The following is a 62,854-nucleotide window of genomic DNA, read 5'->3' as shown; positions in this document are numbered from 1 at the left end:
CAATTTTTAACATTTAATTTCTTCATTAATTTTTAACATAGTAAAAATCACACATATTATCTAAACAACACCTAAATCTCTCATTCAAGCCTTTACACGAACATGTTAAGGGTATTCTTGATTGGCTAAATCACAAATCACACCCACATCAAACATCTTCCTCCCAAAACCTAACAGTACCACAAGCAAGACAGAAGACAGAAATATCGGCCAACCAAAGAAAATAAACCATACACACTCATCCACCACCACCACGGTTGAAGAGGAAGAGAATTTACATGTTGAACATAAGCACTCTCATGGCTATCAACCTAAAATAGAGCAGTAGCAAGAAATAACAAGCCAAGGAATTTCTAGCAACTCCACACTCTCACAGTCGTAAGAAACGCTCAATAACAACTGATCACACATACCTCATGGACTGCACAAAGAAAAGGAAAAGAGTTTCAACCCAACACCAACAGCCTCGTGACAAAAAGACCTACAGAAATACCAACTTCCTTCCTCCTCAATGGCAGACGAATGAGGATTGAAAAGAAGAAGTTGAGAGGAGAACATCAAACCGATGGCAAGAATACAATAAAGTGTTGCTCACCTCTTGTTGATGCAGATAAGCATGATGGGAGGGAAAGAAAAATCAGCAACCCAACTTTAACGTGGTTGGCAATGTGAACGAGAAGGATTAATTAGGGAAGCAATAGCAGCGAAACGATATTCAGTTCAGCACAGCTATAAAAAATGATAAGAATCAAGGAAAATGAACCGACTAGGAGGGTCTAGAGAGATGCATAATGGCAATGAAGAACAAAAAAGAGATTGCTATATTTTTTCATCTCGCACGAAGATAAGAAATGATCACAAGAAGTTTTGAAAAAATGCGAGAGCACAAGAAATTCACCAAAAAAGGCCCAATAAAATTACAAGAAAGGAAACTATATTTTCTTATAATTTTAAAACTAGCCTTTCTCTCAGAAAATTTAGACCCTGAATCCTTGAAAAAATTTCTAACATAAATTCCTATAATTGCTATTAAACTTGTTTAAATAAAATATATATTGTGAGAAAATTTTGTAAATTTTAAAATTTAGGGTCATTATATAGAGATATAAATAAAGACATATGAGAGAAAAAGTCATAAAAATTAGAGGTTGAACATGCACTTCAATAGCCTTTAGAGGAGGCCAAGTAGGAAAATTTATGTTGTCTTGCAGCTTTAAGGTTCTCTATTTCATTGTTGCTTGATCTTCTTCTGGCTATATATGTCACTGTTTTGGTAAATTTTGCATACAATTATTTTCACATATTTTTCATCTTTTTAAGAGGGCAACCAAAAATTCTAAGAGCCTTGTTTTTTTCATAGTAATGTTTTTTTCCCCTTATGATAATATTTAGACTTTTGTGGGTAGCTTGAGGGGTTTTTTCTAGGATAATTTTCAGCATGACCAATCCGTTAATGAATATGGATCTGATACCAAATGATATAGAAGGAAGGATGGAGAAATGAAAAGATAAAGATGAATGTAAAGGTGCAATAGATTGAAGGATATAACTTGTTAGAAGAAAACCTGGTTTTAATACCAAATGATATAGAAATATACATAATAATCGAAAATCTTAGATGTGTTATCTTACGAAAAATACACCAATTGAAATATCCACACGAAAAATTAGAATCATGCTTAGATCTCTTAAACAAGGAACTCTCAATGCCATGATTTTCTAAAAAAAGTCATATGGTATTCAACCCTAAACATTGGTAAACAAAAAAAACCTTGTTAAAAAAAAATAACTTCTTTATTTCATTTGTTCTCTCCTCTCTTTGACATGTAATATTTAAAAAAAATAAAAAACTTCTAACTCAACTAGGACTCTCTAAAATCTTGATGGATAAGCCCAAAAGCCAATAATAAGCTATTAAAGTAGTATATGAGAAATTAATTATGTAGTCCCTCCAATTTTGATTTGATTGTAATCTAATTATTAACTTTAACGTATTATAACTCGCTCCTTATAGTTATGACTCTGTTATAACAAATTATTATATTTTCATATTATTAAATTTATTTTGATTTATTAACAAAATATAATAGTAATATATTTAATATTTATTAAATTATTTAACATTTGCATATAATAAATGGTGCGAAACTTGAACAAAATGATTCATAGGGTAATTTTTTTTTTTGTACTAGATTGCCCGATATCCTATGGTATCATAGGTTCATTGCTTGCTTCAGACTAAATCTGGAGCCCCATGTTGGAGATCTTACAGTGGTTATGGGTACTGATGAAATGATCTCTTTAAGGTCGCTTCAATATCGCACCTATCACTCTTCAAGTTTGAACCTTTTCCCTAAAAATGTTAGTAGTAGCCCTTGCCAATTCTACCAAGCACCCATTGATTGCATAGGGTATATTGGAATGCCAAGAAGACATCCCAAGCCATGCAATTTCATAAATTATGTTATTATAATTTTAGTCTTAGGATAGTTTATTATTTTTAAAACAAATTAATTTTTTATTAATTATTATGCACCCTCTGACTTAGAATCTTGACTCGCCACTGCAAATACCTATGTTACATGTTGAAATTGAGTATGAATACAAAATCATATTTTTTTAAAAATATCCAAACACTCATTATGCATGTTAAAATTAATTATGAATTCAAAATCATAGTTTTCTTAAAAATATCCAAACATCGCTTAGTATGTCAAAATTAATTATGAACCAACAAATATGATTTGTAAAAATAATATATATAATTTTTGGATAAAATTGATAAACGTATAATTGAAAAAATGAATTGAAAATTAAGTAGAAATAGCTTATGAGATAACTATGGTTTTGGGGTTCATAATTGATCTTGAAATATAAAGGAAATGTTTGGATATTTTAGAGAAAATATAGTTTTGCATTCATATTGATTTTGACATATATAATAGTGTTTGGATATTTTTTTAAAAATGAGATTTCAGATTCATAATTGATTTTAACATGAACTGAGTGTTTAAATATATTTTTACAAAATTATGATTTTACCCTTATTTTTAAATTCCACTTTTCAATTTTTGCTTTTCAATTTTGATCAACATCAATCTAATTAATTAATTTTATGAATCAATTATATACCACATAGCATAATCAATTTCCACATAGCATAATCAATTATATTCCAATCAATCATATATTAAATTTTTCATAATTAATTCTACGCAACTAAGATCCAAACACACCCTTAGACATTAGATATATAGATCAAACTTATTCAAATGAACCCAACCATTTGGACAATACTAGATTGCAGCTTCCTTACTTAGCAAGAGAAAATACTCTCCCTTCTCTCTAGAGAAGAGACCAATTCCTGATCAACATCATCATTTGAATGTTATTCCTTACTACAACAGTCTACTATCAAATCTCTTTTTGTGTTTGATGTTTAACATATCTGGTTTTTGATCTTATCTTTCTCTTTCAATTCATTATATTTTGTTTATATATTTTTAAAAAAATAATATGAGTTAGACAACAATCCTAACACATCAGGATTACATTGTGATTCACAAGTTATATAATTCAGGTCAAGAAAAATTAGTGTTTATTTGTGTTACTTTTTTTTCCAACCAAAGTCAACCCATATGACTGATAATTCGAGCCAATCCATATGATTCGATTCACATTTCTAACTTCAGCTTTGATCATCAAAACTAGTGGCTAATCAACTAAAAGTCAAGGCTTCGATTCTTTATTCGTAATACAAACCATTTTTTTTTATATTCCGGCCCAACTAAACTAACTAAGATGTGATTAAAATGGGAGAAACACAACATGCAAATATTAGAAAAATTATCCTAGAATGCTCCGTAAACAAATATCAGTAAACATTGAAATGTCCCATCTCTCTAATTTTCTTTATAATTTTTCAAATTTTTAAATTTTTATTACTCATAAATATTCTATTAGAGATTCAAGATATGATCAAGTATTAAATTGTGAGTATCTTTCTTAATAGAAATTTGAACCTTGATTTGTTGTTATGCAAGACTAATCATTTTTATTAGATTCAACCCCATTAATTCTCATAAACCTTTTTACATAAAATGAGAGACATCTCAATACAAAACAATTTTTTATTTGTTGATAATTTTTAAGAAAAAATATATCAAAACCACACAATTTATGGATTTTTTATTTAAAAATTGTAAAAATACAAACTTGCACCATGTCGCTATCATAAAACATAAGAATTTTTCTTATATAAGTAAAATATAATAATAAAAAATAATAATAAAATTAGAAAGTATTTTTTTATAAGAAAATCAATGAAAAAGTTGAAATATTATCAAGTAGGATATTAGAGGTCAATTACCTTATGCATCAAAAACTGGAATCAGAATATATATATATATATATATATATTTTACTTCACATTTGATACAAACCAAACGGTCACTTACAAAAGCTCTGTTTTCGATTTATTGATGAAATTAAATAAATATCCTTGCCGGACTGAAGAACGGGTTCGATTTCCATATGTTGAACACGTGGCAATGATTCTTTATGGGTGTCTTGATCATCTTGAAGACTTGGCTCTTCATCATTTGCGTTTTACTAATGATCGCCCTCGGATACTAGAACTCAATCGAAGGCTTGAGCATTTAGTGAAGGCAAGCGTTCCATGTGATCTCATTTCATTGAAAGCTTTTTCTAATGTTACATGTCTCAGCTTAAGTGGGTATGTATGCTATATGAATTATGTATATTTAAGTAATTTAATTCACTTACCATTTTTTATATCATGTTTTGGTCTTCCTTGTGCATGCAGGACCACTCTGGATATGATGTCCCAACATTCTCCAATGCAACCTATTTAGAAATTTCGACGAGTCAGCCCTTGAAAATTATACTAATTTGCACCAGAAATTGTCCCAAGCTTGAAATTCTTGTGGCTGATAGAGTTATGGGTCAATGGTTCGCGGAACCAGAACTTGATGATTCCCAACGTGATTTTGTCGCAACCGAAGAAAGTTTGTTTTCACAAATTCAATTGCAGTGCAATTGAGTTTCAATTTGTTAGACTTATTTTGAAGAATGCAAGATGCTTGAGGAGCTTTTCCATTATTCGAGTTGTTTATCAAGATATGTCAAAATATTTCAACAGAACCTAGGGCTTATATATACTATTGGAAGAATGAAAGCCCACTAGTTTAAGATTATAATTTTATTTTTGATATTTTATTATTTTTTTAGAAGAAAAATTAATTAAAAAATGACTTACTATTTTAAAAATAAAATAATTTTATGAAATTCAGATATGTATGTTTTAAATTGCAAAAAAAATAATTTAATTTTAATTATTCTTAATTTTGAATTTATGAAATAAGGAAAGAGTTTAAAATTTTTTTGCCTAATTTTTTTCAACATGTTTTGAAAATTTAACCATTACACCAGAGAAGTCTTATTGACTCACACAGTAATATAATTATTTTAAATATTTGCAAAGATTCTAAAACCTCACACAATAAAAGAATCAAATAGCTTAATTTGTTTACTTTATTAATTCTCTAATTGTATATGTTTATATTTATTTCAATTTTTTTAAGCATGTACTGTATAAAATCCTAATCATTATACCTGTAGAATCTTATTGACTCACATATATTAAATATCTGTAAAGATTCAAAATCTCACACGAGAGGATTGAATGATATTTATTTAAATATATATTTAATTTAATTGATTTATTATGCAAGTGTGGGTGTGCATAATTTATATTTTTATAAAACAAATCTTAATCGTTATACCTGTAACGCAACATCTTATAGGTTTATGAAGATTCAAAAATCTCACATGATCAAAATATTTAATTGTGCAAACATGGTTATAATTTAAATACATTAATTTAATTAATTAGTTTTTTAAAATGTTGATTATGTTATTATTTACAAAGTCATTTATTTATTTACTATATAAATTAATAATCACAATATCTACAGGCCTTATTATTTCACACGATGAGGCTATTAATTTGTTCATATGTGAAGATTCTCCAAATCTCATACAATATTGGTAGACATTTTATTGATTTCAATTATAAAAGAATTGCTTTGAATGTTGAGCTATTGAAACCCATATTAATATATATAAGTTTGATCATCATACCTACAAAATTTTATTAATTTACATAGTATGAGATCATTCTAAATGTTTATGAAGATTTTTAAAATCTATAAATCAACAATAAGGTTTAAAACATGCAAAAGGAAAATGAGAATCAAACAATGTTCCTTCTTTGGTTTGTCATGATTTTCATTCTCTCTAAATTAGGCTTAGTGCTTGCCATAGCAAGGCAATCCCACAACGCAACCACATATTTGATTAGCTTAGATTGGAGAATTTCAAAACACATCACTTGATTCCATGCCACAAAATAATGCACATAATCTATACAAATATCAAAATTTCCCTTATTGCTGCATTAATCCCATAAAAGGTGTGGTGACAAGTGAAAAGAACCCACTGACTAGTAGGCTAATAGCCATCCAAATCTGAAATTTTAGCAAACAAAATGAAGAGAATTTCAAGTGATTGTTTTTTAATTGCAGCATTTTCATTTTGGAGTCTTAATTGATGAACCCCTTTTGACAAAACCAAGAGAATAATTAACTACTAGAGCAACATCACCTAGAAGAACTTAAACAAAAGCAATTGAGAATAACATAGAACTAACAAACCAAAGTCCTTTTCTTTCAAACCAATACCCTTTTCTCATATATTTGATCAAACGCCTAATAAGTATGTTCAGAATAAAGAGCAAGTATGGTGCCTTATATTATCTAGTTTCAATATTGCCCAATAGATATCAAATTTTGAAATCACCCAAGACGAAAGAGAAATAGTTTACAAAATTCAAGCGATCGTCAAATATAAATTTATTTCAAAAATTTTTGAGATTAAAATTATATTAAGCCTTGAAGAATGAAAATGTAAAATTGTAACCCATTTGAAACTAGGCCCTTCCTCTCATTCATCAACTTCCTACCTTACTTTTTGTTTTATGCATAGTCATGCTTCTTCAAGTGCTCAATCGCTCACTGCTTCCCTCTAAGTGCTCAACGCGACGACTCTTCTCTGACTCTTAGTTGTTCTCCATTGCTCTATGTGCTTCAAACTCGAATCCCTCTCAATTTGTTTCTCTCTCCAGTTTTCATGCCTCTAGACTCAGACCTCACTTCCAACTTGCGTCGCTCAAACATGAACTTTCCTCCTCTCTAAATCGCTTCATCACTCATGTATAGAGTGCAAAGTGGGTGGATTTTTTTAAAAGCATGATTACTCACTGCCATTTGCTTCTCTAATCCATACACCTCTATCTCTCACTTTTTCTTTTCTTTGCCTTTCTTTGTGCATCACTGATTTCATGCTACTTCTTGCTTTGTACCATCTAGATCAATTTCCTCACAGATTTTCATTTGGTATTACATTGTTTGCTCATCAGGGCTAGGATTACTATTCATTAATCTCTGTTTCAGTCCAAATTAATCTCTACTATTCATTCAAATTAATTTTTAAATACTTTTTAATACTATATTTATTAATATAAAAAATTTCAAAATTTTAATAAATTTATTCATTATCAATGTGGCTAATACAGATTTAATCTAACTGTCTAATTTAATATTAAAAATTTTATAATTTAACTATCCAAATAGACCCTGGATAATTTAGATATAATCTCAATGACCTAATTTAATATTAAAAATTTATAAATTTTTATAAATTAACCATTTAAATGTATCCTAAATAGTTTAGATTTAACATTAAATTTTTTATATATTCTATTTTAATAAATATAATATCAAAATATTTAAAAATTAATTTAAAAGAATGACAAAGATCATTTTAGGTTGAAAAAGAGGGCTAGCAAATCTTGGCCCTAATGAGAACTCAGTGTTCGCCATAATGATGAGCATCGAATGCGGACGCCTTGCTCACTCATGTCTGGCCACTTCTCACTTAACTCCTTCATACAAGAAAAAGGATGTTAGGGCTGAGATCTAAAATTGATTTTGAAGACATATTATATTTATTCTCCTCTTTATTTTATTTTTTTATAAAAAATAATCCTTAAAAGGATTAAATTTCATTTTTTTATATTTATCATGCATACATATACATATACATATACAAATATATATATATATATATTTAAAATATAATTCTTAAAAAAAGGATTAATATTTTATTTTTTATATATTTCTTCTTTTTGAAAATTAACTCTTAATAGGAGAATTAAATTAAATTTTTTATTTTTAAATTTTTTGGTTTTTATTAAAGAGATGGAAACAAAATATTTAAAAATAAAGGCTATTAAAAGACCAAAGAAATATTTTTTTTATTTTTTGTTTATTTTTGTTAAATGTGCAAATAAAATATAATATTTATAATGATATTTAAAAAAAAGTAACTCATACATCCTCCAATCCTTATTATAGAATGCTTTTCAGAAGAATTTGTTGATCCTAAATATAAAACATTTGGTGGGTATTTATTGTGTTTTTCCAATATTTTCTCTATTTAAACTTATTAATTATGAATGAGAATATAATGCAAATTTAAAAATTTTTCATTTAAATATGGATAAAATTAAACATTTATTTTTTAAATAAAATTAATAACTTGATCACTTTTTATTTTAATAAATAATTATGGATGTTTTATAATAAGAATAGGAGGAGGAAGTGTGATAATACTAGACGTAGGTAGTAATTTCCATGGCAAAAGATTTTTTTGACATGCAACCACTAATTTCCTTTTTGCATCAACCTTCAATAATCAATAGCTCGTTTCAATTACTAATCTCGAATTCCTTGATGCTAATAAATCAATATTCTAATCAATTGTAATTAAAAATAAATAAATATTTGAAATAACTTTAAGATCCACTGTGATCATTCAAACTAGTATATCTAATTAGCTAAAAGTCAATAGTTCAATTTTTATTACAAACTATTATTTTATGGTTTCAAAATTTGCATTCAATTCTTTTTATAAACTAAAATGTGATTAAAATTAGAGCAATACAATATCCAAAATTTCAAATATTATGTTCAGTATACAAATATTCGGGCACCTAAGGTACACGGGCTTTACAATGCCTCACTCTTCTAATTTCTTTTGTAATTTTCCTACTTTTAATTATTTTTTATGATCAATTTTTGTATTAAATTAGATACATTTTTATTTTATATCTTATAAATATGAAATGTTGTAATCTTTTATATCTTATTAATATTAAATTAGATACTTTTATATTTTTATGGGTATTCTTTAAAAATTATAAAAAATTACAAAGTTGTACAGTTTCGTTACCACAAAATATGAAAAAAAAAAATCATTTTAAGTAGAATTGAATAATAAAATTTGAAAGTTAAAATGTTACAAAATTAGAGCACATTTGATTTTTGTTTTCATTTTTTATTTTTAAATATAATTTTTAAAATTATTTTTAAAACAAAATGAAATAAAAATATGTAAGATTATGTCAATTAAAAAATAGTTTTAATTTAAAAAATAAAATAAAAATGAGTGTTATAGTTAATTAATAATAATGATTAATAATAAAAATTAATCAAACATTATAATTTTTAATAATCAAATATAATGTATTTTAAATGTAAAAAAATTAAATAAAAAACTTAAGTTGTTTTTATTTTTATTTTAAAAAAAATAAAAATATTTTTAGAAACAATTAAATAAAAAAATTTATTTAAATAAATTTTTAAATTCTTTTGTTTTCAAAAATAATTAAACAAATTTTAAAAGAAAAAATTAGGACATGTTTGATTTTTATTCTTATTTTTTTAAAAAATTATTTTATAATATAATTTTTAAAATTATTTTTAAAATAAAATGAAATGAAAATTCATTGAATGATGTTAATTAAAAATAATTTTAAAATTAAAAAATAAACTGATAATAATAATTATATGCAATTAATTGTAATAATTTATAATAAAAATTAATTCAAATAAATATAATTTTTAATAATTAAATATAGTGTATTTTAAAATTAAAAATAAAACCAAAACAAGATAAAGTTGTTTTTATTTTCTTAAAAAAAAAAATAAAAAATTTAAAATAATTAAATAAAAAAAATTTTTTAAAATAAAATGAAATGAAAAAAAATTTTTTAAAAAATTATTTTATAATATAATTTTTAAAATTATTTTTTAAAATAAAATGAAATGAAAATTCATTGAATGATGTTAATTAAAAATAATTTTAAAATTAAAAAATAAACTGATAATAATAATTATGCAATTAATTGTAATAATTTATAATAAAAATTAATTCAAATAAATATAATTTTTAATAATTAAATATAGTGTATTTTAAAAATTAAAATAAAACCAAAACAAGATAAAGTTGTTTTTATTTTCTTAAAAAATAAAAAATAAAAAATTTAAAAATAATTAAATAAAAAAAATTTTTCAAATAAAATTTAAAATTTTTTTATTTCAAAAATAAAAATTTATTTTTAAAGATAAAAAATCAATAGCCCTTAATCTATTTATTTTTTTGGTCAGAAATTGAGAAAACAGAAAATAAATATGCCCCTGTAGTTCTAAACTTAAAATCTGGTATCTGGACCCTTCCATCGTCAATTCGGCGCGAAAAGACTAGGCCGTTCTGGAAAATATCAGAGTGAGCTCGAAAGTACGAGGTTTCTCCCTCCTCTGCATTGAAATACCCGATGTATCCCCTCATTCTTCGTCAGCGAAACACTATCATTCAATTACCCTCTTCGTGATTAAGCAACAATACCAGCAGCGCACTTTCTGCTCTCGCTTCCAATTTTGAAGCTCCACGATTAGAAGATGTCGTTGATCCCAAGTTTCTTTGGCGGCCGAAGGAGCAACGTTTTCGATCCCTTCTCTCTCGACGTCTGGGATCCCTTCAAGGACTTTCCCTCCACCTCTGCTCTTTCAACTTTTTCTCGGGAAAATTCTGCATTCGTCGGAACTAGGATTGACTGGAAGGAGACGCCGGAAGCACACGTGTTCAAGGCCGATCTTCCAGGGCTGAAGAAGGAGGAGGTCAAGGTTGAGATCGAAGACGACAGGGTGCTTCAGATCAGCGGAGAGAGGAACGTGGAGAAAGAAGACAAGAACGACAAGTGGCACCGCGTGGAGCGTAGCAGCGGCAAGTTCTTGAGGAGATTCTGGTTGCCGGAGAATGCCAAGATGGATCAAGTGAAGGCTTCCATGGAGAATGGGGTCCTTACTGTCACTGTTCCCAAGCAAGAAGTTAAGAAACTTGACGTTAAGGCGATTGAGATTTCTGGTTGAGCAGAAGGGATGACAATTCTATGCTTTCATTATGGGTTTGTGTTCATCTGAGTTTTCGTCTTAAAAGAAAATATTAGCGTCTGTTCTAGTAAAGCAAAAGTGTTCCTGTAAATTAACTTGTGCTTTGATGAGTGTGGTTTTGTGATGTGAATGAAATAGAAGTTTATTTTTCTCTGTTAATTCGTCAGTGTTTGAAATTTATTTTGGTGGTAATTTGGGCGAATTTCATTTTGAGTGTGAATGCCAGAGGTTATGCTGCAAACGGGTTTAAGTAAACTGACAGTAAAAGAAAAAAAAGATTGGAAGGGGCGTCATTTTCATTCCCATAGCGGCACTGTGAGAGGCGAGAAAGACAGCTCAGGTATGAGAAAATGAGATAATGTGGGAGCTTCGTTTGCATATTGCTGGGATTTAAAAATCTAGTCCATTTATTTTGGAGTTTCTAAATGTAGCATGGAAGAGATGACTGGGTGTGGGTGCTCTGGGAGAGAGTGTGGAGATGAATGTCGGGACGGAGGTCGGAAAGGGCGTGAGAGGGAGAGAGGGGTGGGAGAGAAAGGGACAAAGGCCTGGCTCCAGACCCGATTGGGGGTACTTTTGTCTTTGGATCGTCGAGTTTAGGAAGGGGGAGTGGCAAGCTGTGTGAAAATGTGTGCGCAAGCGAGAAGATGTTTGCTGAAGAACCAAAAGTTCCTCGAAAAAGGGTTATTCCGCCATCGTATAGAGACAAGTTGGTTTCTGTGAATGAGACTGGATTTTTCATGAAACATGATGAAGAAGATGATATAGTGAATGGTTGGAAATCGTATTGTAGAAAGATGAATGCTAAAGAAGAAATGGCTAAGAAGCAGTCTGAATTGGATGAGGAAGAGGAGGGTTTCATTGGCGAACAGTCTAAGTACCCTACCTTGAGATTCATCGAGGATGAATATGCCTCATGGTGCAAACCTTGGATGAATTCTCTGATTATCAAGCTCCTAGGGGCATACCAACCAAAGAGGGTGATTGAAGGTGGAGTGAAAAGGATGTGGAAACCACAAGGACATACGAAGATTATTCTTTTGAACAATGGTTATTTCATTGTCTTGTTTGCTAATAAGGAAGATAGAGATTTTTCGTTTTAAGAAGGGCCTTGGATGATTGATGATCATTATTTGCGGGTCCAAAGGTGGAGACCAAATTTTAATCCTTGGAAAGCAGACCTTCAACGCCATATCGTTGCCTGGGTGAGGATTTCGGATATCCTTGTTGAGTTCTATAATGTAGAATCGTTAAGGAGGATTGGAAATATGATAGGCAAGACCATTAAGGTTGATTGGTCAACGTCCATCTACGATAAAGGTGGCTTTGCCAGGATATGTGTGGAAATTGACCTATACAGAAACCTCTGTTGCCTTTCTTTTATGCGTTTGGGGAAGACTGCAGCATTGTTTACAAAGGATTGCAGTTGGTTTGCTTTCAATATGGTCTCTATGGACACATGAGGGGACACTATTCTTTGGAATAGAATCATACAAATTTTGAGAATGACATGATGGGTGAGAAGGAGGGTGAACTGGCTAACAAAAATAGATCAATGGAAAACGTGGCTGAGCATACGATGGAAGTGGTGGAGCAGCCTAATTCCGATTATCAGAGTACAAACAGCAGTGGGTTAGGTCCGTGGAATCTCACACAGCAGGATTTTGGGAGAGTCATTAAGGGAGAGGATATCTCGAGATATAGGAGAAGATTGGAGCCGAAGGATCAGCGAACGGATCGTTCTACGCGTCAACATAGGTTGAATTCAGGTGGAAAATCAGTGACCGGAGGATCTAATGCTGCACGTGGAGGGAATATTCAAAGAATTAATAATCAAGGTGAATCAAGCCCAAGCGAGCAGCCCACAAGATTGTTTGGGAAGGAGATCAAGAATAAAAGATCCGAATGGGTCCCTGTTGGGTCAAAACGAAAAGTGAAAATTAGGCCAAAGGCTTAGGGAAAGGAAAACACACGTGATTATAGGTTGAGAATTAAGAGAAGGTATGATTTGACAGCCCATGCAACCACCATTCACTAGCAACACGTTCTATACTCTTCACGATGACAGTTCTACATTGGAGAGGATTAAGGAAGATGCTGAGATGAGCATGGATTTGGTAGGGAGTTAGGATGATTCGACACCAAAAAGTCACGTCTATGGCAGTAGAGAAGGTTCACGTGAATGACTCAAAGGTGAGTGGTGAAGTGGCAGTTCCTAGAAAGGATATGGTCGTGGTGGAGGACGATAATCTTCACCGACGCCCACAGGTTTTTTTATGAATTGTTTAATTTAGAACTCGAGAGGCACTGGAGCTGAGAGCTTCCCCTCACTGGTTCAAGAATTGAAGAAATGGTATAAGCTTGACTTCATGGCTCTGTTAGAAACGAGATGTGACAGCACGAAGACAGCTAAGAGGATTGAGACTTTAGGTTTCCAGAACTTATTAGTGATTGACCCTGCTGGATATAATGGTGCAATCTAGAGTTTGTGGAATGGTCTTGAGCAAAAGGTGAGAATTCTCGATCGGAATGCTCAGTTCATGCATCTAGGAGTGGAGTCGAGTAGGGGTGTTCAATGGTTTCTCACCATTGTGTACGCCAGCCCAAACGTGGTGCTTCGACGAACACTGTGGATGGAGCTCTCTCGTCTCTAGAACACTGTATCTACAGCATGGGCAATTGGTCGAGATTTTAATGCAACGCTATGTGGATGTGAACGACGGTCTGGCGCTCTGCACAGGATGGCGATAGATAGAGAATTTGCCTCGTGGTACGATGATAATGACATGCATGATCTAGGATATAAAGGGCTGCAGTTTACATGAAAGCAAGGTACGTCAGAAGCTCGCCTTGATTGTGTTATATGTAACGAACACTGGCTTTTAATGTTTCCTGATGCTAGCGTGAAACATCTTACGTGCTTCAAGTCTAATCATAGACCTCTTTTGCTTAACTTAGGAAATACTTCTCAAAGGATAGGTAAAGATCGACCATTTCGCTTCATAGCGTCCTGGTTTCTTCATGAAAAGTTTTCTGAATTCGTTAAAAAAGAATGGACAACTCAGCTGGAGTGGAATGATAAAGTTACAGCATTTACGGCTGCTTGTTTGAAATGGAATAGCCGAATAGGCATACGTTTTGTCACACTGAAGTTCGCAAGAAACATATTTTGCGACGCCTTGAAGGGGTGACTAGAGCGATTGGTAAGGGTGAAAATCTTGATAAGTTTGAGGAGCTTCAACTCCAGCTTTGGAAGGAACTAGAAGACATGCTGATTCAAGACTCACTGATTTGGGCTCAGAAAGCTAAGATGGAATGGTCTATTTATGGAGACAGAAACACTCGGCATTTCCACTCTCGTGCCAATGGGAGGAGGAAAACTAATAGAATTGAGTCTATTTGTGATGAGCAAGGGGTTTGGATTAATGATACCGAGGAGATTAAATAACTAGCTACTAATTTCTTCGCCAAACTCTTTACAAAGGAGGAGGTAAATCATGAAGCTGTAGTATGTGATGTTTACTTCCCAGTTCTTGATGATGACTTCCTTATAAGGTGTAGACGAGTTTCCCCTGAGGAAGAAATTAAAGAGGCTATTTTTAGTATGGGAGCCCTCAAATCGTCGGGACCAAATGGTTTGAATGTGCTTTTCTTCCAGAATCAATGGCCTACTGTAGGTAAATGTGTTGTGTAATTTATTCAATATATTTTTTGGAACCCCCGCTTGGTTCATAGTATTAATAAGACCTTGATTGTTCTGATTCCTAAGGAGGATCCACAGGAGACGATCAAGCATCTTAGGCCTATTAGTCTTTGTAATGTGATCTATAAGGCAGTGGCTAAGGTGATTGCTAATCGCATCAAGGTTATTTTGCTCGGGATTATTTCTCCTAACCAGTACAATTTTATGCTGGGGAGACATAGTATGGATAATATTATTATAGCTCAAGAAGTAATTCATTCCATGTGAACTATGAAAGGGAAGAATGGCTTCATGGCTGTTAAGATTGACCTAGAGAAAGCCTACAATAGAGTCAATTGGGGTTTTCTTTTGAATTTCCTAAACGAGCTCAAGTTACCTAGTAAAATTGTTGATCTGATTTATAATGGTGTTTCTACTGTGAGTATGCAACTTTGGAATGGGGACTGTGCTGACTCTTTTAGCTCAACTCATGGGGTTCGTCAAGGAAATCTTATCTCTCCTTACTTGTTTGTCATATGTAGAGAGAAGCTTGCCTATTTGATTCAAATGCGTATTAATTTTGGGGATTGGAGACCAATTCAACTTACTAAGACAGGTTTCCTTATATCTCATTTATTTTTTGCTGATGATATTATTATTTTTGCCGAAGCTTCTTTGCATCAGGCGGAGATTGTCATGCAGACTATTAAATGCTTCTATTATAGTTCGGGATTGAAAGTCAATTCAGACAAGACTAGAGTTTTCTACTCTCACAATGTTAATCATAATAGAAGCCGTGAGATTAATTCGATCTTGGGATTCATGCAAACTGCTAATCTCGGGAAGTACCTTAGGGTTCCTTTACTTCATTCTCGAGTGAAGAATGATATTTTTGAGGAGGTGGTTGATAAAGTTAAACGAAGTCTTTCATCTTGGAAAGTTAATTCTTTATCTTCGGCAGGTGGGGCCACTCTTTTATCTTCGGTTACTTCTGCTATACCAAGTCACATAATGCAATATTCTTCTCTTCCTATTAACACTTGTGAGCATCTTGATCAGTGTAATCGCAGTTTTCATTGGGGGAGTGATGGAAACTAGAGGAGAATTCCCCTTGTTGCATGGGATGTTATTGGTAGACCTAAGAGCAAAGGCGGGTTAGGATTGAGACATGCTCACTCACAAAATCAATCCTTCCTTATGAAACTGGGCTAGAATCTTATCAAGAGAAGGGATGCTCTACGGGTTTGTGTGATTCGAAACAAGTACAAATGTGGGGAGGATTTATTGCCCAAAATCAATCGAAAGATAAGAGGGTCTAATGTTTGGGCAGGAATCAAGGACATATGGGAGAAGGTGGTGAATGAATTGGAAATGGTGAATGAAGGTAGAAAGGTTAGATGGAGGTGGGAAAAGCATGGCACGTTCTCTGTGAAATCGGCATATGAGTACACCTCTCATGCCCACACACCAAACTTTGGGAGCGTATTTGGAAACTGAAGGTCCCACAAAGATGCCATATGTTCCTGTGGATTGTCTCACATGGTCGTCTCCTTACTAATGCAAATAGAAGGAGGCGTGGTTTAATTGATAATGATATGTGCTCAATCTGCAAGGAAGGGGTGGAGGACGCAATACATGTGCTGAGGGATTGCCCTGTCACTCAAAATCTCTGGTCGTCCATTATCCCTTCTGATAAATGGAATTAGTTCTTTCGACAAGACTTGAATGCGTGGATCAAGTGGAATATATCTCGGGCTAGTACTGTTGAAGGAAATGAGTGGAATAGTCTCTTTACCATTATCTGTTGGTGGACTTGGCGGAGGCGAAACGAAGTTGTTTTTGAACAGAAGCGTCTTAATAATGAGTCTATTATTCTGAGTTCGAGAGCTATGGTTAGGAGCATGGTTGAATCTGGTAAACACCTCTTGGGTCCAAGTGTGTTTGAAATAAATAGATGGATCACTCCTAATCATGGCTGGGTTAAAGTGAATATAGATGGTGCGTTTGCTCAAGCATCAAACACCAACGCATGTGGCGGACTGATTAGAGAATCCGATGGAAACTTCATTCGAGGGTTCATATGTAGGCTTGATAACGGGGATGCTCTTTCTACGAAATTATGTGCTTACATTCATGCATTAAAGCTGGCATGGGACCTGGGCTATTTTAAGATTGAGCTGGAATATGACTCCAAGGAGGCTATTGACTATATGCAGAAAGGGTGTGACCCAACTCATCTGGAATACGAGGTCATTGAGGAAGCTCGTTTGCTGGTTCATCGTGGCTGGGAGACTCGGATGCGGCATGTATTGAGAAGGATTAAGGGAGCTGTCGATCGGCTTGCAAAATGTGGATTAGAAGCGTTGCTTGGCTTCCACCAAGTGCTGCAGATTCCTGAAGATCTTGCTCACATTGTGGCTAAGGATTGTAAGAATACCTCTAGTTGTATTGGCTAGCTGGTTTTTTGGTTTCATTTGTTATCAAAAAAAAAAAACAAACAAACAAACAAACAAACAAAAGAAAAGAAGATTGGAAAGAAATAAAAGAAACTTCTTGGAAGGCCGGTTGGGTGAAGATGCAAGCAAGAGCGCTGCAAATGCGAAAGGAATGGAGTTGGGGGATTTTTCTTTTCTTTATCTCAACAGAAAACGGTAGTTGGTTTTTTTAAAATAATAATAATAATAATTTGACTTGGATAATTTTTAAAAAAATAAATTATAAATATGATTCAAAGGACAAAATTAAAATGTAATTTTTTAAAAAAATAATTAGTGTGTCAATTGTCATGAATTTGATTTTGAAGACTTAAATGTTATTATTCCATTTAAAATTAATTAACATCCTGTATCCGTATTGCAGAACAATTTAAATCAATTTATGGCCGTTACGTGCCTTCTTCACGCCTTGTCCGGACAAAAATTTGTTTCTCAATCTAAGGAATTTTTGGCCCAAAAAATGGTCCAAAGCAAGAAATCTTTTTTTCCGCCGAATCCAAAGACAAATCTGACTTTTTAACACGTGACGTGTCACCTCAATCCGTGAACAGAATAACCAGCCTCCTTAGTATGATGGGAGCACATTCAATTTTTATCTTGACGGTTCAGGTTAAATTATTTTTTTATTTTTAAATAAAAATTTATAAATTTTTTAATAAATATATTTATTATTAAAATGTATTTTTCATATTTAATCATATTAGTTTAAATTTAATGTTAATTTTTTTATAATTTTTATAAATTGATCATATAGATATAATTTGTATTATTCAGATTCAAAATTTTTTAATTTATTATACTGTTAGATTGAAAATAGATCAGAGTAAATATGTATCATCAATTTATAAAAAATATAAAAAAATTAATATTAAATTTAGACTGATCTGACTAATAATAAATATATTTATTAGAAAATTTATAAATTTTTATTTAAAAAAATAAAAATAAAAGTAGTTTTCATATTAATTCGGACCTTCCAGATTAAATCTGGATAGTTCATATTAGTTTAAGGGTGATCATTGCCCCTGATAAGCATCCAATGTGCTACTTTAGTGTGATAGGTGTCCAATATGGGATGCAAAACACAGTTTACTTGAGCTATTAATTCATTTAATTTAATTTAGTCAATTTTTTTATTTTTAATAAATTTTTGTATTTTTTATGTATTTAGTATTTTAGTTTCTTATTATGTGTTTTTGGAGTCAAGTTATTTATTAAGGTGTACACATTAAGGTTTTTGGAGAGTCATAGTTGAATTAGGAGCATTTTATTTTTTAAAATAATACTCTTATGTGGATGGCATAGAAGAGCATACAGAATAAAGAAGTTATTTCTTTTATACAACCTTTGTTTTTTTATCTATGTTTGTGATTGAATATGACTTTTTGAATAATTGTGGTATTGAGAGTTATTTGTTTAAGAAATCCCAAAGGTAATTCTAACTCTTTGTGGTAATATTTTCAACTAGTGTTCTTCATAAGATCATGCATCATAGAATTTTGGATTACCCCATGGGTTTTTGTATCACTTTTGGCATTAGAGCTTAAGTTTCCTCTAATTGGGTATATTCTTTCATTCCATTCCATTTCATCTACACATTCATATTCATTTTTTCATTCATCCACCCCTTTATCTGATATAAACCATCTATTCATCCTTCTATCTATTCAAACTTTTTCACTTATCTATCCTCTTTTATTGAAAAAAAAAATTCATCTACTGAGATTTCATATTTTCATTGTAGATTAAAATTTTGGCAAAAGACTAGTTACAATTTATTAGGAATAAATTTATTAAATCTACAATATCTTTTTTTTTTCTCCATATCTTTTGATTTGGTGAATCTTATTATTGATTATGAAATTTTAACCAATCTCAATTTTTTTTAGAATTTAATTTTCTTATGATTTTTCAAATTTGATTTGATCCAAACTCTTGAGTTAATCTTATCTTATTTTTTGATTGGTTTGATTATCATCTTATTTGATCATGCTCTCTAGTCTCTTATTTCTCCTCAAATATAAATTTCTCTTGTGATGTTATTTTCAAAAAAATTTTAGGGGTTTTTTGACCTTTAGGGGTTTTTTTAAGGATAATTTTCTCAATGATCAATCCTGTAATGAATATGACTCTAATACCAAATAATATAGAAGGAAGTATAGAGAAATGAAAAGATAAAGATGAATGTCAAGGTGAAATTAATTGGAATGAATTGAAGGATATAATCTGTTAGAGGAAAACTTGGCTCTGATATCAAGTGATACAGAAATATATACAATAATCGAAAATTTCATGGTGTGTTATCTCATAAAAACTACACTAATTGAAAGGATTCACACGAAAAATTAAAATCACGTCTAAGATCTCTTAAACAAAGAACTCTCAACGCCATTATTTTCTTAAAAAGTCATATGATATTTAACCCTAAGCATTGATAAACAAGCAAAACTTGTTAAAAAGAAACAACTTCTTTATTCTAGTTGCTTTGTCTCTTTGTTGTGTACATAAGAGTAGTATTTGAAAAAAAATAAAAGACTTTTAACTCAACTTGGACTATCTAAAAATCTTGATAGATGAGCCCAAAAGTCAAAAATAAGCTATTAAAGCTTAAAATACTAAACAAATAAAATATATAAAAAATAAATATAAAAATTTAATAAAAATATAAAAACTTGACTAAATTAAATTAAATGGATTCTAATATTCAAATTATTATTTTCAACTTCTTGACTTTGTCACTCTTGATGTCATCGTGGATATCACTTTTAAAGTCTTTTGGACACCACCTGTATTCACATAATGTATAATGCCTCTTGAATTGTAAGGAAATTCTTAAATGCTCAAAAATTGTAACTTCTAAGTTATATTGGCTTATAGGCAACTGTCACAATCTTAATTTGGACAATTCTATTTAAAGTAATTTTTCAAGTTCTACTCTTCGACCTAATGATAACTTACAAATTATTGTTGATTTTCTAATTTATTCAACACACTCTTGTGTTCCTATAAAACGAAACTTATAGTTTATTAAAAACCTTTATAGTTTTTTGAGTGTTAAAAGCATTGCTTCTCTTCAATAGTTTCCATTTTGAATAAATATGATAAGCTTCTTAAGACAATAATGTCAAAGGATCATATGGGGTGAGAGATGGATTTAAATTTTTTTATCTAATTTTTTTTTTCATGATGAGCCTTTGCTTTAATGGAATTTTAGTTTTATTTGGTCCTTGCACCTATCTCAAAAGCAATTTCTTTTTATATGAAAACTATTTACCTCAACAATACCAAACCTTTGACATTTTACAGAAGCATAATTTAAATAATCACCAGCTTTGTTTTATTTGGATGCTTAGTGGAAGAATCAATTGAGCATTTATTCCTCGTTTGCCCTTATAGCAAAGCAGTTTGGTTTGGTGCATTAGGAATAAAGTCAGATGAACTATTCGATGCAACTGATCTTACCATTCTCAAGGATCTCTTGCTTATCCTACTGAACTTGAATCAAATGAATATTCTTAAACAAATTGTTATTTTGCTTAATTTGCTTTGGAAGAAAAGAAATGAGGCTCTACATAACAAAACAGTTTCACTGTCTCAGACTATTAGAGATATTAAGGGATCCATATATTACCTCACTGAAGTTTGCTTATGGAAATATTGACAAGATCTAAGTCTTCATCCAATTACGTGATGAAAGATTTCTCCTCTCTCTGATTGAGATCAAGAAATGGGTTTTCAATATGGAGCAGGAAATACAAAGAAAGATCAATTAATGGTTAATATTTTATCTTAATCAAATAGAGGGATGAGGTATTGCAAGTTTCAAACAATAATTTTAGAAAGGATTTGAGCCAAACATATACTGCATTTGCTTGTCACATATGCAATTTCTTGGATATTAGCTTTATGCAATGAGCGACATATTAAACAGGCTCCTCTTATGATCATATGCTGCAGGAAATTGTTTTTGGGAGGATGACAATTAAGTCCATAAATACTAAATTAATGATAGTTAAATTCTTGACAAATTTAAAAAAAATAAGTTGAAAATATTAATTTAAATTATTATAAATTCAAGAGTTTCAATTATAAATAAATATTTAAGTATTAAATATAACTTTTAAATTGTAATAGCTGTAACTATTTGAATTAATATTTATAATTCATTTTAAAAAAAATTATTAAAAATTTAACTGTTATTAATTCATTTTTTTAAGACTTATTTGTCATTCTCTTATTGTTTTTTTATATTCATCCTTCTCTTAGAGGTGGTACCATTTTGCATGTGGACCTGAAAGATCTTCTCTCGTGGTTCATGAATGGGTCTATTTCTATTTCTCTCTTTTAAGTCCCATCTCTTTTATCGTTTAGAAACTGATAAAGAGGGGTTGACTCTTTTTCTTTCCTTTTCTTTTATTTAGTTGTACTTTTGTGTTTATTATAATATTTGTCTCTTAATAAAAAAAACAGTAGAAACATCTAACAAAAATATTAACATGATTAAAATGAGAATATGGGGACAAAAAAGGCATCGCATCTATGACAAATAAGAATATATGTCTAGATTAAAATTTGCAAACTGAAATTTCATAAAATTGAGTTTGCAAAATAAAAATAAGGCAAAACTGTAAAAGTCAATTACTATAACATGATTTATGTTGAGATATTCTTTTTTAAAGTCAATTCAACATAATTTATGTTTGAATATTTTTTTTTAGACATGATTTACATTTGTTTTGATAAATCAACACAAAAGTCACCCCCTCCCAAAAAATGAGTTTATAATTTTTATACAAATAACAGTTTTTGGATTGACTTTTGAGACCCAAACCTTATTATTGTTATTATTATTTGCCAAAAGACCCAAACCTGAATTTAGACCACCCAAGTTGGGCTTTAATCAGTGGAGTAGATTACTTACAAAAACAAGTCACGGAATTTGAGGAAGCTAGCGAGAAAGGAAGTTGCATATGCAATGCAGCTGTAAATTTAGGCCTAATATCTCAAATACAGGGCCTTTTTCTTCAAGTTTGGGCCGAACAATGCCTCAACATCTCATAATTAAATTTATAGAAGCCTCAATACATGATAATAACAACCAAGTGAATGTGACACAGATGATAACAGTTTAAGTCTCTTAAATATTATTTTAAAATTTAATTTTTAGAGGTTTGTATGAAAAAAATATTATTTAAGAGGGAATAATCCCTTAATTGACATTCAAATTCTTCAAAGGATCAATCTCACGGCTACCGCTTGTGAGAATATTTTGAAAAAAAAAAAATATATATATATATATATTATATTATATTTTATAATAATAGCAAAACCATTGGGAGCCGTTTAATGCCTAAGAGTGTTTCAAACAGTGTTTTTTTATATGAGGATACTTGTGGATAATAGAAATAAATAAATATATTTGTTATATTTAAGAAATTAGTGATGTGAATAAAATGTGACAAATTTTAGGGCTTGTGTACTTTCCCCTTTATTTTTAAAAAACTATTTTGTAAATCAATTTTTTAATTTTTTTTAAAAATCAAACAATATGAAAACGTATTGGATTATAGTAATTTAAAAGTAATTTTAGAATTAAGAAAATTACTCATAGAGGTGGTCAATGCTAATTAAATATTTATGATAGTAGTTAGACATAAAATTTTTAATGGTCAAAAGTATTGTGTTTTAAAAAAATCAAAAAAATAAAGAAAGATGTTTTCGATGTTTTTTTTAAATAGACCAGTATTAAAATATTTAAATAAAAAATATTTACCTAAATAATTTTTTATTTTTAAAATTAAAAAATAATTTTTGAAAACAGAAATCTGACCGGCCCTTACTCCAGTCATAACATTACATTCTTTCATAATCATTAAAAATACGAAGGAATTTTTTATTTATATAAAATATACAAATAAAAAATATTTAAAAGGTTAAGATATTGCAAAGAATATTAGATTATGGTCTTGATTACGAAAAAATTAATTAACAAAATAAATTTTATTATAATTAGTTATGTTATAAAATGATGGTGTTTGGATGATATTTTTTGAAATTGATTTTGGTAAAACTAAAGGCATTTGGATATTTTAATCAAGATCAATTTTAAATGTGAAAATTAAAATAAAGCAGATGAATTTTATGATAAATATGGATAAAATTACATGTAATATATGAGACAATTAATCATTTGGTCCCTTCAATTTTGATTTAATTATAATTCAATTATTAAACTTTAACTTGCTCTTTATAGTTAGGATTTAATTATAACAAATTATTAATGTTTCCATATTATCAAATTTATTTTGATTTATTTAACAAAAATATAATTATGATATATTAATATTTATTAAATTATTTAACAGATGCATGCAATAAATGTTCGAAACTTTATTGGGTACGAAATGCCAAAGGTATATTAGGTACCGCTTGTGCATGAAAGGATGCATTTCGAAACGCTGACAAATTTTAAATGCTTCAACAAACGTAATTGAAATTAAAAAGCGAAGGAGATTAGCTTAAAGCAAAACGCAGTTTGAGGCAAATCAATAAATAAAGGTTTGAGTGTTTGGATAATTTTTATCGAAGCATGATTTCCATACAAATAATCAATTATAACATCATATCTTTGGATTTGCATTCAAAATTAATTAATTGTATGAAAATCAAGTTTTGGCAAAGATAACCCAAACATCTTGTGGTAGGGCCACGTTGATTTGAAGCGGTACAAAATTTTAGAGAAAACTAGACAGTTTCTCGTGCGTTGCACGGGTTAGAATTAAAAAATTTAAAACAAGTATCATTGATGTAATTGATATTAACACATATAAAATAGTTAAATTTTTGAAAGTTTCTTTATTCAATTATTTTTATTTTTGAATATTTCATTTGTACACATCTTATCTTTAGCTAAATTTAAAATGTATTGCTAATATTTTAAATTATTAAACCTTTTAGAAATATTATACATATTAAAAGGTCTAAAGGAACAAAATGGATTTGTGCCTAGAATGTATAAGAAAATACACTCTTATTAGTTCCTCATCATGAAGAAGAGATGTATTTTTTCTTGTATATATGCATGTATGTATGGTGAAAGAATTGAATATGTATTGTTCGCTACTTGTATATATGCATGTATGTATGGTGAAAGAATTGAATATGTATTGTTTGCTAAATCGTTTCTGTCTCGCTTCTTTTATATGAAAAGACAAAGAGTCACCACTTTATCTTGTCAATGCAAAATGTATGGTGAAGTATGTATGGTTTAAAGGGCCAATACCACGAAATAAGGATTGATGATCCAAATCAAATTTAAACTTCTTTTTATTTTTTTTTTTACAAATAATGTTTATGAATGATAATTGATGAGAGTTGATTATTATTGAGTATAACAAATAAGGAAAATACATGAAAATTAGGGAAAAAAATTAAATTTCATTGGTTAGGAAAATTGAAAAGGCATGGAAAAGTATAGCAACTGCAGAAGGATAGCTGGATGGAGTTAATGCTAACAATTAATGAAATTTAAAAATGGAACTACTCTTAAATCAATGCTCTTGTGAAAGTATACTAAAAATACATGAAAAATAGAAAAATTAAATTTAAATCTCATTGATTAGAAAAATTGAAAAGGCATGAGAAAGTATAGCAAATGGAGAAAGATAATAGTATGGAGTTAATGTTAATGATTATATAAATTTAAAAATGGCATTATTTTTGAATCAATGCTACCATAAAAAGTAGACTGAAAATATATAAAAAATAAAAATAAATTAAATCTCATTGATGAATTAAGAAAAAATTTCATATTAACTTTACCTAAAATCTATTAACCAATGCAATAAGAGTCAATTTTTCTTGACTAATCAAATTGAAGCTACGAGATTTCTCTCCCTGAAATTGGTCAGAAAGAGGTATGAAACTCCTCCACCCCAACTACCTAGCTCTCCACCATCGACTAAATTCATTTAGGAGAATGACTGATCAATTATCGATTAAGGCATACGAGATTGACAAATACAAAGATATTTTTATATTAGGAACAAAAACTCTCTAGCGAGACTTGAGAGTATGAAAAACAATATAGTTAATGCTCCTGTAATAGATGACTTAGAAAGTTTTGAAATAGAATTCAATACTCTAATCTCGTAAAAAAAAAAATCAATTAAAATAAATAAAAGAATAAATTAAATTATATCAACCAATTAGAAAAAATATTTAATCACGTCAATTAATGAAATAGTAATATTCATATTAATATTAGACTAAATTAAATTAATAAATAAACATTCAATCACATCAACCAATGAAATAGTAATATTAATATTAGACTAAAATTAAATTGATTATATAAAAATTAATGGAATAATAGGAGAGAATAATTAACATTATACCAAAGTATATGTAATCAATGAGAGAGAAGAGATTTGTAACCAACCATATTCATTCTACAATATTTGTAGATATATATTGACGGAAAGAGACATGAAACTCCTCCACCCCGACTGCCTAACTCTCCACCATCGACAACAAATCTATTTAAGAGAATGGCTGATCAATCATCTACTAGGTGTATGAGACTGAGGTATTCATATTAATATTAGACTAAAATTAAATTGATCATACAAAAATTACTGAACCAATTGGAGAGGATAATTAATATTATACCAAAGTACGTTGACTAATGGGAGAGAAGAGATTTGTGACCAACCACTTTCATCCTACAAGATTTAAATATTATTTATTTATTTAATTTAATGCTCCCGTCCGGTGAAAAGATAAAAATTATTTAAAATAAATGAAAAAATAAATTAAATTTTATGCTAACCAATGAGAAAAAATATTTAATCACATCAACTAATAAAATAGTAATATTAATATTAGATTAAAATTAAATTAATTGTACAAAAATTAATGGGGCCAATGAGAGAGAATAATTAACATTATACCAAAAGTATGTTGACTAATGAAAGAGAAGATATTTGTAACCAATCACCTTCATTCTACAAGATTTGTAGATATATATTGATTATAAGTGTGGTGTATAAAATTTATAACTTTGCACCTTCTATTTTTAATATTTTATATTTTTTGAATTAAATGAAAAATATTTAAGCTTAAAAATTTATCAGATAAATAATATTTTAATGATCTAAATAACATATGAAGAATATATTTACAATAAAAGATCATATTAATTTGTTTAATATAATTTTTTTTCAAAATAAAAAATGATGATAAAATTATTTATGTTATTATAATTTTAGTCCTAATATAATTATTATTTTTAAAAATATTAATTTTTTTAAAATTATATCACACCCTTTGACTTGAGGTCTTAGCTCCACTATTGCAAACACTTATGTTACATGTTAAAATTAATTATGAATCTAAAATTATATTTTTTAAAAAATATTCAAACACTCATTATGCATGCTAAAATTAATTATGAATTTAAAATTATGGTTTTCTTAAAAATATCCAAAACACTTCTGTTATGTCAAAATCAATTATGAATCAAAAAAATAATTTGTAAAATAATATATATATGATTTTTGGATAAATTTTATAAATGTATAATTGAAAAATTAAATTGAAAAGTAAGTAGTAGCAACAATTTATGAGATAATCATGATTTTGGAATTTATAATTAATTTTGAAATGTAAATGGGATATTTGGATAATTTTAAGAAAATTATAATTTTAAATTTATAATTAATTTTGACATATATAACGGGTATTTGGATTTTTTTTGAAAACAAAATTTTTAATTCATAATTGATTTTAACATGAAATATGGGCGTTTAGATATATTTTTACAAATTATGCTTTTACCTCATTTTCAATTCTACATTTCAATTTTGCTTTCCAATTCTACTTTTCAATTCTAATTAATATCAATCTTATTAATCAATTTTATAAATCAATTATATACCATATGATACAATTAATTTATTTTAAAATCAATCATATTAATCAATTTTTTTATAATTAATTATATTCAACTGAAATCCCAACACACCCTTAGACATTGTTTGGTTGGGGGGAGGGGAGCCTTACCAAACAAGTGAAGAGGAGGCATTGTTCTATCCAAACAAGGGGAGGAGAGTGATTAGATTTAGGGGAAGCGATCCCCTCTCCTCCAAAACTTCCCCCTATGGGGGAGCCCCCTCCCCTCCCCTCTTCCTCCTCTTTCCTTTCCGTTCCCTCCCCTCCTCCTCCCCCTCCCTCCTCTCATCTCCTCTCACGTCCCTTCCCCTCCCCTCCTCGTAAATTAAATAGAGTTTTAAACATTATATACATAGATCAAACCTATTCAAGTGAACCCAACCATTCGAACAATACTAAATTACAACGTCCTCACTTAGTGAGAGCGAGATCAGTTCCTGATCAACATCATCATCTGAATGTTATTCCTAACTATAATAGTCTACTATTAAATCTTTTTTTGTGTTTAATGTTTAACATATCTGGTTTTTAATCTTATCTTTCTCTTTCTATTCATTGTATTTTGTTTATTATAGTTTTTTAAAAAATAATATGAGTTAGATGGGTCAATCCTAACCCACCAGGATTAACCATATGATTCATAAGTTATCTGATTCAAGCTAAGAAAAATTAGTTTTTATTTGAGTCATTTTTTTAACTAAAGTTAACTTATATGATTGATAATTCAAGCCAACCCATATAATTTAATTTATATTTCCAACTCCAGCTTTGATTATCAAAACTAGTGGCTGATCAGCTAAAAGTCAAGGCTTCGATTCTTTATTCTAATACAAACTATTTTTTTATATGTACGGATCCCAACTAAACTAAAATGTGATTAAAATGGGAGAAACGCAACATGCAAATGTTAGAAAAATTATCCTAGAATGCTTAGTAAACAAATATTCAGCAAACATCGAAATGTCCCACCTCTCTAATTTTCTTTATAATTTTTTAAATTTTTTATTACTCATAAATATTGAAGGTTTGAGATACAATAAAATATTAAATACAAGTGCCTTTTTTTAAAAAAATTTGAACCTTGATTTGTTTTTATGCAAGACTAATCCTTTTTATTATATTTAACCCCATTAATTCTCATAAACCTTTTATATGAAATGAGAGACATCTCAATACATAATAATTTTTTATTTGTTAATAATTTTTAAGAAAAAATATATCAAAACCACACAATTTATGAATTTTTTGATTTAAAAATTGTAAAAAAAAATACAAACTTGCACTATTTCATTGTCATAAAACATGATAATTTTTTTTATTTAAGTAAAATATAATAATAAAAAATAATAAAACAATTAAAAAGTATTTTTTTAATAAGAAATTAATTGAAAGTTAAAATATTATAAAGTAGGACATTAAAGGTCAATAATCTTGTATCTTTAGGCCCTGTTTCCTTCAAAGAGAAGAAGGAAGAAAAGAGAGAGGAAGGAAGGTGATGAGGGTGAGGAGGAGGGAAGGAGAGAGAAGGAAGACAGGGATGGTTTTAGAAGGAAAGGAAGAAGAAATGTTTAAAATCTTTTTTCTTCTTCTCATCCCAACCAAATAATATCTTAAAAGTTGAGCAAAAATATGACATCTGGGATCATTGTTGTGAAACGACGAGACCCTTCTGGAAATATCAGAAACTGAGCTGAAAGTTTCTGGATTCCTCCTCCCCTTTGCTTTTAAATACCCGATGTGGTCCCACTCTTCTTCGCCAGTGAACACTATCGATTAATTATCAATTCGTGAGTAGGCAACATACCATCAGGGCACTTTCTGCTCTCGCTTCCAATTTTGCAGCTATACAGTTAGAAGATGTCTTTTTTAAATTTTTTATTACTCATAAATATTGAAGGTTTGAGATATGATCAAATATTAAATACAAGTGCCTTTCTTAAAAAAATTTGAATCTTATTTGTTTTTATGCAAGACTAATCCTTTTTATTATATTCAACCCCATTAATTCTCATAAACCTTTTATATGAAATGAGAGACATCTCAATACATAATAATTTTTTTATTTGTTAATAATTTTTAAGAAAAAATATATCAAAACCACACAATTTATGATTTTTTGATTTAAAAATTTTAAAAAAAAATAAACTTGCACTATTTCATTATCATAAAACATGATAATTTTTCTTATTAAGTAAAATATAATAATAAAAAATAATAAAACAATTAGAAAGTATTTTTTTAATAAGAAAATCAATTGAAAATTTAAAATATTATAAAGTAAGACATTAAAGGTCAATAACCTTGTATCTTTAGGCCCTGTTCCTTCAAAGAGAAGGAAAGAAAAGAGAGAGAAAGAGAGGAAATGGAGGGAAGGAAGGTGATGAGGGTGAGGAAGAGGGAAGGAGAGAGAAGGAAGACGGGGGTGGTTTTAGAAGGAAAAGGGAGAAAAAATTTTTAAAATTTTTTTTCTCCTTTCATTCCAATCAAATAATATCTTAAAAGTTGAGCAAAAATATGACATCTGCATCATCGTTGTGAAACGACGAGACCCTTCTGGAAATATCAGAAACTGAGCTGAAAGTTCTGGATTCCTCCTCCCCTTTGCTTTTTAAATACCCGATGTGTCCCACTCTTCTTCGTCAGTGAAACACTATCGATTAATTATCAATTCGTGAGTAGGCAACAATACCATCAGGGCACTTTTTTACTCTCTCTTCCAATTTTGAACCTTCACGATTAGAAGATGTCGTTGATCCCAAGTTTCTTTGGCGGGCCGAAGGAGAAATGTTTTCGATCCCTTCTCTTTCGACGTCTGGGATCCCTTCAAGGACTTTCCCTCCACCTCTGCTCTCTCAACTTTTTCTCGGGAAAATTCTGCGTTCGCAGGAACTCGGATTGATTGGAAAGAGACCCCGGAAGCACACGTGTTCAAGGCCGATCTTCCAGGGCTGAAAAAGGAGGAGATCAAGGTTGAGATCGAAGACGACAGGGTGCTTCAGATCAGCGGAGAGAGGAACGTGGAGAAAGAAGACAAGAACGACAAGTGGCACCGCATGGAGCGTAGCAGCGGCAAGTTCTTGAGGAGATTCAGGCTGCCGGAGAACGCAAAGATGGATCGAGTGAAGGCTTCCATGGAGAATGGTGTTCTCACTGTCACTGTTCCCAAGGAAGAAGTTAAGAAGCCTGAGGTTAAGGCCATCGAGATCTCTGGTTGAGAACAAGGAACTACGGTTCTCTGCTTTCGTTCTGGGTTTATATTTATCTTTGTTTTAAAAGAAAAAATGTTAGCGTCTGTGCTTGGAAACTGGTTCTGCCATATGAACTTGTGTTAAGATGAGTGTGGTTTTGTGAATAAAATACAAGTTCATTTTCCTTTATTAATTCGTCAGCATTTGAAGTTTTTCACTGTACTCAACTTGGTGATAATTTGGTGAATTAGATTTTGAGTTTAAATATCAGAGGTTGCGATGTTGTGAAAGAGGGGGAAAAAAACAGACTGGAAAGAAAACATAAAAGAAACTTGTGGAAAGGGCGAAGAAGTAAGCTGGGCCACTGCAACTGCAGCAAAAGAAGGAATGAAACAGCAATTCCCTTGTCATCTATTCATCTTAAACGGGGGGAATTAATAATAATTAGATTTTACAATATGAATTATAAATAAAATATTTAAATTTTAATAATAATTGTCATGTTGCAATTCCTATTTATTATTATTTGAATGGAAATATTCAATTTTTTAAGATAGAAGTACTATTAAATTTTGGCTAGACTTATTTTAAAGCTTAACTCTAGGTTAATAAATTAATTCAACTCGCAAATAATATTTCTTATGAAATATAAAAAATAATTGATAGATCTCTCTTAATCAAAGATTTATTTGGATGAGTTTTAAAAATACATTCAACTCATATTTAAGATATACTTTTAAAAAATTAACAAATAGTTAAATTTTTTAAATATATTTTTATTAAATGTGAATTAAAAATCAAACATACATTAAGTTGTTATATAACAAAAAAACATATAATGAATGTAACATTTTACAAAATTTAACTCAAGATTAATTGAGTTATTAAACATAAATTAGACGAGTTAATTTAATTAAAAGATAATGTACGAATAGCTAATGATCTATTGAATTTTAATTAGTGCTTAAAATTGATCATTGGGTGATATTGTGCTATATTTGAACTAATTACATGGATTATGTTCGGAACATTAATTCGTGGTCTTTGCCGTGGTCAAAATTCAATTTTTAAATCTCCAAATTTGCATTTCAGTTCACAAAAATTAGAGAATTAAGTGAGAGTTTGATGGTGATAGAGGAGAGCTTTAATAGGGTTTGTTGTGGACATTTAATTGAGTCTATTTGAAGCTTTTAATCACTTGAATTGACCATTGTTGGTGCTGATTGAGCTTATTAGAGGCTTCGTTTGATATTTATAGAATTCGGTTAGATGATATAAGGAGTGGTATAAGGTGGTTGGATTTAACATGTGAAACATATTATAAAGATGCATTGTGAATAATGTTGGTTTGCCTTATGTGATATTAAATGCTTAATTGTTGTGATTGTCACACTTTAATATGCTTGATTAAGTTACTTAGTTACTGAAATGTTAATCTCACTCCCATAATTTAATTTTACATACGAGGATTAAGCTAAGGGCAAAGGGGATGTCTCTGAAGTTAAAGTTTGAGTAATCAATTATAATATCTCTAGTTTTATTTTTTATGTGTAATTTAAATATAATATTTTCTAACTAAGGGTTTTTCACATTGGCTCATATTTATTTGAAGTTCACTTGCATTTGTAGCCTCAAACATTGAATTGAGTCATTTTTTTAATTGTCTTGGCCATAGTAGAGTCAAAACCCCTAATTTGAGATGGTAGTATGCAAGATAATTTGAACAAGTATATCTTAACAGGTTAGCTGAGTTTAATATGTTTTGAGTGATTATTTAGTTTGAATGCAAATAATTATATTTCCACCCCCTTATCATGTGCCTTATAGTGGTTGGGTGGTCAACTCTTTTGTGACTTTTTAGACAAATGTATTAAGATTTATGAAGTGTGGTTCAAGCCTTTCCGTGAGCTAATGGCTTATGATTTGAGATTTAGACACTCGATTGATGATTTAGAGGAAAAAAAAATATGAAATTATGGTTTTGGGTGTCCAAATTCTTCATATGATATCAAATTGACATAAACCAAAACCATTAGCTAGATTATGAAATTATTGACATGTGGATGCTTGAATTACCTTAATTAGAGATTTGAGTTAAAAGTTATGCGCGGCGAAAGTTAGTAGTTGGTAGTTGTCATGACAAATGTTATCATATTTTTGGTAGCGGCTAATGGATTGTTGGCTACGACCAAGGAAGTGGTGGAGACCATTTAGCCGCGGCCAAAAGGAACTGGCCATAGCCAAATCTTTTTTGAAAGTGTCGACTGCAGCTTAATGTGCTTTAGCCATGGCTAAGTGCCTCTATTAAAAAAAAATAACTTTTTTTATCTCATTTTAACTTATTTTTAAATCAAATTATTTTTCATGCTTTTTAAACACCTTTTACTCTAATTTGTAATGTTTAGATGACTTTTTAAACTCAATTTTGAGATTTAATAATTTATGAGATCCCATTTTTATATGATTTTCTTACTTAGTTTTTTTGAGTTTTTATATAGCCAAGATTGATCCTTTTCTTTACATAATATTTTTATTATTAAATTAGTTATAAATATCATGATAGTTCTACTTTAAGGTTAAGTATGGACTAATTATTGTTTAAAATGAAGGTTTACAATGAACTTTTAAATCTAAACAAAACATTTGAATTTAACTCATTAATCCTTTAACTATCATAAAAAAAATTACTCTAAATTTTTAAATATTAACAAACATTTTTTAAATGTTAACTATTGATAGAAAATATAATCATTTGAAATTAATTGCGTTATAATTTAATAACTAAAAATATATTTTATAAAATTAAGGATTAAATTGAAATTTTATATAAAATAAATATTCAAAAGCATATTTTAAATTTTTTTAATAAAAAAATTTAGAAATCAACTGTTAAAAACACTACCTTTGATCTTATTTATAAAGTAGAGATTTTTTTCATATTTTATTTATAAATTATATTATTAAATTTTCATAACAAATTTTCTTTATTATTTTTTATTAATGTTAGAGAAAAAATATGTTATTAAAATATATATATTTAATAAATATAAATTTAAAAAATTATTAAAATTTTAGACAAAAATAACCAGTTTGACTTATAAATACCACTAAATGAGTAATTAACACCTTAATCCGTGTTAAAGAATAATTAAAATCAATTTATTATTTATGGCTGCTTCTTGCCTGCTTGTCGCCTTTTCTCGGGGTAAAAAATAAAGTCTCTCAATCTAATGGATTTTCTGCTCAAAAGAGAGAGAGAGAGAGAGAAGAAAAAAAGAAAAATGCCACCAAGAACAAATCTGACTTTTCCACATATGGCCTATGTCACGTAAATTCTTTAACACTCCAAGAATGGATGTAAACAACATAATTTCAAGAAATTTGTTACACCACATATCCGAACTTCCCTTATTTTCTTAATCAAACCAAACTCTTTTGAATTCCATCGTCACTTTACTCACCTAGAAGATTATTTTCTTTCTTTCTTTGCTTTTTTAAAAGAAACTTCTCTGTGCCAGGGTTGGTGGGTGGTCCTCCTGAGCTCACCCGCTTAGGTCGGATCTATTTTCCACCATCATTCACTTTCCATCTTTAGCATCGTTTTCATCCGAGGCCACTGGTCACGCCTTTCGTCGTCCCCTGTAAAATTTTTGCAAAACCCATACAACATCTTTTCTCGCAAAATGAAATCCAGCACGGGAAAAAAAAAAAAAATATAACGAGTAAAATTAGTGAAGATTGAATAGCCCAGAATATCTCAATTCTCCTGATTCCTGAATATCATCTTCATCGTCGTCCTCAATGCAGAAATTACCAGACAATTTGGGTGGAGCGTCTTCCATTTATGAGGTGGGTTTGTGTTAATGGGTAATGTTACCGGAGGCGTGGCTGCGAAATTCGCATTTTTCCCGCCAGACCCACCAACTTACGACGTTCACAGAGAGCCGGATGGAAAGATCGTCTTCTCCGGCATTACCGCCGATGAGAACATGGATGTTCATCTGATTGAGACCAGGAGCGGTAATAAGGTCGTAGCCATGTTTTGGAGACAACCTTCTGCGAGGTTCACGATTTTGTACTCTCATGGTAATGCCGCTGATTTGGGTCAGATGCAAGAGCTTTTCAATGCGCTCAGAGCTCATCTTCGTGTCAATATCATGGGGTCATATTTCTATTTATACTTCCTTCTTTGATTTTCAAATTGTTCTTTAATTTGGATTTCATGTGTTCTTACTGAAACTGGCAAATGGGTGTTTGATGTATGTCCTTATTCGTTTCGCTTCCAGTATTAGTTGCCTTCTGATTAATTTGAAATTTGATCCGTTCCCCTTTCCCTACTTCTGCATCACAAACGATTTCGTCCCGCTTATGCAAAATTGGTATGTTTTTGACGTGAAAATGCTAATCATTTTTTATGTTTTAATTTAGTTATGGTTCTAACTCAAGCCAGATAGAAAAGGGTAATTCATAACTGTTTCAGATATTAAGGCCCTGGGTTGAGTTATGTATGCTTACTTTATTCTGATCTGGCTTCTTCTTCTTTTCCTTTCGTGATGTTTGTGTTTGTTTGGCCTGGCAGATTCTAGGATGCTAATTTTTTTTTTTCATAAATTGAAGGATACATGTAAAATTCATTTCTTATTAACTTCATGTAACTTCATGTTAAATTGCAGATATGATTATTCAGGCTATGGATCATCTACGGGCAAGGTAAGTGATCTTTACAGTTCCTTTCACCCTCTGTTCTGTCCTTCTCTTGTGCTGCTTGCAAATGAATGAATTCTGATGGAATCTCAATTAACCTGAAGTACTGTTTTCTTAGACTTGAGATCTTGTATGTTCGGAAATGTATATATAGAAGCAAGATTCTCAATTCCGACTGAGTTATCTGTTTTTCTCTGAACTAATCAGTCATTCAGTCCAGAACAGTGTTCTCTGATGTATCTCAGTGATTAATGCATGACCATCTCTTTGTCTACCATAGCCAACGGAGTTCAACACATATTACGATATAGAGGCTGTTTATAATTGTTTGAAGTGCGATTATGGAATTAGGCAAGAAGATTTAATTTTGTATGGCCAATCAGTTGGAAGTGGGCCCACACTACACATGGCTTCTAAATTGCCCAGGTTGAGAGGTATTTTTCTTCACAGTGCCATTCTTTCAGGGATAAGGGTTTTGTACAATGTAAAAGTGACATTCTGGTTTGACATATTCAAAGTAAGTTTCTTATCTGGACATTAATTCTTCATAGTTCTTAGCCTTTTGCAATCTTTAGCTCTGAGCTTTCTATCATTGCAGAATATAGACAAGATAAGGAATGTCAACTGTCCTGTGTTAGTTATACATGTACGTGTTTCTTCCTTCCATGGATCTAACATACTTTTACTTGCTTAATAGGTTCATTATTCTTGAGGTTCCTGTTTTGAACTGAAGACAACTTTCATATGTTGTTTCTAGTGATAATAGTTTATTGCATGAGACAGCAACATTTGAATATGGTCTTGTTTGGAATGTCTACTACACCTTTTGGTAATGACTAGTGAGTAAGGTGCATTAGACATTTTGAATGTCATTGGAGCTATATTTGGAATGTTTGCAATTTTTTTGGGTAATATGCCTTTTACCACATTAAGTTTATGTGGTACATTGCTAATATGACTATATGTCACTCAATTCTCTCCGATGTCATTTATAAGATAGAGAGCAATGAACTTTTTGTCCTAATTATAAATCATTCCATTTCCTATTTATCACAAATTTTTCCTTTTATCTCCCATTAAATATTGGTGTACATTAGTAAAAATTCTTGTGGCCTTCTCACTCAATCCTTCATGCATGAATAGAGACAAAGTTTGAAACTTATTAAATTTTTAGATGGAGTTAATAAGTTTTAAAGCTTTCTTTAATTTTGATAAAATATATTAGAAGTGATTTATAAACAAGACTAAAATAAAATAAGTTGACCCATCTATAAAATACTCCCTCCAATCCAAAATATAGGATGCTTTGTAAAAAGTTAATAGTATTAAATTATTCTTTTCCAAAAATATCCTTATTAATTCTATTATAGATGGACATTAGTATAAGAAAGAAATTAAAGGTAATTAAGATGGATTGATTTTAATTAGAAGGTAATCTTGGGAAGTGGTTATAATTTTTTTAGGCTAAAGTGTATTTTTGATCTTCTAACTTTATATAAAGTTTCGATTTAATTATTAATTTTAAAAATATATTTTTATTTCTCTAACCCTAACACTGTTAGTTTTAAATTATTATTTTTTGTGTTAATCATTATTTTTTTTTTAAAAGATTAAAATTAACATGTCAACATTGAGAATGTTTTGTCAATATTTAAAAGTTTAATGTATAAAGTTTTTGTGCTAAAAATAACAGTGTTAAAGTTAAATAATTGAAAAATTACTTTATAAAATTAAGAAATAAAAATAAAACCTTATATAAAAATGAAATGACTAAAGATATGCTTTAGCCCCCTTTTTAATCATTTTAATAAATAAATTACTTTTAAAAACTTTTCTTAATTCTTGTTAAAGTTAGTTAAAAGTATCCTATATTTTAAACCAGAAGGGTATAAACTAATATTAAGCTGTACATCATAAGACACATGCATTAATATTGTGTACTTATTGCCTGCTGTTTGAAGACAGAGCCAGCTTCAAAGCTTTACATCTCAACAGTGACAAGGTGCATGCAGTCCCTGATAAAATAATACAACTTCCTAGTAATAATGCTAGTTTTGCATGTCTAATGCAGAGAACAAAATATATATAGTCTTTGAATAAAACTAATACAATTTCCTAGTTAAAACTAATTGACACTGGTTTGGATGTCTCTGATGCAGGGAAACCAACGATGATGTAGTTGATTTTTCACATGGGAAGCGATTATGGGAGCTTTCAAAGGAAAAGTATGATCCACTATGGGTGAACGGTGCAGGACATTGTAACATAGAAACATTTCCAGAGTACTTGAAGCACTTGCGCCAGTTCTTGAATGCCATGGGGAAACTTCCAGCCACAACAACACAAACAAAGCAATCAGCAACTCCAAATCGTAGTTTTTCTGATACCAAGCATGGCAAGTGCTTGGGATTTAGCTTCAGGTAGCATCATTATTTAATGGAACTGACAAATGTGAAAGGCCGAAATCTTATAGGGTGTGTTTGGAATCATGTTTGGTTGTTGGGATCAAAACCACGTTTTGGCAAAAGCAATTCAGATGTTGTTTCTACCAAAACTATGCTTCATTGTTTTGATCCATGCCAATGCGATTCTAACACTCATATAATAATATCATGCTAAGTTGGATTGAGGCTCTATAATTTGCTACATTTGGTTTTACATCAATTCAGAGAATAGGGTGTCTTGTCTTTTGCTCGTTGTTACTTGTCTTTGTTGTTTAGCTTTGGTTAGTATTGTAATTCAGTTTTCATTAAAAAAAAAATACAAAATTTGTCGTATGGGTCCCATCCTATTTTGTCCTTGTATCTCGATCCAACAAAATCCTGCTATTGCAGAGAGAATCCAAAAGCAGATACTCTCTCCACATCCCATCTCCCTTTCATATGAGGAATGAATTATTAATGATTTAACCACTCCTTTCAGGTAGTTAGAAGTGCCTTACAGGAAACGGGAGAAATTATTAAAAAAAATAAGCAAATTATTTTAAATTGTTAAAATTTGACCCCTACAATTTATAACTGCAATAAGATAAATAAAAAATTATTATTTATAAAAAAATAGCAACAATATACAACTATGAACTATACAATTCAAATTTTAACAGTTTAAATTATTTATTTATTTTATATGATATAACAATAATTATTTCTAAACAATTAAATCTAAACCCTTCATTTTATTATTTAAGGGCAGGAATAGGATGACGAGAAAATCAAAGGAGAGAAGGGATATCCACATGCTGGTCACTTGTTTGAGTTTTAGGTCAAAAAATGTAAATGAAAGTACTCTTTTGTTTAGTATTATATTTGAAGTATCTTGTGTAAGGCATTTTTAAGTCTTTCTAGTATAATTAATAATTTTTTTTTGTTTACATATATAGGTCATCGTCATAAAAAAAGAAAATTATTACTATTACCATTACTATTATTATTATTATTATTATTATTATTATTTTGTTTCCTGTTTTGGTGCAGGCAGGATTTAACTTGGATGAATAATTGAATCAAAGGCTTTGAAAATTTTTATGCCAGTGGTCTGAGATTAAAGTCCAGATTGCTAATACTAATTAATTATCCATGTTCTAATGTCATGTCATTGTCATCAAGGTTCAATACAAATTCGGATTTTGTTTTTTAAACTTTGGTGCTGTAACTTGGTTTGAAAAGAATTTCTCAATTGAAAAACCTTGGTCCAATTAGCAATTATTACTGTCTCTTGGAATGGTTCCCAATACAGCTAATTCAGTGACTCTTGGAATGGTTCTAATGCAGCCGATTCCGTGACTCTTGGACTTGCGGCTCAAGATCACGCAAAGCACGCCAATTTTGTGGAGCAGTTAATTAGGGCAAAATCTGTCAAGCTTGTTCTTTTAAACTTGAAAAAAAAAAAAATTCTGGAATCGAATAGTTACTTTAATATGTAAAATAAAAAAATGGACTTAAAAAAACTGATCCCTTTAAACCTTAAAATAAAAGAACCGACTCTGTTCGGCTTTTACACACACATATTGTAATTTTATTATAAAAAAATTAAATACTGCTAAAAGTCTAAATCCTAGCTTCATTTCATTTGACTGTCACGCTCATTTTCATTCCTTCTTCCTCTAATCGATCCTCCAAGTACAACTGACCATGAGTCCACCCACCTTCCCTTCCTCCGAGCGGATCGTGACTCTGTGCCCCGCCCCTCATGCATCAGACCAAAGATTGAAGGACGACCAAAGAGGCAGAGGTTGAAAGACTTGGTGTAATGTATAATAGTTTTTTTGGAATTTATTTTTTTTAAATTTTAAATTAAAAAAGAAAAAAATAGGGCTAAAGTCCTTAGAGCCGACACTTCAATCTTAAAAGCAAAGGCTGAGTTAGAAAAAATAAAACTCTAAAATACAATTGAGTTTAATAAAACAAGTTTGTTTAGTTTTTAATCCTTTCCTTTTAGGATCATGCCAGTCCTAACATCTCTACTATTTTTGATTGGTTTATTGAATTCAAGTTAGATGGCCTAAACTAAATACTACTATTTGTTTATTATCATATATTTTCAAGAGACATAATTAAAATAAATATATTTTAACTAAGAAATAATTTGAACTAAAATTATAAAATATAAAAAGTTCCAATTAAATTTAGATAATCTAAACTAAATGGACGGACTTTTGCAGATTTTTCAAGATGTACGGAGAATCAAAATTTCAAGTGTTAACCCGGTCAGAACCACGCTGTAGCAAAGATAAATTCAACGTAGATATTTAATTCATGACTCAATGAAAATAAAAGCACGTGCGATGAGTTTTTCATATTCACATGATACGTCGAAGTTTTGTATATTCTCCAAAGTTACAAGCCTTTTAGTTGTTAAAAGTTAATGTTTTTTGTAGTTTTGTTTGGCCGAATAATGTTTTTGAATTAGATTCATTTCTTTTGAATTTTTTTTTTCGGGACAAGAGCATTCTCCGTGATAACAAACATTATTCTCTCTAAATTTTCTTTTTATTCTATTTATAAATTATCTCATTAAATTTTTATCACAAATTTTTTCATCTATCATCCATTAAATGTTTGAGAGAGAAAATATATTATTAAAGTATGTATATTTAATAGGAGTAAAAAATAAAAATTATTAAATTTTTAAATAGGATTAATAAATTTAAAATTTTTCTTAATTTTGAAGAACATATTGAAAGTGAATTGTAAATATAACTAGAAAAGTATCTCTCTTGTGATAGTGAGGGATAAATGTTAAACTCTTAACTATATTTTTTTATAGGGTGGGAAAATTCCTGGCTATACTTGAGGGATAAATGTGAACTCCTACTATATTTGCTCTATAATTAGAGTTGAGAATACAACCTCCAAATATTTATTTAAATAATAATATTCTTATATACCAAAAACAAAATGATAAAAGAGTAAATTCTTGCTTTAAACTTTTAAAAATAATACAATCTAACATTTATTATTAATAAAAGTTAATTTTAGTTAATAGTTGACCATAAAATAACCAAAAAAAAAGACTACATAAAAGACAAAAAAATTACAGTAAAGTACCAAAAATTACAAACAATTATCTAAAAAATTATAAAAAAAGACAAAATTTTTTATTGGTCTTTACTTATAATTTTTAAAATTATTTTTTAATCAATTAATAGTTAAAATTAATTTTTTATTGATAGGGGTTACATTGTGTCATTTTAAAATGTTGAAGAAAAAATTACATAAAAAATGAGTTTAGTATTTTAAATGCTCATAGACTTACAGTTTAAAAGCAAATTATTCATTTATCTAAACAAAAATGATGCTATTCTCACCACTCATGTCAATTTGAGATAGTGAAACTAAGCTGTGATATCTGACACAACGGGTAGTAAGTTACAAACTGTCTTGGTCGGGGGGAAAAAAGTTACGAAATGTCTTGAACGCAGCACATTCTTTAGAGCGATGCTTCATCATGCATGCCATCCTGGTGCTGTTTCTTGAAGGATACCCACAAGGCCCACAATCCAAAAATTTGTTACATGCTTTCATCTTCACAGCCCAAATTAAAGCTATAAGTCCTAACCATCAAACACAGTGATGGAGTATTTCTTTTGGACCTTGAGCTGAGGGAAGGATTTGAGTGGTCAATTTTTGCTTCTACCCACAAGTTCCTATAAGATCATTCATGAGAATCTATGGGTTTGTTTGTTTTCTATTTTTAAAAATAGAAAATAGAAAAATTTATTTGAATAAGTGTTATTCATTTAATTATTTTTAAAACTGTTTTCATTTTTATTTTTAAAAACAAAAAAATTGAAACAACTTCATGTTGTTTTTGTATTATTTTTCTTTTTTTAAAATAGATTACATTTGATTATTGAAAATTATAGTTATCTTGATCAATTTATATCATTAATTACTATCATTAACTGCTTATAATTATCACTATAAGTCCATTTTTAATTATGAAACTGTTTTAAATTGACACATATTTTCATTTTATTTTGTTTTGAAAAACAATTTTAAAAACTGTACCATAAAACAGTTTTTGAAAATTAAAAAATGACCACAGAAACCAAACAGGCCCTATATTACCATTTATTGATTTAACAGGTAGAGGAAAAATGAAGGAAAGAAACTGATGGAAGGGATGAATTTTTCACTTGTTCATATTCTGCATTTCAAAACTAGCATTTAATACAGGCAAAAAATCACTTTTCTGCTATCTCCTTATCTTGACGAGTTTTGGCTGACTTTCACAATCAATTTTGAATTTTTGATGGCAGCAAAAGGAAAGAATAAAACAAAAAATGTTTTTTTTTTTAAAGAATTAAAAACAAGTTGGGGGATAGACCAATAACCATTAACCAGGCCATTGCTTGTTCTGATAGTGAAGGAAGATACCGATCAAAGATGGTGATTGGTGAAAGTGCAGGCATGTTGAAGATATCAATCATCCCTTTACTAATCCACATGCTCTTTCCATGCCATGTCAGCAAGACGCTGCTATTGCCCCCTTTGCATATCATAGTAACACTTCTTTTTTTTTTTTTGCAGTTAATTTTTGGAATTGACTTTTAGATGATAGTTTATTAAAATGATTGATTCAATGATTTGTGAAAAATTGAAGTACAGGAGCTAAATTAAACATGAATGTGAATTGCAGGACTAACAAATTAAATTTTTTTTATTATTATTATATGATGTTCACAGTACAAATTTTAAATACATAGAAGATAAATAAACAAGAATAAGAATAAATCACAACCAAATAACAACATAAAAATGCCCAGATAAAGAGAGGGCAATCATGTTACAACACAGTGCACCAACTAAACTGGAAACTGCGAGTTAGAGAAAGTGTGGTTCATTCATAAACAGCACAGCATATGCTGCTTGTTGTTCCAGGATTAGTCAGGAAGCAGAACACCAACAACTATGGATTACACAGCAACGTCCTTTCTCACTTTTTTCTCGAGTTCTGTATGCATTGAATGGAACTACTCTTGTAGCATTTAAACTCAATTCAGTTCAGTAAGCTGTGCTCTCCTTTGTGCAGCTCTTTTTCTGATAAATATTCCCCATCTTAAAGCAGCTTTGAGCTTAAGCCACCCCACCACTGCCTTCCCAGAACTCTTGCCGTGATCCTCGCTAAAGGTTTGATATGTCTGAGGTTCATACTGCAAACTGTAGGAATAACAACTGTCGTTAGGATGACCAAAACCAACATTAATTGTCTTGAGCAATCTCTGCATATCATCACTCTCTAGCATCTCTGAACTCCTATGACGGATTTCTTCGGCCACAATGTCTTCCAGTCCTTGCCCACTTCTCTGTCGAGACCAGTCACCTGGGAAATATGGAGCTTCAACTGCAGGATTTTGACTTGTTATGTAATTCATGCTGCCAGTCAATGTTAATTGGGAGTCATTTGATGCTGTCCCTAAAATCTGATTATCAGTTTTCCCAAATGCAGACAAATCAGCGGCATAAGAGCTGTTGTTTTGTATTTGAAAGCGTTGGCTTGGTTCAGACGAGACATATGGTAGCCTACTCTTTGGAGAAATATACTGCTGCTCCGTGACATGGCCATTCTGGTTCATTGTAGGTGGAGCTACAGTTCTTGATCCATTTTTGGCATTTGTCACAGAACTTAAAACTTTGCCATCATATTCAACAACTTGGTTCCAATTTTCATATGCTTTCTTCACCAATGTATCCACAGACATCTGTAATTCAAATTCTCATTAAATGAGCTAACGCAGAAGAGATGTTCAAATTGATCACAGATCAAAGCCAAGCAGTATATATATCAAATTGATCTGGAACATCCATCTTCATCAATCAGTACAGCAAAAATTACCTTCTGATTTGGTGTAAGTGATTCCAAAGAGAAGAACTGACCATCAGCAATAAGGCCTCTCAGCTCATATATATCATCGAACACAATACCAACATCATTGGTCTCATTGGTATAATACACAAACAGCTTACCACCCAAGACACACGTCTTGGCATGCTCCACAGTATTCTCCCACATTCTATTGGACATTCCACTACCCAGTATCTGTTGTAACAAATCAAGTATTCAGGAAAATAAAAAATAAAAAGAGAATAAGTACATTTGTGTTTAAGGATAAGCAATGTCATGAAATTCTTACACTCCTCAATTTCTGAGGGTCCCTGACAAGAAGACGAAGGAAATCCTCTACAGTTACTATATTTGCTTGAATCAATTTTTTGTGAAGTGCCCCATCCTTTGCTATGCGATCCAATCTCCAAACTTCATCATGCAAAGCAGGTGGATAGTGTTTCTTGTATACTGCATATAACAGATAATATAAATTGGCATAGGTAACTAAGAATTCTATTCTGAAGAGTAGTGACAAAAAGCAGAATTTGAATCCCTGTCCCCTAACCAGAGAAATCCAGGTCCTGGCCTGAGCATACAGACTTGCTTGATGGTGTATTGAAGTAAAATAAAAGGGTATGGTGTCGAAGTTTACAGCCATCTATTAAATTCAATACTTTTTCCAGTATATTTTAGAGAGAATATCAATTAAGGAATGCTGAAATCATTTAATATCAGACAAGGATCTAGACGGATTAGATACTTGTCAAAACTTGAACTCACTTGTTAATTATTAATGTTTACTTGTTAGAAATCCTTGTCTGATATTAAATTATTTCCCACGTCTTGCATTGATATTCTCCCTATATTTAAAGTCTGAACTACCCAAAAGTTCATTGAACTGAGAAAAACTAAAAATTCAGACCAACTTATATTTTATGAGAAATATGCAAGGAAACAAAATCTATTATTCATATGGTGGTTTATGTTTGCTACATTGATTGAAACCTTACATGTTATCTGCTGTTTAGTAACTTTTGTCCGTGAGCAGGAGTCAAGTTTTATTATAGGAGGTTGATGGTGAATACGAGAATATCTGTTATTTCTGTCACTATAAACTAAAATACAAGTTTTCTAATATCTACATTTGCATTGTATTTTCAGTGATTCAGTACCTGAGTCTGGAAGAACACGCCTGATATTTTCTTTCTAAGCAGATAATGAAGTGGTTACTATATTAGAAAACTCACATTCTCCTCTATGATCTTTAACAGCAAAGGCGTCAGTCTTGCCCTCACGAACACGGATCTCCTCACAGCAACCAGTAGCCATCTTAATGCCAAGCCTGAATTTTCTGCTCCTTATCCAACTAGAATTGTCAGTGAAAGTAAGATCCCCTAAGGTCCCCACTCCTTCCTTCATTATAATCTGCAAATCTCCAGTTAGAAGTGGCCTTTTCCCCTCCCTCTCCTTTACTTCATGGCTTTCAAAGTCTTCTTTCGTCCAATCATCATCGGATTCATCATTAAAGTCACCTTCAAGGACAACAACGTTCAACTTCGCAACTGATATTGGTCCAGTTTGGACCACATGGCCTGTGTTAGGATCTAACACAACAACATGAATGGCTCCCCCTTGCTCTCCCTCAACCTTCCCACCAGTGAACAAATGAGGTGGCATTCTTGTTCTGAAATGAAGCTGAAGATTTTTCGGCTCTGGCCCTTCAATTCTTGGTGGTGGAGACCTGACACAAGAAAAATGTAACTGATGAAATAATGCAAGTTTGATGCTCAATAGGAATCTCATATTATAAAATTTTGCACCAGTGAGTTTATATCATGTATGAATCACATGAGCTCAAATATATTTTTATTAAGTTTATTTTCTGTAATAGTCTTTCTGCATCACCAACAAAACATTCATGGCTGAAAAGAAATAATTTTTAAAAATGTAATATGGCGGGAGTCTGGGAGAACAAACCTTCCATTTCCAACCAGTTTAACAGGGCTCAGTTTTGCTAACGCACGCTCCACTTCTTCACTAACCTATTGTTAATGGAATTAGCAGGATAAGCATAGTAATATAACAAATATTAGACCTTAATTAGATGACTTGAATGTTGACAAACAAGTCAGCAATAGAGCAATTGTTAGGTAGACTCTAACAAAAATAAATACATCAAGCAAAAGAAGAACAAACACATAAACATTTAAAAATTTGCTTGGCATACTTGTACATCCGCTCATAATTGGTTCTCTCTACTTATCTTTTATTGACTGAGTCTACTTTAGATTTCTCATAGGTAATAAATAGATCCAGAATCACAGAGCTACTCTTTTAAATGAAAGTAACAAACATACCAAGATTTCTCAAGCTCTGCCATGAAATTAATAGGCCCACAAATTATTCTCATCATGCTTTTTCATCCTTCTTGATTCATTTGTCTTTTAAGCTCACTTTCTTATAAAAACCAATTGAATACAGAGCATCTTCTCTCCTAGAAGGACAATGAAGTGTTGAAGTAGAGAGTTCATATTTCATAGTTCATTAAGAAAGCGTAGATCGTAGCAAACAAAGAAAACTTTCTGATGTATTTATGGAATAATTTATACAAGGAAAATGACTTCAACTCACAATTTTCCTGAGAAGAGGTTCCAAAGATGAGCAAAGTCTTTGCAAACTATCCACCTTCAAAGCCTCCACGATTACACTATAAAGTTATGAGCAATCACTGGATGAGAGTCACAGAATTTAAATTTACGTGCACAAAAAGAAATAAACCAACTCCTTCAATTGAATAACCCTGACACCACCGACATATAGTTAAGGTTAAAATCAACAAATGATGAATTTGCAAATACAATCAACTGCATCATATTACACAGAGGATTCCAAAGCAAGAGATTAAGATTCATTGTCAAATCATACCCATATGGGTACTCATTAAATTATTTCTATGATCAATTTAACATCAGAATGCTAATTTTTAATTGAGATCAAATTTCAAATAGCTTCCAAGCATATAGAACAAAATAAGCTGTATTACAATACCTGGCCAAACCAGGTAGTTTTGGCTTCTTTGATTGTGATAGATGATCTGGATCGACACTGTCTACCAGCTCGTAGCCTCTCTTCTCTGCTCTCTTGTCCTTGGAACTTTCCATTTCTAGAAGCTTTATCCAATCCCAAAAATAATCTATCGACAACTTCCAAATTTGGAAGCTTAGTATTGTCTTACTGATCCGTAGGTACACCCAGAAGCTTCCCAGAAAGCCAGCAGTATGCAAGTGATTAAAAGATTTTGAGCAAACCCTTCAACTTGACGAGAGTCCGAAAGCGGAGGGAAATCGGCTCCGATAGCAGAAAAAGAAAACTTTGGCGTCTTTGCACAGTTATATCAAAAAAAAGAAAAAAAGCCATCTGTTTTCCGTTTATTTTAAAAGGTTATATCCTCAATGGATTTAAAATTCATATAAGAATTTATTATTCATATTATGGACGATCACAGCTGGTGTGGGTGTGATGACCGACTGGTGTGAGTGCATGAACGTTGAAAAATGAAAGCGCGTTTCTTGGTGAATGGGGTCTCAATTTTGCTTTGACTTTGTCCTATGTGAGCCCAGGGGATGGCTGTCAGGTGACAAGGAAGATCGCATACAGTATCAACCATGTTTCAACCATTGTTAGTTTGTTACTCTTCCCTTTGTCACCATTCTTTTCAATTAGATTTGCACTTGTCATCATTTAAGCTTGACCAAAAGAGAAAGGATGAGTTTTTTTTAAATAATATCTTATCACCTTTTACTAAATCCTCAATATTATTGCCAAATTGAAGTTTGAATATTATCATACTAAATCAAAAATACGGTCAACCATAAAAATTCTCCTCAAATCCCTATCTTTACAGTTCCATTGAAAATATAAAAATTTATTAATGCAAGACTTTTGATCACATTTTTAAAAAAATTAATAATTGTATTGATTGGCTTGCTCATCATGTTGATTATGAAATGCTTCAATACATAATGATTTTACATGATCTATTTCTAGGATGAAGGATCTTTTTGAGCTCTAATCTGATTTAGTTTTTTTTTTTTTTGCATGACTTATGAACTTATATTAAAAAACAAAACAAAGTTGGTATTCTTAACTATTTTTTCATTCATAAAGTTAGATCTATTAACAACTATTGGTTGCTAGAGTGAAATTTCTCTTCTCATTTTATACTAAGACCATATGTATAGAGATCCTAGAAGTATAACAACATATTTAAGAGGTATAACTATCTACCAATTGTATCAGATCTAGTTAGTTTAAGTCATATTATCTGTAAATTATAAATAATACAACTCGCTCTCAAACATAATATGTGATGCAGAAAACTTCTCAACTATCATCAATCAATATCAGAAGTTGTAGATAGAATAATATCAATAAATAACTGTACTCATGAGTGTCAACAGTCAAAATCTTACTTGAATTTCGAGAGAGAATGTAAATTGAGCATGAAAGCATTCATTAACTTTGCCTTGAAGGTGGAAGCTAAGTTACTATGGAATTAATCATCAATTATAGTTTATGCTTGTCCGTGAAAATTTTCATAGAGTAATATCCTGGTTCTTGAAGAACGAAACCATCAGTCAAACCACAATATTATTATTTATTAGTGAATTTGAAGCGAGATAGATATACAATATTGAGTCTCACTTTTGTGTCATGTGGATGGATCTCACAAAGTAGGTCCACCTATTATGTGTCTATTTCCTCCTTTTATTTGAGGTAAAACCGTTTTAAGGAATCTAAAGTTTTCACTTAATGGGCTTCTTTCACCAAGAAGATTCCTCAAGGGTAGTGTTTGATTTTGATTGATTACAAGTCATGATGTTACTAAGGACCAATAAGGTTGGGTCTAACTTAAAGTGTTAATCCTTATAATATGAAGAACTAAAATTTAAATTCTTGTTAAAAAAAGTATCTAAGATATCACACAACTACTAGTAAATAATGATATATTCAGAGAGATATAAATTGAATCTACTTGGCAAGTAGGGATTAAGGAAGGAGCAACCGACACTGATGCCTGAGACAAGAAAAGTAATAAAAAAACAGAGAGAAGAGTGATGCATATGCTGAGATTCTGCGTTGATTAGTGATGCCCATGTGCATGTGTTTTGTTCATAGTTCCGCACACTCTCTCACACTCACTCATAGCCATCACCATCCATGTCCATGTGTAAGCTTTCTACTTAATTTTAATAAATAAAATTTGGACCCCGGTACCTTCAGGGGCTTTTTGAATTCATTACTAAAAGTTCATCGACATTTGAGTACAACAAAATAGCAACTATTTTAATTGTTCAGATGTCATTGAATTTAAACATGATAACATTTAAGTGTGTTATGAGAGATTCAAACATAATTCTCTTGTAAACATTGAAAAAGAATCAAAGAAAAGATCCAAGAAGTTATACAAAAGCATATGTAAGTTTTTTTTAAAAAAAAAATTACACCAAAAACGCCTTATGCCGACAACAAAAATTAATGTCTCTATTAAGATACCAAAGTAAATAACAACAACAACAACAATAATATTTTATTTTTATTTGTTGAGAATGAGGAGAAGCAGCCCAAAAATGTGAGAGAGAAATTGGCAAAAAATGATGAAATAACACTACAATTTAATTCAAAACCTCAACTGTCTCTCCCTCTCTAGGGTTTCTCTCAAGGGCAGTGGGAGTGTGTCTCGTCTTGTAAGTGTTTGGTCATGAGGTCTCCCTCTCTAGCTTCTGTCGGAGGCGGGGACATCCATTCTTTGTTTCCAGTTTGTAGTTTCCTTCTTGTTTCCTATTTTCATTTGGTATTGCTGATGGATTGGTAGTTCATTGACTTGAAAATAATCAAATTTGAGGTCCTACCATCAAATTATTATCAAATTGTAAATTCTAATAATAAGGACTACATAAAAACTTTCACGAATTATATGACTCAAATCTAAGTTCTAAAATCATAAAAACTAAATTTCAAATTAAGTGAAATTATTATGATTAAAAAATGTATTTCTTTTACACTAGGTAGTGTGGGTGGACGTGGGAGTACTACATCAAATAAAATTATATTTAATAACTAATATAAAATAAGAGAAAAGAATTTATAAATTTAAGTATTGAGATTTTAAATTTTTTTTTCTTTACCGAAAAGGAAGGGAAAATATCATTAACGCATAAAAATAACAGAGTTTCTATCATAAGCCAGAGGCAAAGGCATCTATAGAAACAAAGCAAAAAAAGCAAATAAGCCAATCCCCTCACGCAACATAACAAGGGGGACCAAAAACTGTTGCCACTACTGCTACAAGATCTCGGAGATCTTCTCAACTAATTACAATCATTATGAACACCCTCCCCCCCCCCCCCCCCCAAAAAAAAAAAAAAAAACTACTTATAATCAAGAATACGTAAACAAAAAAATTGAATTCTTCAATGTTTATCCATTAGTTATCCATCAGCTTGGTATTCTTGAGCTAGATAGAATACAATACAAACTTTTCCAGTATTTTATTATCATTAAAACATAAAAAGGAGACAAGGATATAGATAATGAAATAAAAGTAACGGTGCATTGGACACGATATTAGTGTGCGCGCGTAATAAGAGAGACTATTTAAACATTATTTGAGCTCTATAATTACAAACTTTTAAATACTCAAGACTAAACTAAATAATGTAACCTTCCCACACGATAACAAAACGGCCTTCTTTCAAGCCAGAAGATCCTTTTTTTTTTTTAATAAATCTATGTCCCAAAATAACATCCGGTAAGTTTGGATTGAGAATAGACAAGGGAAGAGATGATTAATAATGATTAAAACTAAATCAGGAAAATAATATAATCTACTGCACTATTTGGCAGGTAAAAAAGTATTTTCTAAAAAAGAATGGGGAAATGCACATATTTCATTTTCTTTACAGATATTTTTTTCTTTTCCTTTCTTAAAAAATACTTTTCTGTATACCAAACATGCAATAAAATATCTTGTTCTTTTCTTTTTTTACTTTTTTCTTCCGTTATTTTCCTCTCAATCAAAAGATAGTATAGCAAAGAAGATACTAACATTGTATCTTTCTTGTCTTGAACCTTTACCATGCAGCAAGGGAAACCAGCTTTCTCTTCAAAAGTGCTGAGTAGCATACCCAATCTCAAAATGAGATGTTCCAACTGTATCAAAAGTAGGAGACACAGCAACATATTAAACTAGTGCTGCTTATACATTGCTAACATTTTCATCCAAGCTCAAAATTGATTGATACAAGGCTACAAGCCAAATGGATGATGTAGCTACAACATCATTGGTAAGAGAACAACTATATTACAGAAACCTAAATTGGTTAACAAGTCAAGCAATTTGCTTTCGTGCTTGTATTCAAAGAAAGGCCAAAAAAAAAAAAAAAAACAAGAATCAGTAGCAGAATATCAAGTGCAAATTTTGTACAGTTATTCCCCTTGCCAGCCCACTTGCCGTGCTCGATGCTCCCACAGCAAAGTCATCTTCTTCTCCCTGATAAGCAACGCCTCGGCTCGTTCTCTTGCTTGTTCACAAGTTTCAGTAGCAGCAACACATTTATCTGCCTCCCTCTGGTATTGAGATGCCAGTCTCTTTGCTTCAGCCAAAGATATGTTCATATGACGAGAGTGCTCTTTGGCAACAGCCTCTTGCAGCTTAAGCTCCTCAGTGAGAAGATCCACGAGTTGCTTTTCCATCTCCTGCTTGAGATCAGGATCATTACTTCCACAATCTGTCCACCAACATAGTGAATGATTACGTAATGAGGAATCTGATATAATTGTACTTTTGTATGGTGGCTGAGTTTAATATATAGCTCGTTTTCAAATGTTTGCGTCAGGGTTAAATGACTGCTATGATCTTATCTGTCTCATGTCAATGACTATGTAATAAGAAATCTGATACCAGTTTATATGAATAGATTATATTTGTTACAAAGAATCTTAGGTATGAAAATAATAAAACATGAAAGTGAATAAATATAACCCATACCCCAATAGGTAATGGAAAAGGGGCGTGTACCACCGAGTAATAATGATGCAAATCTAACAGGCATTGCATAAAAAAAAAAAAAAGTAAATTTTGTTCGCTTTCCCTTTTCAATTCTGCTATTGATAGAAAAAGCAATGCTACCTCTGATGTGTAGAAAAGTAGGGAAAAGGGAGAAGGAAGGGAAAACAGAGAAGAGAAAGTGAAGGAAGAAGAAGATAGATAGTCAAGAGAGAAGAGATTTCCTGATAAGTACACTGAATATTTCATTAAGTATGTCTTTGATTTACAATTAGGATCCCTTACATACATCTCCTTCTCACTTATCCATCTTTATGTCAATGGTATGGACAGTACATATAAGATTCCACATAGAATATTGTATACATTTACCAATACATCTAAAGATCCCATGCGCATGCTTAATTTAGCATCTTACAAGCATAATCAGCAATGCCTCATTAGACAGCCTGAATTCCAGACAATATAACAGGCAGAAAACAAGTTCACAAAGACAGTCAAGAACAGCCCTTCGTTAGTTAGAAACACGGGTGGGACAGATTTCCTATGATTCCATAACATATTAATATGAGCATACATCATAAATAAATATATATATATATATATAAAAGGGCGAGTTCTTAAATTTATTAAGCAAGCAGAATGAACAATAACCTGAGACAGAAAGGTTGGCCAGCCCTGTGAAAGGACAAAAGGAAAAAAAAAAAAAAAATCAGTACACTGTACACAAATGCATGATATTCATCTCAAACATGCGCATCAGAATAAACATGAAAAATGAGAGACATGCAACTTCATGCAGATACGAGTTAAGGTCTGAAAAGAAGAAATGATGATATTCATGACTAGTAACTTGTGATGAGGAAAAATTAATTGTCACTTATCTTTCAATTTCTAAGATAAGCGTAGAGGAATATTACACCATTTACCATAAATAGCATTTGTTTTACATTACAATTTTAACATCAAATGAATCTATTGCAGTGAAGTATAAATCATAACAATGAACACATTAGCAAAATTGGACGGCACTATAGATCACAGGGTCAAAGAAAGGCATAACAAAACAAACTGACTAGTCTTACCATGAAGCAAAATAGTATTCTTTAAAATACACAAAATATCACAATCTGTTTGGCATCCCTTCTAGAGAGAATTTATTTTCATGATGTACAAAAACAAGATGTACAAAATCTACTATATCTTTTGTATCATTATTCATTCCTTTTTATTAAAGTTCTCATAATCGGACATGAGTGTCATTTTTTATGTATGAAATCATTCGTTAATTTAATATCTCACCCTATTCTGTATATCAAACGGCTCATCAGCTTTCGAGGACTTTTATCAATCCTTTTAGCTTTGGTTACAAACATTTTAAGTCTCCTACAACCAGAGCATGCGATATGATTTCATGGGAAAAACTTTTCATTAGCCCATCTGGAATTCTAAAACAGTTGACAACGTCACAGGCTCTTACTTTAGGCTGTGAGGCAATTTCATCCCCCTCTATGATGTGATTTCATCTGGGAGACCAATGAATAGACCTTGTGTTCATGGGATGGTCACATGTTAAAATTACAGTGATAGTCTTAATCATTAGAATCTCAGAAATAATAACCAGTTCATCCAAATTACTAAAGAACTAAACTAACGAAATCACCACTGATATTATACTCAACTGAACCAAATGATGTGCCAAAGTACAGTCTCAGCAGAAATAAAGCATATACAGCAGAGAAAACTCAAAAAAATCACAGAAAAAAGTACCACACACTTAAGCTTTTGAGGGGCTAGATCTCTTCCAACACCTTACATAATTTATTCCCCCCTACATAACAGAACTAATGACTATATTCTTCCTACACTAAACTTCCTTCTTCCTCCTCCAAAGACCAAGCCGTTATTCTTCCTCATTTACCCTTTGTATATTGGACCAGTTTGACGCACTGCCTTTTCTCTTCCTCTGTGGACGTAAGCCTTGATCGGCCTAGACCCATCATAAACCCAGTGCCACCATTCCATACTGTCACACTTTCTAAGACCCATGACAAGAGGAATTCTTTTTCAGAAAGACTTGTCAAATTATCATCAGTCCTAAGATATATTTCATTAAAAAACTAAAATTGCAATATTTCGAGTTGCACAAATTATCAAAACTAGAGGGATCTTGTGCATTTACACGGAGCCCTACATAAGACGTATTATTCCTGGCTTGTAGATAGTGCATCTTTCTACAAGCTTTTTAGATACATTGGTTGACCTTAGACAACTTGAAGAGTAAGAAATTGACCTTAATGCAGGAAAGATTAATAAATCACCACAAACAAGAAATTGAAGTGCACAAAAACGATAGAAACCAGAAACAAGATATTTGATGCAGTTTGACCAATAATCATTATAATGTCAAAAGCAAACAGTATCATAATCTGAAATTACAATTGAATGAAAAACTATCAACAAATCCTAACAAAACCTCAACCTCTAAAAGAACTCGCAGTAACCCAATTTCACAATATACTCTAATTTCTCGTTAAATAAATATAAATTATGCAACTTGATGTTTTAATAGTTAATATCACATCTTCGACTGCTTCAGCTCTAAGGTCATAGAATTCTAACAGCTTCTCACTATGTTGATGGCCAAATCCACGCTTGACAAAAAACCATAATATCTTCTCTATTCCATCTCAGATACTTGGATCATGACACGGGAAATGGAAACTCACCCTACTTTCTCTTTCGGGCAGTTTAGATTACACAAAATTAAACGGATAGCTGAACCTAAATCAGTAAATCATGTCCCTTGTAGTAAGCCTAATGCTCAACCAAAAGGAAAAGGGTGAGAACCCATTAGTAGTAATCACAATTGCTTAAGATTAAAAAAGAAGAAGAAGAAGAATGACAATAAATTCCAAAAATAATGAATTAATAACAAAAAAATCCTTAACAAAATTTGCTATAAAATGAATTGCAAATATTAATTTAAAAAGTTACAAATAAAAATTTAAATTGCAAATTAATTATTATATTTAAAATTTAAATATCTTATTTCTAATTAAAACTTTTAAATTTGCAATTTTTGAATTAATATTTATAATTAATTTTTTAAATTTTTTTTTATCACAACCTAACTGTCATTAATTTCTTTTTTAGACTTAACTATCATTCCACCAAAAAAAAAAAAAAAGTTCCTTATAATCATCTCGTTATAGTAATCTCCTTGACTTTTACCAGCAAAGGAAGAAAAAAACGGTGATTCTTAGTAGAATTGTGCACCGCAACGGAACGGCTAACCAAATACATCATAGCACAAACTCAACAAAAGCAATATAAATAAAAATTATCAAAAAGGGGAAAAGGAAAAGAAAAGCACGCCTGATTTATTCCATCAAAAACAAGAAATAGCCAAAAAAAATAAAAGAAATCCAAATGGGTAGCCGAAACCCTTACCAGGAGCAATGTGCAGGAGAGACAAAGGAGGAGGACAGTCACAAACGCATGGAGGGCAAGAGATTTTTGAATTGTCAAGCTTCCAAGTATTCTTGAATGTCCCGTACAGAGTGGGGCCACACACAGCCAAAGCTGAGACTACTGCAAACACAACCAAGCAACACCGCAGGCAAGCTCCGGATCGCCGTGACATCTTCGTCGCAGTCTCAAACTCTCACTGCTTCTCTGAAATTGAGATCTAGTGCATTGAGAATTTAGCGAATTTCAATTTTACCTCACGCCATTTACACCCTCCATTCTGTTCCAATATATAAAATACTTTTAATGAAATCGCGACAATAAAAATTAATTATTTAATGAAAATTAAATATATAATAATATTTTAATTTTATTCCCAATGATCATAAATAAAAAATATTTTTTAAAATTAAATTAATAAAAATATTTATTTTTTAATTTAATAAAAATATAATGGTTTATTTATTAAAAAATATAATAATAATTTTTATATTTAAATAAAAATTTTTAACAAATTTCTTGCATACAACAACGGAAGGAGTAATTTCAAGGAGTCACGATGTACTTGTTATTACTAAATGAGCCGTACCAAATTATAAAACTACTACATTTTACATCCGTACAGTGTGTGTGATATTAATCTCTTGTTTAGTTTAATAGAGTCATAATTGAATGGGGGAAATATTTTAATGAGCTCATTTTTGTTTTAGAAAAAAAGACAAGTATATTGTTATAAAATTTTGATAAAGAGAAAATGTAAGAAAAAGAGATTAAGAAAAATCAAGAAAAAAAACAATTTCGCTTCTTGCTTTTTTAAAGAAAAAACAAATTTATGAAAAAGAATTATTACATTACCATCGTTTCAATTCTCTCTTGACTTAAAAAATAATATCAAAAAAATATTATTAATAAAAATTTTATTTTTGTCTTTTATTTTGAGACAACAAAATAGCTTTATAATATATTTGGATTAATGAAAATTTAGATGAAATCTTTCATTTGAACACGCAAAAATTTATGAATTTAAATTTAATTCAAATTCAAATTCATTCTTTATTACAATTCCTTTATAATTTCAAATTTCATCTACATTATAATTATTTAAAATTCCAATAACTTCAAACATGAATTCGTTCTATTTTTATTTTTTAAAAAATTAATATTTTAAATTTTTTTATTTTAATATTATTTTATTAATAATAAAAAAAGTATTCGAGCTAAACTCATTCAAGTAGTCCGAATAAGTCCAGAGTAAAAAAAAAACATTTTAAACTTTCAAACCCGAACCTAAACTTTTTTTGGACTTATTCATGTTGATTGTTGGCCTACACTTGAATTATCATCTCTACATATAGATATCCTCTCATTGGACACAATTATATTTAAGATACAATCAGGTATTAAATATAAGCATGACTTTTAATAAAGATTTAAATTTTAATTTACTATATTGTGAGAAACTAATTTATTTTGTTGGATCCTAATCCCATTGGTATTTTATTTTTAATGTGTTGCATTTTCAATCTAAAATTTAAATTAAAATTCATCAATATCCTAAAGTTATCTTATAATTTAAAATAAAGCAAACACTTCTTGGTCATTACACATGGTGCGAAGAAGTCGAATCGTTGAGCACAATTAAATTTTTTATATAATATATTTATTATTGAATTTTATAATATTTTAGATTTTAATAATATTCAAATATTTTTTTAATAAAATATAAACAAAAAGTCTGGTTGACTACAGAATCAAAACATATTTGTAGATCTGATATGAATAGGCCTAATAGCCAACCTTCTTTTAGTGTTTCGTCATCAATTTAGAAATTACACTTTTCTTATAAAACTCTTCTTTTTATTTGGAAGATTTTTCATGACGTTATTTTTTATGGGGACATTCTGCTTGCTTATCATCTTAATTTTTTTATTTATTCCTTCTATTTAAGCATATAAGATATTTTTAATTAAATCTCACTCCTCAATAAAGTAGTTACTTATTTTTAAACTAACTTTATCTTTTTATATTTACGTCTATTAAACATCCTACAATAAATATAAAGTTATTCATCAATAGGAACACTTAAAAAAAAGATAATAATTATATCTCGAAAAATTAAAAATACCTTATATTTTTAATATTTAACTCTTTAAAAAATATCTTATATTTTTAAATAGAAGGGGTAGTTGTTTTAGTTATGACACTTTGAATTCTCTTCAACATATATTCTGTGAATGCCCTTTCATGAGGGCTGTCTAGTTTGGTTCTTCTTTTATTACCTCTTCACACATTGCTCAACTGGGTTTTATCAACGAGCTCATGAGAATTACATAAGCTTTAATCAAGGACAGGAGTTTCACTCCTTGAATGTATCTTCACTTTACTTCAATTAATCCAGCACAAAAGGAATCTGGTTCTACATGAAGGGATTATGGTTACCCCTGATCAGGTCATTCAAGAATTTGATGGGCAAATTTCTTTTCTTAAGGTCTCCTGTAATTGGGATTCACTTCAAAATCTTTCTAAAAGCAAAATTTTTATGGATGATAGGGGTCCTTTTTTGTTTCAAACTTGTTGATCGCTCCACTCAAGGAAATTTGCTTAGTACAAATTCTAGTATACACTCATGAAATTTGAATGCATAAAATTCAAATGAAACAGAAACAATTATTATGGTAGTTGGAATTGCAATGGATGGAGTTCACTTACAAGGTACTATTTTTTTTAAAAATCCTCCTTTGATGAAATCAAAAAGCTTTTCGGTTTCGTGGCCTGCTCCATTATATTGGATTCAACAGTTTTAGATGGGGCAAACTTGGAATTTGATGGATATTTGGCAGTGGGCACATTCATCTTCTTTGGTAGGGATCTAATCTAAGTAGCGGAACAAGTTGTAATTTGTCGAGCAGTTTGAGCCAAGACATGCATAGCTACCATGCTTCTTCCATTTAACGATAAGACTATTGCTTGGTGTAGTTCCAAGTAACTGTTGGATGACTTTAATAATTCTTATACTTCCTCATAACTACTTTTGTCATTTAATTTGTCCTTTCCTTTTGTTTTATTGCATATATTTTGTATGCTTGACTTTCTTTCAAAAATTAATAAATGACTGTTATGAGATTCACAATTGACCTTTCAATGAACAAATCTCTATGGACTAAAAATTCACATGGTTGTTACTTCACAAATAATTACAATATGTCTTTCTTAATTTCTCAAATAAGTGTGTTTAGAGAGACAATTATAGATATTCACAAGTGATTGTCTTATATATATATATATATATATATATAATTGATTCCTTGTGGATCTCAAGTGTCTTTCTGAAATTCCATTTCCATTTGTCAATGACAATGACAAAGTAGAAGATATAGCTTCAAGTTCCAACCTGGATGGAGATATTGACAATGACCACACCAAAAATCATCCATCATACATTCACAATTAATAATTAAACTAATTTAAATCACTAATAGTTAAGAATAACTTACCCCATTAAAAAAAATATGTTGCTCCATTTGTAATTTCATTACCATTCCTCTTAACAAATACATGTACATATTCATCATTATATTTTATCAAATATTGTACTCCTTCAGCGTCAACAAAATTTATGAATGTATTCACACAAAACCTGATTATAAATTTCAAGTCAATTGTAATACTTTCGATCTTGGTTAGTAATGATACTATGCTCAACAACTTTTAATTATTCATGTTTTTTTCAATCAATTTAAAAATTAATCTCTCCCTTGTATTGCATCTTTCTTTATGAATCTTTAACAAAAAAAATGTCCTTCAATGTAAAACTTAAAAAATATACCTTTTGCTAAAGTACTTTCCACAAGTGAACAAAGCTGGGAAGAACAAGAAGCAACATACTACTTATTATTTCATAACAATCCTTATAATATTTCCAACTAATTCAACACTCACTTTACATTGTTCAACATTGATGCACGTGTTATCACAAATACAATAAAAAACAAAATTGTTTACACATTGCAGCAATCTTTAGGACAAGAAAGGAGCAACACAATTCTTCCGCTCAATGCTTTTTCAGTACTATTTTACTCAAAAATCACAACATGCGTATTTTCTCACACACACACCAACAACGTTACCCTTTTTGCTAGCTATACCCGGCATTTTTTTTGGGGGGGGGGGGGGGAGGGGTTACAGTGTAAAATTGAGCATTTATTTCCCACATAGTAGAGAAAACCACACGATTCCAATTAGAAAGATGGAGAAGAAGCCAACGAAGGCGTGGCACAGTTAGTCAAGGACTCAGCCTTTACCCTATAAGGGTGAAGGTTCGAATCTCATTGACTGATGTGAGGCATTTATTGATGGACGATTTGTAATCTCTCTCAAAAATCTTCAAAGAGGTTAGAAGGTCTACCTTAGTCCTGATGAGTTATAGACGTCTACCCCATGTAAACTTTTTATTATCAAAGAAAGATAGAGAAGAAAGAGATATGTAAAATGGAAAAACATAGTAATGCATGTAATTACAAATTGCAAGATAACCCACTCTACCTAAAATAAAAATTGAAGGCGAATAGAATAGCTTCAAAGTGAGGAGAAAGATATCTTGCACAAAAAATGTGACTTCAATAAACATTTTTTTTTTGCATTTGTTTATAAGGAAAAGTTTGTCAACTCATTTATATTTTTAATTGCAAACAAGTTGTTGGATAGGGAGGCGCAATGGAATATTAAAATTTTAAATCTCCATCATGATATAGATTGAATAAACTAGTTTAAGTCAAGGTGAATAGAACAAGTACCTTTTTAAGTGCAAGCTCTTCACATATTGTCTTCAAGAAATTAGATTTTAGAAGCTGACAATATAGATTTACTTCCTCTGCTGGTATTTACACAAACATATTTCAACTTAAACGATGTGCTAGCGCTCGAATGACACTTTTGTTGTCGGGACTTTTCTAACTTTCTCACACACATGAAACACGTCCATATCTATATATAATATATAAATTAGGATTTTCACCTTCTATTTTAAGAGCCCACAAAATTTAATTAAATTTATTTCATATATTTAAATTATATAATTGACATGATATTCTCTCATATCATGTTAGTTATTTAAATTTAATCTCTCACATAAAATTAAATTTAAAACTAACATAATATATATATATATATATCACATATACATATTATATTCTATATACACACATATATTTCAAATATATATATATATAATTATACTTTGAATTTTATATTTCATATAAATATATATATATATATATATTTATCAAATACATATTTAAATAAATAAATATATATATATATAATTCGTTCACCCTTAAAAAGCATTACATGCATTGAATCTAGACACATTCTAAATTCAATGAACTTGGAAATTATAACTTGAATTAGACTATTCTTATGTGAGACCCTGTAGGCTCATATGAAGTTAGCAGTAGGTTAATTACGCTACTAGCCTACAAGTCATAAGTGGCCTCTAATAAGACATTACAACTACCTAATTCTTATGGGAATTGATGATTCAATGTAACATATCATATAATCGTATTACATCCCTTTTATCACGTGATATTTCAGTCAAGTATGAGACATGAAATTATCATTCTTCTTTACCAAACCATTACTCTCTCGATCTCTGAGTGAACTGATTATAATAATGAAAAAACTCCTTCTATTGTAGTATGGCTATATATTTTTTCAGTCTTACTCATCAAGGGGCCCAGTAATATCTCTCAATTAACATGAGGGACAAATTCTATCTTGTTCACTCATTTCTCTGCATGAATATTACTAAAATCGATCATAGCTTTTATGATCACCCTATCAAAGGTAACTTTTGACTAGGTCCAAGTTCAATGGTTATTATGTAAGAATCCATAATGATCTCAAGTTAAAGGGCTTAGTGATATGGTTACATATGAGATAAGTTTATGACTTGTACCATGCAACTTTTTCATAGCAGGTCAGTCCAGCACCTTGAACCCTTTTAAGTGCCTACGACTTTGATTTATATTTTTATAATTAATCAAAGTCATGCTAGTCTTGTTTAATCTATAATTCCTCATAAATGACTGACTAAGAACATTTAAGACAATCAACATAGTTTGTTCAATGATACGATTACTATAGTGAACATGCAATTAGTATAATGATAAAAGAGAAATTCTATAAATAACAATATTTATAATATAATGATTAGTCCTAAGATACAATTTCCAACACAAGCACCATGATCCTTTAATGAAATTTTAATTATTCAAGATCTAAAATTGTTATTAATATCTTCGTAGGTATATAATGGTCATTTTCCCAATCTTAAAAGAAACATTAGATATTTTATTTGTTTGGATTAATAGTCATACCAAGACAAACTGGTTGGTTGTTAGTTGGAAAGTTGACTCTAACATGAAAATTATTATCTGAAAGAAATTGGGTAGAGATGTAGTACTATGAAGAATTCCAAGCTTGGGACCCGATTGATTGGAAAATTGTTTGATCAGTAAAAGGCTGTTTGAACCTCATGAGAGTAAACGGAAAAATGACAATTAGAAACTTCATAAAAATATTTATGATAATTATAGTTGGAAAGTTGACTCTAACATGAAAATTATTATTTGAAAGAAATTGGGTAGAGGTGTAGTACTATGAAGAATTCCAAGCTTGGGGACCCAATTGATTGGAAAATTGTTTGATCAGTAAAGGGCTGTTTGAACCTCATGAGATTAAAAGGAAAAATGACAATTAGAAACTCCATAAAAATATTTATGATAATTATGGATATTAAATTATTAAAATTTCAACAACAATGACCTTTATATGCAATAAATTATTTTTATTGGTTGGCTTGAAATTTATAAAAAATTTAAATAAATTCTCAACTATAAAAATTTTCAATTATTTTTTGTTAATTTTTCAAGTGGTAGCAAAAAATTACAAGTAATTGATTTGTGATTCATGACTAACTCTCATAAATTTTCAACCGATATTAAAAAATAATCACAAATGTATTTAGTATAAAAAAATCTCAACTAATATTATAAGGGGTAGCCATTTATCTATGTAGTGATAGCAAAAAAATTATAAGTGATTAGTTTACGATTCACATCTGACTCTTCCAAATTTTCAACTAATATTAAAAATAATTTCATGTGTATTTACTTGATTTTAAAAGTGATTTATTTATATATTGATGACAAAAAATTAAGATTTATAATTGACTCTCATAAATTTTCAACTGACATTATAAATAATTTTAAGTGTATTTAATAAATGTTTTAATAAACTATTCATATTTTTTTAATTGCAAGTAATACAGACAAGGCTACTCAATAACTAGAAGGGGCAAATGCTAGCATAATGAAAGGAAAAAAAATTATATAAAGTGATCCAAAAAAATTTCTTTGCCACCAGACAAAAATTTCAGTTGCCGCCTGTTGAAGAAAATAAATTATTTGCCTCCTTAAAAGTTTCATTTATCTCTCTAAAAATTTATTTAACTCAAATCTAACCCATATGTTATAATTTCAAATAATGATGTATTTTGAGAATGAAGGAATAATAATTTTAAAAATAATTTTTAT

At 30.3% G+C, this 62,854-nt stretch overlaps 4 protein-coding genes and 1 pseudogene across 4 annotated transcripts; 3 read left to right on the top strand and 2 right to left on the bottom strand.

Annotated features, from left to right (window-relative positions):
- The first annotated feature begins 10,668 nt into the window (after nucleotides 1–10,668).
- LOC129308203 (18.5 kDa class I heat shock protein-like) lies at nucleotides 10,669–11,531 on the top strand. The gene has a single exon (XM_054949251.1). The coding sequence runs from the start codon at nucleotides 10,881–10,883 to the stop codon at nucleotides 11,349–11,351; it is 471 nt and encodes a 156-aa protein (XP_054805226.1). The 5' UTR covers nucleotides 10,669–10,880; the 3' UTR covers nucleotides 11,352–11,531.
- Nucleotides 11,532–30,228: 18,697 nt separating this feature from the next.
- LOC129309520 (18.2 kDa class I heat shock protein-like) lies at nucleotides 30,229–30,809 on the top strand (annotated as a pseudogene).
- Nucleotides 30,810–34,172: 3,363 nt separating this feature from the next.
- Nucleotides 34,173–38,082, top strand: LOC129309785 (uncharacterized). Its single transcript, XM_054951497.1, has 5 exons — nucleotides 34,173–34,850; nucleotides 35,362–35,398; nucleotides 35,673–35,909; nucleotides 35,991–36,038; nucleotides 37,553–38,082. The coding sequence occupies exons 1-5, from the start codon at nucleotides 34,552–34,554 to the stop codon at nucleotides 37,814–37,816; spliced, it is 885 nt and encodes a 294-aa protein (XP_054807472.1). The 5' UTR covers nucleotides 34,173–34,551; the 3' UTR covers nucleotides 37,817–38,082.
- Nucleotides 38,083–42,535: 4,453 nt separating this feature from the next.
- LOC129308158 (calmodulin-binding protein 60 F-like) lies at nucleotides 42,536–47,126 on the bottom strand. The gene is made up of 7 exons (XM_054949197.1): nucleotides 46,769–47,126; nucleotides 46,352–46,427; nucleotides 45,698–45,762; nucleotides 44,968–45,461; nucleotides 44,028–44,188; nucleotides 43,730–43,933; nucleotides 42,536–43,595 (listed from the first exon to the last, which is right to left on the bottom strand). Exons 1-7 carry the CDS (start codon nucleotides 46,879–46,881, stop codon nucleotides 42,888–42,890), a joined length of 1,821 nt encoding a protein of 606 aa, XP_054805172.1. The 5' UTR covers nucleotides 46,882–47,126; the 3' UTR covers nucleotides 42,536–42,887.
- Nucleotides 47,127–50,961: 3,835 nt separating this feature from the next.
- On the bottom strand, nucleotides 50,962–55,509 carry LOC129308389 (uncharacterized). The gene is made up of 3 exons (XM_054949500.1): nucleotides 55,242–55,509; nucleotides 52,443–52,466; nucleotides 50,962–51,510 (listed from the first exon to the last, which is right to left on the bottom strand). The coding sequence occupies exons 1-3, from the start codon at nucleotides 55,432–55,434 to the stop codon at nucleotides 51,209–51,211; spliced, it is 519 nt and encodes a 172-aa protein (XP_054805475.1). The 5' UTR covers nucleotides 55,435–55,509; the 3' UTR covers nucleotides 50,962–51,208.
- Nucleotides 55,510–62,854: the final 7,345 nt, after the last annotated feature.

The sequence above is a fragment of the Prosopis cineraria genome, unplaced genomic scaffold (genome assembly GCF_029017545.1).
Source record: "Prosopis cineraria cultivar Desert tree isolate PC_DT_omini unplaced genomic scaffold, ASM2901754v1 PC4, whole genome shotgun sequence".
In the NCBI taxonomy this organism is placed as follows: Eukaryota; Viridiplantae; Streptophyta; class Magnoliopsida; order Fabales; family Fabaceae; genus Prosopis; species Prosopis cineraria.
Note: the sequence above shows the minus strand (reverse complement) of the source record. Positions and strands in the feature narration are given on the sequence as shown.

Bases quoted from the DNA above. Each gene is read 5' to 3' on its own strand.
- LOC129308203 (XM_054949251.1), top strand. From the start codon at position 10,881: ATGTCGTTGATCCCAAGTTTCTTTGGCGGCCGAAGGAGCAACGTTTTC.
- LOC129309785 (XM_054951497.1), top strand. From the start codon at position 34,552: ATGGGTAATGTTACCGGAGGCGTGGCTGCGAAATTCGCATTTTTCCCG. The intron at 35,399-35,672 runs GTAAGTGATCTT...TGTCTACCATAG, and splicing joins ATGGATCATCTACGGGCAAG to CCAACGGAGTTCAACACATA. The intron at 36,039-37,552 runs GTACGTGTTTCT...CTCTGATGCAGG, and splicing joins GTCCTGTGTTAGTTATACAT to GAAACCAACGATGATGTAGT.
- LOC129308158 (XM_054949197.1), bottom strand. From the start codon at position 46,881: ATGGAAAGTTCCAAGGACAAGAGAGCAGAGAAGAGAGGCTACGAGCTG. The intron at 45,763-46,351 runs GTGAGTTGAAGT...CATTAACAATAG, and splicing joins AACCTCTTCTCAGGAAAATT to GTTAGTGAAGAAGTGGAGCG. The intron at 44,189-44,967 runs GTGAGTTTTCTA...TGTTATATGCAG, and splicing joins TAAAGATCATAGAGGAGAAT to TATACAAGAAACACTATCCA.
- LOC129308389 (XM_054949500.1), bottom strand. From the start codon at position 55,434: ATGTCACGGCGATCCGGAGCTTGCCTGCGGTGTTGCTTGGTTGTGTTT. The intron at 52,467-55,241 runs GTAAGGGTTTCG...GTCCTTTCACAG, and splicing joins TCTCCTGCACATTGCTCCTG to GGCTGGCCAACCTTTCTGTC. The intron at 51,511-52,442 runs GTTATTGTTCAT...GTTGGTGGACAG, and splicing joins GGCCAACCTTTCTGTCTCAG to ATTGTGGAAGTAATGATCCT.